Below are 70,320 nucleotides of genomic sequence, written 5' to 3' on the forward strand. Positions count from 1 at the left end.
TTACGAAGTGAAAAAGCAAATTATAAAACATTCTGGAAAAGGTAAAATTATGTAGACAGTAAAAAGATGAATGTTTGCAGGGGTGAGTGGGGGAGAAGAACAGGCAGAGCACAGGGGATTGTTAGGGCAGAGAAACTGCCCTGTATGACACCATAAGACACATGCATTCTGCGTTTGTCCAAACCCAGGGAGTGAGCAGCGTGAAGAGTGAACCCCTATGGACCTCAGTTTAATGATACGCCAAGGCAGGCTCGTCCTGGTAAAACACGTACCATTCTGATGAGTGACTTTGATAGTGGGGTGGGGGTGCTGGGCAGGTGCTGGGGCAGTGAGCATGTGGAAAATCTCTGTGCCTTCCTTCCCATTTTATTTGTAAACCTGAAAAATCTGCCTTAAAAAATATTAAGTCCTTTTAAAAAAAGAATCAGAGACGCAATTCCAGGCACTGCACTCTGTCAACGACACGGCTGTGCATCGAACGATGAGGGTGAACAGCCAGTGGGACGCACACTCTGGGGCTTCCTACGGCCGCTCCCTCCAGCCCACGTGGCCACCCGAGCAGCCCACGGAGGGTGGACCGGGACTCCCTGCACTTGAACAAATCTCTAAATCCCGTGCATTTTACAATGGAGGACTGTCCTCTCTGCTAGTAGGGCACGTCTGAGATCACTCTGAGCTAGCTACTAAATCTGAACTTGAAAACAATCCACATTCAGCATTCTAAATGGCAGGTAGTCACTGAAATCTAAATAAATCAAAGACATTTTAAAAATAAAGGTGTCCAGGGAAGAACAGTGAACAGGGTACCTTCCTCTGTGATTTCCTTCAAACTATTAAGATATATGGTTCTTGTTAGGTTTGGTGGAAAATTAGATGTATGTTAAATTAGACTTAAAAATCAACGTATTGAGACATAACTCACGTAAAATAAAATGGACCCACTTTCAGTGTATAGTTCAATGGGTAGTCCGACAGCCGTATACACCTGTGTAGCCATTTCTCCAACAAGATATGGAACATTTCCATCACCCCAGAAAGCTGCCTTGCTTTGTCCCAGTCGATCCCCTCCCTACCCCACGGCCGTTCCTGCCCCATCACTGTAGAGCCATTTAGCTTCTAGACTTCAGCGTTCTCCATAGAAAGAGAGCCAACAGGGTCTATGTGTATGTATTAAGAGGCTCTTATTGAGGAATTGGCTCACATGATTGTGGGTGCGCAAGTGTGGTATCTGCATGGCAGGCTGCAAATTCAGGCAACAGTTGATGTTGCTGCCTTGAGGCAGAATTTCCTCCCTGGGAAAACCTCAGTTATGTGTTCACGATGCCTTCCACTGATTGGACGAACCGCCCCCTGCCCCCCATTCTCAAGGGTAATCGCTGCTAATCAAAGTCAACTGACTGTAGGTGTTAATCGCATCTACCAAGTACTTCCATGGCAACATCTATATTGATGTGCGATTAAATAACTAGGTACTGTGCCCTAGTCAAGCTGACCTAAGACTATCACTCATGATAATACAAGTGGAATTACACATCATGTATGACTTTGAGTCCGGCTCGCTTCATTCAGCATGACATTTCTGAGAGTCATCCCTGCTTGTATCACTACCCCAGTCCTTTTTATTATGGAATCATATCTCTTGCATGAATATAGCAGGCTAGATTCTAATACACTCCAGGCATTTCACAATTTGGCCACGAGATCTCAAAATAATCAAACAAGAAAATTGCCAAACGCCAATTAGAGTCCAGAGTAACTCACTGAGATATTTAAACCTCTTCAGATCATAAAAGAGCTAAAAATCTCTCACTGGTCAGTGGGCGCACAGGGGGACGCAAGGAAGGCAAGCACACTGCTTTCAGGAATATGGCGCCTCTGTGTGGCCTCTGATGCTTGTTAATTCTAATTTAACGATCGCTAATTCATGAAAGAATACGGCCTAAACTGAAGCCAGACACCGTGCTATTGCTTCAAAAGACCTATCTGTAACATGCGTTAGAACAGCATTTTGTGGGAGAGCCTGAGAGTTAGCTAGTCTTCCGACTGCTCAGAGGCGGACTGGCTAAATCTACACATAGAAAAGGAGATTGCAGCCCTGTGTCTCTGCTCCTCTTCGCAGCCAAGTGTTGTTACTGCCTCCAACGGCTCTCCTCTCACTTTCTCTGGAACCCTCTCACAACAGATTTGCACAGTCCACTCCACAGGAGCCGCTCTTGTCCCCTCAGCCATGACATCCCAACTGCTACAACCAAACGGCCCATCCTCAGCATTCATCATGCGGCGTTGAGAGCCAGCCACTCCTGCCCCTGTCTTCACCGGGCTCGGGACTCCGTGTGCTTCTGGTTCACCATTATTCCTCCTCAGCCTCCCTCGGGGTTCCGTCGGGGTCCTCTTCCCCATCCGCCCTCTCATCTGGGGTGAGCTCGCCCAGTCTCTCCTGGTTTGAAATGCCCGTAGACACTCTCATCCTCTGAATTTATGCCTCCAGGCCCCAACTGCCTTGAGTACCAGACTTCTGTGAGCAACTGCCTTTGCCTCAGCTCTGCAAGTTCTCAACCAACCTCCGCCCCTGCTCAGCTGCTCCTTCTGCAGCCGTTTCCATCTCTGGGCAAGAACCTCCTTTCCACCAGGTGCTCAGCCCACCGAAGCGCAGCCATTCCTGATTCCCTTCTGTCTCTCACACTGCATCTACCTCATCTGTAAATCCCAGGGGCTCTGCTCTTCAGGTGCTCATCCCTGATATCTGACCTCTTCTCACCCCCCACCAGCACATTCATGACCCCCCAACCCTCATCCCTTTGCCCAGGATGACCCAACAACCTTGTCAGGAGGCTCCCTGATCTGACCGTTGGACCCTACAGTCTCTTCCCTAAAGAGCAGCCACCACACTGGCCCTGTTAAAACCCAGTCATCACAACCGCCCTCTGCTCATGGCCCCACGGCCTCCTATCCTGTGTGGAGTCCATCCCACTCCCTGGCACACCCTTCTGCGCGTGGCCCCACGGATTGCTCCCTCATTTCCCTGATGTCCTCTCCCATCACCTACTGCTACACTCCAATCCCTCCTCCCCTGCTTTATTTTTCTATGCAGCCCCATCTGACTTACTACACATTTTGGATCTTTTCTCCGTTATTGTCTGTCTACCTGAGACGTACAAGCTCCCTGAGCGCAGGCTTTGTTTGCTCTGTGTACGGCCACACCCCGGAGACGGTGAACAGCGTGTGGCATGTAGCAGGAGCTGACCAGTAAATAGTATCTTTAGAGTGGACAAATGTTCCTATTTGGGAATGATCATCTTCTAGTGGTGTGATATGGTCACTGCCAAAATTTACAATGAAAGAAGGTATGTTTTCAGATTCATAAAACCCACAAATGAATAATCCCTCCATATGCCACAAAGACAACCACGAATGAAAGAACAATGGGTCACATCGTACTGAAACACCAAAAGTTTCCCTAAGATTGTATCCTGGGGCTCAAAGAACCTCTGAACTAACAATTTGGTAGACAACGTGAGACCTGTGCAGCGCTGCGGTCAAAGGGGGGACACAGAATTCCCGGGGAGCGCTCGGTGTTTGAGAAGCATTCATAGCGGGGAGGACGCGCACAGGTGCGGCGCGGCCCCGGTGCTCCGTCCGCCGGCCTCCGAGCGCGCCCTCCATTGGCTGCTCCGCCCAGGGACCGCGCTCCCATTGGCCGAGGCTCAGACTGGGGGCGGGCCCGGCTTGCGCTGGGGGCGAGGGCCTCCTCGAGCCCTCCCACGACCCCGCGAGAGAGGCTGGCGGTGAGCGGCAGCCTAGCGGCTGGTCTGCGAGGGCGCGCCCACCGCGAGTCCCTGCAGCCCCGCCGCCCCGGACGCCCCCGTCCCGTTCGGGATGATGCCGGGCTCGGGCCGGGGGGCGTGGCGCAGTAGGAGGCGGCCTGCGCAGGCGCAGTCGGCGCGCCCCGCAGCCCCCGGCAGCCCCCGCGGCCGCGCGCCGCGCCGCGCCCCGCCCCGCCCACGCAGGGTAGCCTCCCGGCGGCCCCGCCCCCGCCCGGGCGGGCGGAGGAGGCGGAGGGGGATGACGTCATCGAGCGGAGCGACGGGCATTGGGCGCCATTTTGAAAAGGGAAAAAAAAAATCCCTCCCCGGCAGCCGCGGTGGCGGCGGCGGCGGCCGGGCTGAGGTGCTCGGGCGGCAGCAGCGCGGCGGCCGCCTCCTTCGTGCGCCGCCGCCTTGGTGTCCGCCCGCCCGTCCGCCGGCCGGCCGGCCATGGCAGGTGAGGGGCCCGCGCGGGGCGGGGCGGGCGCCTGGTGGGGGTCCCGGGCGGGGGGTTGGACGCGGGGCGGGAGCGGGGCCCTGACGCGCCCGGTGTGTGTTCGCAGGAGCCGGAGGCGGCGGCTGCCCCGCGGGCGGCAACGACTTGCAGTGGTGCTTCTCGCAGGTCAAGGGGGCCGTCGACGAGGACGTGGCCGAAGGTAAGGCCGCGCACCTGGCGCGGGGGGCCGGGCTCCGTCGGGCACCGCCGCGCGGGCGCACGGGTGCCCCTCCCCCACCTCGGCCCCCGGCGAAGCCCCCGCTCCCGGCCTGCGGGGCGGCCCCGCGGGGTTACGTAAGGGAGCCAAGGTCACGGAGCCTCACGAGGAGCGTCCCGGGCTCCTCCCAGCGCAGGTGGCTGCCGGCTGCGTCCGGTGGCGCCGCGGCGGGGCGGCTGCAGGCCGGTGGGAGGCGGTGGGACGGGCGGCCTCGCCGCGGCCGCCGGGCGCCGTTCTGGGGTTCGTGGCGTGCTCGCGGCTCTCCCGCCGCACGCTGGTTTCAGAGTTCCCGGGGCTTTGTTCCCGATTGCCCTAGTCGTGACCTTCCAGGACGCGGGGCGCGGGGCTGCCCGTCCGCTCCTCCCGCCGGTACCCGAGCTGACTGTGAGCGGCTCGGTCCGCAGCGACGCAGCCACCCTCCCCTGGGCGTCGTGCCGTCGGTCGCGGACAGGCGCGGTCTCCACCGGAGTCACACCTTCCTTGCCCCCAGTAACGGGGACCCTGAGCGGCGGGCCTCCCGCGACCTTCGCTCCCTGCCCCCCCCCCCCCCCCGGCAGCGTGACGTCGGGAGATTCTCGGGCCCCCGGGACGAACCGCGCTCGGATTGCTGAACACGTAAAACTGCACTTCAAGACACTTGTAGGGATGTGTACGATTTGAGGTTTGAAACTGGGTGGTTTTGTATAAATGATCGGTTTCTCCTACGTTCACTTAAGGTGTGTTAGTTTGTTTTACGTGTGCCGAGTGCGTGACGGTTCACGTCCACTGTTTTTACCGGGAGTAAAGCAAAACGCACTTGCTTGGAGTGATGCCCATCTCCATCTCTGGTTTCCCTTTTCTAAAAAAGTGTTGACGAGCTGAATGAATTAACGGTGAAATCTGACTGAAATGGTGTGTTTTCAGTGGGATGTTGCACTTTGAAAATGGTATTTAAAAAATCTTCACAGAAGTAATTTTGTTCACTCAGTCAAACTGATTGGAACTTTCTGCAGTTTTAAATCCCTACTTTACAGTTTAGAATAGATCTAGAAGTTTGGTGTTGCAAGTTGTCTTTTTTTGTAAGGTGTCCTTGTGGTCATTACTTGGTGTTTTTCGGTTGTGTGTGTGGACTTCCTCCGGTCTCCCGCGCGGGCTCTGGCCGTGGCGCTCGGGGGGGCAGACGCCTTTGGGCTCCGGGGAGCGCGGCGGCGTGTGCGGAACTGTGCGATTGCCGTCGAAGTCAGTGATGCAGGAAGCGGGATTGTCAGCGCCTGGGGACTGTTGAGCAAGGAGCGTAAAGAAGCTTGTGCCCAACTCAGCCGCGACGGAGAACTGTTGGGAGGACGTAATTACGTTGGTAATTGGAAGGAGGTTCTCGTGCCCCGATGCGTGGCGCCCTTGATTTGTTGAGGTCTGTGGCCTGTGCTGTTTGTCCTGGCCTGCGCCCCACATGGAGGAGCTCCGCTGGAACCCCGCGGGGTGGGTGTCTTCTGCTTCCCCACGACTGAGGCGCAGGCGGGGCCCTGTGCCCCGAGGGAGGGCGGCTCCCGCAGCAGGAGGCAGCTCAGGGCTCCGTGCCTGAGCAGGGCGTGCAGTGGACAGAGGCTTCTGATTTCCTCGTTGTTTTTGAAACTGATAGTTCGGGGGACTCGAATCCAGCTCCTGAAGGAAGTATGGTACTGTGTAAAATTTGATGGCTTTTTCTTTTCTAAGAGTGGGGTTTTGCTTCGGCTCGGGCCAGGTCAGCAGAGCACCGTCGGATTTCTCATCTCCTGCAGGTAGGAGTGGAGCTAGGCTCAGAGGGAAACTGGTAATTGTCCTGCTGCTGACAGGATGCAGGAGTGACGGTCACTGCTCCTCCCCCTGCGGCTAGCTGCTTGTGGCTGTGCTCATCACCCTCTGCAGGTGGCATAGGCGAACTTTGATGCCCAGAGAAGCAAGAGTCAAGAGTAAAAACTGGGGGAGGCTTCCAAAAGGAAGTGAGAAATGGTTTGTTAGCTTGTATCTCCAAATCCTTGTGCTCCAGGTCGCGAGCACTGTGTGGAAGCTGTTAAGTATCGTGTAGATTTCCACGTGTGGTGCTCAGTCACCATTGCCCAGTCCCCAGGCCCTACGCCCTTTCCTTGGGCAACTTCCACTGGACAAATGCCTTTTGCAGATGCCACACGATATTACAGTCCTTTGCTAGTCTGTCTCCTCCAGCTTGAAGGCTGGCTGCCCCCCCCCCAAAAAAAAAACACCTTGTAGAGGACGCCGTCTGGGGTAGTTACAGCCAACAGACAATGAGTGCTCACTGTGCTCCTGATGTGCCTCTTACCTGGATCCATTAGTTCCCTCTTCACGCAGGCCTAGGAGAATGGGCCTGTTCTTCCCAGTTCTAGATGTAGAAGCCGAGGCACCGAGGGCCGTTGAGTTGGTCAGCAGCCACTGTAAGGGCAGAGCCAGGGTTTGAAGCCAGGCCGGCTGGCCCCAGACCCCATGCGTGCTGGACTGCTTCAGGGAGCGTTTGTGGCCAGTCCTGCTGCAGCCCTTGCTGGGGGACGTGGCTGCCAGCCTTGGGACGGCTCTTCTAAAGCTCACAGGAGCCCTCACTGGCCGGAATTGTAGGAGATGGCTTCTGACTTCTGAAAGCAAATGAAAATGAGATGCCTTGAGAGGAAGTACCTATCCCAGGGTTGGAAGGTTAGGAACAAGGGTTAAAACATGGCCACCAAAGAGCAGATGTCACAAAGACGATTTGATGGGAAGAGCCTGACACCCCCGCACACCCAGCAGACGATGCAGTAATTTTGTGTGCGAGTTACTTCAGCATGATTGTACTTGCCTTCTTGCAGGGAAGCTTTGGGTCCTGCTGCCTTTGCACACTGATTGCTTTTCCAGAGAAACAGTGGGGAGGGCTGGAGAGGGCTTTGTAGCTATGACCTGGTTTTATAGCTTTCTGTATAGCTTGATGGCCGCTGGTTCATCATCGGTAATTTCACGTGTCTTGACTTTATACTTGATGGTTTTGTTTTAATCTGTTTCTTAATCCGTGATCTGGTCTGTGGTCTTGAATTGGACGTTAATCTTTTCCTAAAGAGATAAAACTAAAGGTTCATCTGTAATTCCAGCTTAAGTCTGGGGAGTTGTATAAATCCTATGGGTATCTCGGTGACGTGGTACGGCCTTTCTAAAGGGGTTTATGTAGATATATTAGTAGAGGAAAACCTTGAAGTTGGGGAAGGGAAACAAAAATTAAGGGCACTTGGGTATCAATACCAGGAAGATACTGTGTTTCATGGGATGTGAGCTACATCTGATTTCAGAAATGTTAACATGTAGGAACCTGTGCTCCCTAGAATCAGTGAAATCCAGTATTTGTGAATGCAAAACTTTTCGATCATATTTATTATTTTTAGGGTATTGTGGGTTTTTTTTTTCTGTACATAGAAAATGATCATTCAGTATTTATCATTGGTTTTTTTTTTTAAGTTGTGATGGGACACTGTGTCTGGTTATTTAAAGTATTCCTAATCTGATACATTGTCTGCATTCCATTGTAGGATTCCCATTTACTTAATATTTGTATCTGTGCCATTGAAAAAGTCCTCCAGGAAAGCATCTTGTGGCGGAAAGCCATCAAACAAGAAAACGATCTAGTAACATTCTTGCTGTTTAATTTAGGAGAGAGCTTCATGGGGAGATTGTGTCATTAGGAAATCAGGTATGTGTGGTTTTCCTAAGATTAAGGCATTTCACATACTTAGGAGCACAGCTACATTGTAATGCTTCTGAAATCAGGCTGCATGTTCAAGAAGCTGGACTGATCTTAGTTATGTAATCAGATGTAAGTGTAAGATTTATGGTAATATTAAATCATACTCCTCAATTTTCTTTTTTATTCCTTGGTTTTAAAAGTCTTGTTTTGATGGGAAATTCTGGGTTTAGTTCATGTCTGCCATTTATCAGGTGTGAAGGCCCATTCTGAACCTCAGCTCACTTATCTAGAAATTATATCAAAAGATTTTTGTCAGGGGGCGCCTAGGTGGCTCAGTTGGTTGGGCATCTGCCTTCAGCTCAGGTCGTGGTCCCAGAGTCCTGAGTGCTGAGAGTTCCGAGTCGGGATCCCTGCTTAGCGGGGCATCTGCTTCTCTCTCTCCCTCTGCCCCCCATGCTCACTCTCTCTCTCTCTCTCTCTCTCAAACAAAGACATAAAATCTTTAAGGAAAAAAAAAGAAGAAGAAGATTTTTGTCAGGATTAAACACTCTGCAGTGCTTTTGTTTCTTGCAAAGTGTTGTTTGAGTGTTAGGTACGATTGTTAATTAATTCTCATGTATTTTAGGGTGTTTGGGTTTGGTTGTAGCTGTATGTAGACCTAAAAATCACAGTTTCTTGGTTTTTCCTGATTTCCCCCGTCTCTTCACTCACCCTAGATCCCTTCAATTAGGCCTAACCTCTTGGCTTTTCCATTATTATTCGGTGCTCCTTTCTTGCTCGTATTTCTTGCTCATACTCTGTGATTCTTGCTCATGTTTCTTTCCCGACTGAGAATATTCTTTGTTTCCTGCCTACCTTCCACACCCTACTTACTAGTCCTTTTCACGGTCCACTTTCTTTACAAATCACTGTTCAGCCACTCTTAACACCTCATGTTCTGTCTTAGAGTGTGACCTTTCCCTTTACTTAGCATATCGTAGTATTTAGCCCTCGGCTTTATCCTCCTTGTTTTTCCCCAGTTTAGCACATGGGTTAGGCTTGTCTCTTCAACTTGTTACTCAGGATATGGAAAGGCATTTGGTACAAATCCCAATTCAACCCTCTTACTAGCTTTGTGTTAACTTGACGGGTTACTTCCCTTGTGGTGTTTCTTCTGTACAACTGGGATACTATTCCCTGTGGTAACAATCCCTACAGGTTGTTAGGAAGGTTCCACATAAATGCAGGGAAAGCACTGGCAAACAGGCACGCACAGTAACTGGTAACTGTGGGAATGTTATCCTAGGAGATGCTCTCGCATAGAAGAGCTTACTCTGTGTTGCTCCCGGGAGCCAAGTGAAGAAAGTGAAGGGTGTTATGGGGACCGGCTTTCAGCTTAGTTCATCTGAAAGTTCACGACTGTGTCCTGAAGGGCAGCTGGTGTGGATGTTGGAATAGAGAAACCCCGTTCCTGTCTCCAGAAGCCCTCTCTTGAGACAGACAGGTCATTGCCCCCTCCTGAGAACAGAGCAAGTAGAGGGAACTTGCTTGAAGTGTCCCAGACACAGACTTGGGTGGGGAGTGAAGGGGAGGAAATCAGGGTGTGGCAGGGGGAGAAAGGGAAGAGAAGAAGAATGTTCCAGATGGAGGAGGCTCCAAGAGGAGATTGGAGAGAGCATGGGGCATTCTGGGAAACCAGAGTGCTTGGCCGGCTTTCTGTAGAGAGGGGAGTGGCCGGCCGTGTTGAGGGGCTGAGTGGGAGGGCCAAAGAGTGCTGAGTAACAGCCTTGAGCACCATGCTGAGGACTTCGAATTGTATCTGGAAGTGATCTCCTGATCACAAGCCTTTAAGATTCTAAGCAGAAGAGTGACATCAGCTTTACCTTTTTTAGGGAGGTCACTCTGGCCCTGGGAGAATGGTTGGTGAAGGGGGAAGAATGGAGGCCAATAGGAAGTTACTGCCTGAATAAAGGCTGGAAACGTGGGCTTACTCGAAGTCAGAGGTCTGCAGATTTTTTTTTTGTAAAGGGCCAAATAGTAAATATTTTAGACTTTGCAGGCCAGGCTGTCTCTCTGGCAGCTCCAGAGCTCAGCTCTGCCTGTGTAGCTGGAAAGCAGCCGCAGACCCCACAGAACCAAGGGGCGCGGCAGTGGGCCAGCATCCCTGTTAAAACAGCGGAGGCCGGGTTTCACCCTCAAGTTGTACTTTGCCAGCCCCTGTGCTAAACCAGTGGTTCTCAGAGCCTTTGGTTGCAGGAGGATCAGGGAGCTTGGGTTTGTATGGGTTATATCTGTCAATATTTACTGTATTTGAATTAAAACAGAAAAACTTAAAACATTTATTATTTCACTTTAAAATAATAATGAGTCTACTACATGTGAACATAACATCTTTAATGAAAAACAACTTTCCCAAAACAAACAAAAGATTTAGTGAGAAGACTGGCATTGTTTTACATTTTGAAAACCTTAAGTATAGGGGTTAATAGAAGACAGCTGGATTTTCAGATGCTCTGCTTCTGCGTTCCGTGTGTTGAAATTATTTTATTGAAATATATGAAGAAAATTTGACCTCACACTTGTATGTAGTTAGAGTAAGAATGAGTTAATAGCCTTTTCATAAAATTCTGGATCTTCTTTAACACTACTGCAAAACTGAGCACGTGGTGGTTTCTTCAAGTTCAGTTATGCTTTAGAACCTGAAACTGTCATTGAATTTTTATTCCCTGTTATGTTAAAATCCATTATTTTTGTCCTGTACTTTGAATGGATCTCTTGCTCATGTATGTGATTTGGTAACATCATACTTTGGTCATTTGGATCAAGTGTTCCAAATACGGGTACACTGGGTTATTCAGAGCTTCAAAATGTTCATACATTTCATTATAGAAGATCAAAGAAAATCACGTTTGTTAATGTCACAGCTGATTTCCTCAGAAAAGTCTTGAATCGGGAAGTAATAGAAATAGATACAAGTTTTCCAAAATTCAAATTTCCTCTTGAAAGTGTGGATATTAACATTGGCAACAAATGCTGTCAGTTATTTTCTGTGAAGTGAGAGGCTCCCTTTGTTCATTTTCAGGAAACTTCTCTGCCAGATACCCAAGTCTGAATAACCATAGTTGGTGAGTTGTTCTTTCACGTAAAAATGGCATTCCAGGAGAAGAGTGACTCGTTCAGCTTGCAATACAGACAACTGTGCATGTGCTTTTCCTTGAGACAGTCACTGTACTTGGAGGTGGGGCAGACGTGATTTATGCATAGTGACCATTTTACCACAAAGATATTAAAACAACTCATACCAAAGGATTGGGATTGAGTAAAATTAATGAGTTTGACTGTTTATCAGGACAGCCCTAGGTGAGACTGGCTTGCTTGCTTTCGTGCCTGTGCGTGCGTGCGCGAGCGTGTGTGCAAGTGCGTGTGCACGCTCCGCTGCCCAGTCGTGCTGTAAGCAAAGGTGCCACCAGTTTCCACCACCCTTGCTTTTGTTCATCCGTGCAGATGGCAGCACGTTAGTAGGAAGATCATTTTGATCTCAGGGACCTCTGGAAGGTTCCTGGGGACCCCCAGGGGTCCACAGACAACACTTTGAGAACTGCTGCTTTAAAGTGAGCTCTAAGCAGTAGGAATAAAAGATAGGGCAGATTTCAAGATCAGCTGTCCTTTCTCATCTTTACTGGATTTTATTGTTTTTGTCACTATAAAAGCAGAGCATTCAATATTTAAAGAAAAATTAAATGATATGGATGTATAAAGAGTAAAAGTGAAATGTCCTCTTCACTGCCGTCCAGGAATCCTCCCCAGAGGTAACTACTCTTAACTGTTGTGTGTGCATTTTTAGACCACTTCCTATGCATTTATTCATTTCTATTTTAAAACTTAGTTTGTATATAAGCAGTTTTGTTTTTTGTTTTTTTTCCAAAATGTGAATCCTGTTATAAACGTTGTTTTGCACCTTTTTTGCATCCCTAGTATGTAATTTAAGATTTTACAGTGACCCAGGCTTTCTGCTGAGCTGTGTACATAGCTGACCTCGTTGACTGCTGCAGCCACTCCGTGAGATAGAAGTGCTCCTCTTGCCTTTGTCTGGTAAATGAGAAAACTGCCTCTCGGGAACATTAGTCACTTTGCCCAAGGTCACAGAGCTAGTGGATGCTAGCGTCAGGATCCATCCAGTCCAGGTGTTCTGAGTCCAAAGCCCATACTTAAATAATTTTAACCATGCTGTCTTGTGGCATAGCTCTGTTTGGTCTCTTTTGATGGCTGGATATTGTTGCATTATACTAATTAGGTCATCTATTTAACTAGTCTCATTGGTGGTTTCCAGTTTTTGCTGTTACTAAAGATGCCACGGTAAATAGTATAGTCGCCCACCTGCCCGTGCGGGAATTTCTGTGGCTAGATTCCTAGGAATGGACACACTGGCAAATCTTGATGCTGCCAAATTGCCCTCCCAAAGACGATGCCAATTTAAACCTTCCCCAGGAGTTCTCTTTACCCCATTCACTGACTGAGAACATCAGGCTTTTTCATGTTAGCTGTCTTCACGGCAAATCTAATGCTGTAATTTGTGTTTCCTTACCAGTTAGCAACAGAGGCTTTTTATTGACGATTTGTTTCTTCTGTGAATTGTTAGATTACATCATTTCTCCGGTTTTCACCTGAGCTTTTCGAAAATCAATTTTTAAATTTTTTTTTTTTTTAAGATTTTATTTATTTGCGAGAGAGAGAATGAGAGACAGAGAGCATGAGAGGGAGGAGGGTCAGAGGGAGAAGCAGACTCCCTGCTGAGCAGGGAGCCTGATGTGGGACTCGATCCCGGGACTCCAGGATCATGACCTGAGCTGAAGGCAGTCGCTTAACCAACTGAGCCACCCAGGCGCCCTGAAAATCAATTTTTAAAAGCTCTTTATACATTATGAATAGTAACCTCTAAATATTTTTTACTATAAACCTTGAATTTTAATTCTTCTGCCCCCTAGTTCATATGCTCTCCTACCCAGAGTTCAGTTAAGTCTGCTAAACATGTATCTTTTACAAGGGGATTTTTTGTTGCTATTGCTGCTGTTGGAAATTAAGGAAAGTCAGATCTGTGTGTGGGTCAGTAGTGGTTTAGACTGCGAATGGTAAGTGGGACAGGAAGGGTGGCTCATAAATTGAACATAAATAGAAGCTGGAGTTCAGAGCTCAGAGGCGGGGACCAACCCTGAAAACAGAAATCCTGGACAGGGCCTTGGGCTCAGAGCGTGGAACAGACTGTGGCCTGCTTGATCTCCATCCGTCAGAAAACCACAACTAAAATAGGGATGCAGGTGTGTGAATGCACAGAACACGTTTGTCTTTTTTTTTTTTTTAATATTTTATTTATTTGACAGAGAGAGACATAGTGAGAGAGGGAACACAAGCAGAGGGACTGGTAGAAGGAGAAGCAGGCTTCCCACGGAGCAGGGAGCCTGATGTGGGGCTTGATCCCAGGATCCTGGGATCATGACCTGAGCCGAAGGCAGACGCTTAACGACTAAGCCACCCAGGCGCCCCACGTTTGCCTTTTTCTAAATTTTGCACAATACCGAGCATAATGTTGGCCCACAGGACATGTTTTAATAAATTGTGAGTTCTCAGTCCTCATCCTTGCCCCAAAGGTAGCAAGTTCCCAGATGATAATTAGGAAATTTGGGGTGAAAAAAGCAGATGAGAGGTCTTCATCTTTAACCTTATCTATAGGCATGTAATTCACTTTTAAAAGGGATAAGTGAAAGAGTTAATATAAATCATCAAAGAAATGGTATTGAGCAAAGAAATTTTAAAGTAGTGGTGAGGTTTTACTTTTGTTTGACATTTCTGGAAAGAGTATCTATGCTCATTTTTTGGAGGGCAGTTTAGCATATGTGTCTGTTAAACTTTTTTTTTTTTAAAGATTTTTAATTTATTTATTTGACAGAGACACAGCGAGAGAGGGAACACAAGCAGGGGGAGTGGGAGAGGGAGAAGCAGGCTTCCCGCGGAGCAGGGAGCCCGATGCGGGCGGGGCTTGATCCCAGGACTCTGGGATCATGACCTGAGCCAAAGGCAGACGCCTAACGACTGAGCCACCCAGGCGCCCCTGTAACTGTTAAACTTAAAGCCAGGTTGCAACCCCATGATTCCACCTGCAGGAACCCTGCAGGAGCATGCCAGCACTGCAGGATCATGTGTTTACAGAGTTGTGCACTGTGCAGCAAGCAGACATCCGGAAAAACTGAAATGCCCAAAAGTGGTGAAGTGATTAAAAGCATTATGGTAATAAATGAATGAATGAATGAATAAAAATAAAAATAAAAATTATGGTATGCCCATATTGTGCATTAAAGGGGTCCATACCTGTCGGAAAGCAGTCTGTGACATGAGGTTAAAAACAGCAGCTTGGGGCGCCTGGGTGGCTCAGTTGGTTAAGCAGCTGCCTTCAGCTCAGGTCATAATCCTGGAGTCCCAGGATTGAGTCCTGCATTGGGCTACCTGCTCAGCAGGGAGTCTACTTCTCCCTCTGATCCTACCCCCTCTCTTGCGCGCCAGCGCTCTCTCTCTCTCTCAGATAAACAAATTCTTTAAAAAAAACAACAACAACAACAGCTTGCAGAACAGCATTCCGCTGTAAAACGGAGTGTGGTTGTAAATGCATAGGTGTGAAGGTGCCCTGCCCAGTGGTTCACAGTGGGGGCCTGTGGAGAGCAGGGGCTCACATTTACACTGACGAAGGACGTCTGCTTTTATGCCGTATGCTTCTGTATTGTTACGTGTTTCACACCAAGGATGCATTGTGTTTTGTAATGATAAGGAGAAAAGGGCCCCTAAGAAAAGGAAAAGACTAGCTCTCTAAGAATGAACCCAGGAGAGTTCCCCTTACTGCTCATGAGCACCTGCTGTTTGGGCTGGTCTCACTGTGTGCGAAAACTCCCTGAACACTGCCGCTGACTTTTCATGTTTCTGCTCCCGGCATCTCGAATGGCAAAATATATATCCATAAAAGCACACCCTTTAAAAAGCACTGGTATCATTAACTAGATTTAAAACAAAGCCAAACAATAACCTAGCTAATAATTATTGAAAGGTGGGGGGGCTTCAATGCCTTTTGTGCATCCCAGTGCATTCGTAAGTACACCTAACTTCATAAAGCGGCGGGGGCTACGTCCAGCTTTGTTTCTGCTGTTCACAGTAAGCCATCTACCTGCATGTTTTAAAGAAATATTATGATGTCATTGTTTTCAGGATACACCTTACATGTAGGAGAAGTATTTTAAATCTTCAGACTGTTTGCCACCTCATATTTTGATAAACTCTGTAAGTTACCTTTAAACAAAATAACCTACATACATATTATTAACATGATACAATAATAATAAATAGTCTTGCTTTCAATATCTGGTCTTATTTCCTTCAGATTTTCTTCTTTTTTTTTAATTTTATTATGTTATGTTAATCACCATACATTACATCATTAGTTTTTGAGGTAGTGTTCCATGATTCATTGTTTGTGTGTAGCACCCAGTGCTCCATTCAGTACGTGCCCTCTTTAATACCCATCACCAGGCTAACCCATCCCCCCACCCCCCTCCCCTCTAGAACCCTCAGTTTGTTTCTCAGAGTCCATAGTGTCTCATGGTTCATCTCCCCCTCCGATTTTCCCCCCTTCATTTTTCCCTTCCTATTATCTTTTTTTTTTTTTTTTTAACATATATTTTTTGTTACAGAGGTACAGGTCTTTGATTCATCAGTCTTACACAATTCACAGCACTCACCATAGCACATACCCTTCCCAATGTCTTATCACCCAGCCATCCCATCCCTCCCACCCCCCACCACTCCAGAAACCCTAAGTTTGTTTCCTGAGATTAAGAATTCCTCATATCAGTGAGATCATATGATACATGTCTTTCTCTGATTGACTTACTTCACTTAGCGTAATACCCTCTAGTTCCATCCACGTCATTGCAAATGGCAAGATTTTGTTTTTTGTGGGTTTTTTTTTTCTTGATGGCTGCATAATATTCCGTTGCATATATATACACCACATCTTCTTTATCCATTCATCTGTTGATGGACATCTTGGCTGTTTCCACAGTTTGGCTATTGTGGACATTGCTGCTATAAACATTGGGGTGCACGTACCCCTTCGGATCCCTACATTTGTATCTTTGGGGTAAATACCCAGGAGTGCAATTGCTGGGTCATAGGGTAGCTCTATTTTCAACTTCTTGAGGAACCTCCATACTGTTCTCCAGAGTGGCTGCACCAGCTTGCATTCCCACCAACAGTGTAGGAGGGTTCCCCTTTCTCCGCATCCCCGCCAACATCTGTCCTTTCCTGACTTGTTAATTTTAGCCATTCTGACTGGTGTGAGGCGGTATCTCATTGAGGTTTTGATTTGGATTTCCCTGATGCCGTGTGATGTTGAGCACTTTTTCATGTGTCTGTTGGCCATTTGGATGTCTTCTTTGGAAAAATGTCTGTACATGTTTTCTGCCCATTTCTTGATTGGATTCTTTGTTCTTTGGGTGTTGAGTTTGATAAGTTCTTTATAGATTTTGGATACCAGCCCTTTATCTGATATGTCATTTGCAAATACCTTCTCCCATTCTGTCGGTTGTCTTTTGGCTTTGTTGACTGTTTCTTTTGCTGTGCAAAAGCTTTTTATCTTGATGAGGTCCCAATAGTTCATTTTTGCCCTTGCTTCCCTTGCCTTTGGCGATGTTTCTAGGAAAAAGTTGCTGCGGCTGAGGTCGTAGAGGTTGCTGCCTGTGTTCTTTAGGATTTTGATGGACTCCTGTCTTACATTTAGGTCTTTCATCCATTTGGAGTCTATTTTTGTGTATGGTATAAGGAAATGGTCCAGTTTCATTCTTCTGCATGTGGCTGTCCAATTTTCCCAACACCATTTGTTGAAGAGACTGTCTTGTTTCCATTGGACATTCTTTCCTGCTTTGTCAAAGATTAGTTGACCATAGAGTTGAGGGTCCATTTCTGGGCTCTCTGTTCTGTTCCATTGATCTATGTGTCTGTTTTTGTGCCAGTATCATACTGTCTTGATGATGACAGCTTTGTAATAGAGCTGGAAGTCCGGAATTGTGATGCCGCCAGATTTGCTTTTCTTTTTCAACATTCCTCTGGCTATTCGGGGTCTTTTCTAGTTCCATACAAATTTTAGGATTATTTGTTCCATTTATTTGAAAAAAGTGGATGGTATTTTGATAGGGATTGCATTGAATGTGTAGATTGCTCTAGGTAGCGTTGACATCTTCACAATATTTGTCCTTCCAATTCATGAGCATGGAACATTTTTCCATTTCTTTGTGTCTTCCTCAATTTCTTTCATGAGTATTTTATAGTTTTCTGAGTACAGAATCTTTGCCTCTTTGGTTGGATTTATTTCTAGGTATCTTATGGTTTTGGGTGCAGTTGTAAATGGGATCGACTCCTTAATTTCTCTTTCTTCTGTCTTGTTGTTGGTGTATAGGAATGCCACTGATTTCTGTGCATTGATTTTATATCCTGCCACTTTACTGAATTCCTGTATGAGTTCTGGCAGTTTTGGGGTGGACTCTTTTGGGTTTTCCACATAAAGTATCATATCATCTGCAAAGAGTGAGAGTTTGACTTCTTCTTTGCCGATTCAGATGCCTTTTATTTCTTTTTGTTGTCTGATTGCTGTGGCTAGGACTTCTAATACTATGTTCAATAGCAGTGGTGATAGTGGACATCCCTGCCATGTTCCTGACCTTAGGCGAAAAGCTCTCAGTTTTTCCCCATTGAGAATGATATTCGCTGTGGGTTTTTCATAGATGGCTTTTATGATATTGAGGTATGTACCCTCTATCCCTACACTCTGAAGAGTTTTAATCAAGAAAGGATGCTGTACTTTGTCAAAATGCTTTTTCTTCATCTATTGAGAGGATCGTATGGTTCTTGTTCTTTCTTTTATTAATGTTATCAATCACATTAAATTATCAATCACATTGATTGATTTGCGGATGTTGAACCAACCTCGCAGCCCAGGAATAAATCCCACTTGGTCGTGGTGAATAATCCTTTTAATGTACTGTTGGATCCTATTGGCTGTATTCTGGTGAGAATTTTTGCATTCATGTTCATCAGGGATATTGGTCTGTAATTCTCCTTTTTGATGGGGTCTTTGATATTGGGATCAAGGTAATGCTGGCCTCATAAAATGAGTTTGGAAGTTTTTCTTCCATTTCTATTTTTTGGAACAGTTTCAGAAGAATAGGTATTAATTCTTCTTTAAATGTTTGGTAGAATTCCCCTGGGAAGCCATCTGGCCCTGGGTTCTTGTTTGTTGGGAGATTTTTTTTTTTGTTTTTTAATTGGGAGATTTTTGATTGCTGCTTCAATTTCCTTAGTGGTTATAGGTCTGTTCAGGTTTTCTATTTCTTCCTGGTTCAGTTTTGGTAGTTTATACATCTCTAGGAATGCATCCATTTCTTCCAGATTGTCTGATTAGCTGGCATATAGTTGCCCATAATATGTTCTTATAATTGTTTGTATTTCTTTGGTGTTGGTTGTTCTCTCTTCTCTTTCATTCATGATTTTATTTATTTGGGTCTTTTCTCTTTTCTTTTTGATGTCTGGCCAGGGGTTTATCAGTCTTACTAATTCTTTCAGAGAACCAGGTCCTAGTTTCATTGATCTGTTCTACTGTTCTTTTGGTTTCTATTTCATTGATTTCTGCTCTGATCTTTATTATTTCTCTTCTCCACTGGGTTTAGGCTTTATTTGCTGTTCTTTCTCCAGCTCCTTTAGGTGTAGGGTTAGGTTGTGTATTTGAGACCTTTCTTGTTTCTTGAGAAAGGCTTGTATTGCTATATACTTTCCACTTAGGACCGCCTTTGCTGCATCCCAAAGATTTTGAACAGTTGTGTTTTCATTTTCATTGGTTTCCATGGATTTTTTTAATTCTTCTTATTTTCCTGGTTGACCCATTCATTCTTTAGTAGGATGCTCTTTAGCCTCCATATATTTGAGTTCTTTCCGACTTTCCTCTTGTGATTGAGTTCTAGTTTCAAAGCATTGTGGTCGGAAAATATGCAGGGAATGATCCCAGTTTTGGTACTGTTTGAGACCTGATTTGTGACCTAGGATGTGATCTATTCTGGAGAATGTTCCAAGGGCATTAGAGAAGAATGTGTATTCTGTTGCTTTGGGATGGAATGTTCTGAATATATCTGTGAAGTGCATTTGGTCCAGTGTGTCATTTAAAGTCTTTATTTCCTTGTTGATCTTTTGCTTAGATGATCTGTCCCTTTTAGTGAGGGGGTTGTTAAAGTCCCCTACTCTTACTATATTGTTGTCGATGTGTTTCTTCGATTTTGTTATTAATTGGCTTATATAATTGGCTGCTCCCATGTTAGGGACATAAATATTTACAATTGTTAGATCTTCCTGTTGGATAGACCCTTTAAGTATGATATAGTGTCCTTCCTCATCTCTTATTATAGTCTTTGGTTTAAAATCTAATTTGTCTGATACAAGGATTGCCACCCCAGCTTTCTTTTGGTGTCCATTAGCATGGTAAATGTTTTCCACCCCCTCACTTTCAATCTGGAGGTGTCTTCGGGTCTAAAATGAGTCTCTTGCAGACAGCATATTGATGGGTCTTGTTTTTTTATCCAGTCTGATACCCTGTGTCTTTTGATTGGGATATTTAGCCCATTTACATTCAGGGTAACTATTGGAAAGATATGAATTTAGTGCCATTGTATTGCCTGTAAGGTGACTATTACTGTATGTTGTCTCTGTTCCTTTCTGGTCTATGTTACTTTTAGGCTCTCTCTTTGCTTAGAGGACCTCTTTCAATATTTCTTGTCGGGCTGGTTTCGTGTTTGCAAATTCCTTTAGTTTTTGTTTGTCTTGGAAGCTTTTTATCTCTCCTTCTATTTTCAATGACAGCCTAGCTGGATATAGTATTCTTGGCTGCATATTTTTCTCGTTTAGTGCTCTAAATATATCATGCCACTCCTTTCTGGCCTGCCAGATCTCTGTGGATAGGTCTGTTGCCAGTCTAATGTTTCTACCATTGTAGGTTACATATCTCTTCTCCCGAGCTGCTTTCAGGATTTTCTCTTTGTCTCTGAGACTCGTAAGTTTTACTATTAGATGTCGGGGTGTTGACCTATTTTTACTGATTTTGAGAGGGGATCTCTGTGCCTCCTGGATTTTGATGCCTGTTTCCTTCCCCAAGTTAGGGAAGTTCTCTGCTATAATTTGCTCTAATATACCTTCTGCCCCTCTCTCTCTTTCTTTTTCTTCTGGGATCCCAATTATTCTAATGTTGTTTCATCTTATGGTGTCGCTTATCTCTCGAATTCTGCCCTGGTGATCCAGTAGTTGTTTATCTTTTTCTCAGCTTCTTTATTCTCCATCATTTGGTCTTCTATATCACTAATTCTCTCTTCTGCCTCATTTATCCTAGCAGTTAGAGCCTCCATTTTTGATTGCACTTAATTAATAGCCTTTTTGATTTCGACTTGGTTAGATTTTAGTTCTTTTATTTCTCCAGAAAGGGTTTCTCTAATATTTTTCATGCTTTTTTCAAGCCCAGCTAGTATCTTCATAATTGTCATTCTGAACTCTAGTTCCAACATCTTACTGATGTCCATATTAAGTAGGTCCCTGGCAGTCGGTACTACTGCCTCTCGTTCTTTTTTTCTGAGGTGATTTTTTTCCGTCTTGTCATTTTGTCCAGAGGACAATAGATGAATGAGAGAACAAAATGCTGACAGGGTTAAGGACCCCAGAAAAATATACACTAAACCAATCAGAAGAGACCTTCCAGAAAGTGGTCGCTTTTCTGTTCAGAGAGTTGGGGCTATTCTTTTCTTCGATCTCCTGTTGAGTTTGTAGGTGTTCAGAATGGTTTGATAACTATCTAGCTGAATTCCTGGGACCAGACAAAATTTAGGTCTCCTACTCCTCCAACATCTTGCTCCTTCCTGCTTCAGATTTTTTTAAGAAGTAAAAGTTACAGGGGCGCTTGGGTGGCTCAGTCAGTTAAGCGTCTGTCTTCAACTCAGGTCATGATCCCAGGGTTCTGGGTTCGAGCCCGGCATTGGGCTCCCTGCTCAGCGGGGAGCCTGCTTCTCCCTCTCCCTCTGCTGCTGCTCCGTCTGCTTATGCTCTCTGTCTCTCTTTCTCTCTGTCAAATAAATAAAATCTTAAAAAAAAGTAAAAGTTACAGTTCAAGTTGAAGTCCTTTTTGTTAACCCCCAAATCCATTGCTAGCTCCTCTCTCTGTTGCCCAGTGAACTGGGGAGACCCTGGGCCGTCGGCCTCATCCCAGCCTGTCCCAAAGGAGTTTCCAAAGGTTCTTGGTCTTGTCCTGAGAAGGAATTCAAAGACAGACACAGCCCGGCAGACGGGGAGGAGAGCCACACAAGCAGGAAAATCTATTAAAAGGAAAGCACACTTTGGAGAGCCAGGAGCTCTAGGGAGAGAGGGGGCTGTGTGACATGGGGGTCGGCTTTCTGTCTTTTTTGGACAGTTGTTAACAAGGGGGAGGAATACATGTCACTTGGGATAGGGATTTCTTGGAAGGAGGTTTGCACCTTTTCTTCCTTGTTTTCTTCCTTGTCAGAGGTCCCATCCTGGCACCCACCATCTTGGGCCTGTCTGGTTTGATCCAGCTTCTTGTGGGGTCTTCCAAGACAGACTTCTGACCTTCCCTGTTGCTGACCTCCAGGTACCCCATTAGAACCTAACTACCTGCCTCATCCCCTTCCCTCACCAGCGGCAGCTTCTGCCATGAAATTGGCATCTAGACTATCCCCACTTACAAATTTGTACCAAAACAGATGCACAGCTCACCATTTACAGTGTTTCATCAAGCAAAGATGACTGTATCCACTTTACCCCCACTGTTGTTGCTGTTTGTCCAGCTCTCTCTTGTCAGACCTCAGTGATCTGATTGTTAGAGATCACATTTCTTAGGTTTTGACTTTATGGTACCAGAAAGGATGTGTCTGTCACTTTTTGAAGTCTTTGGAAATGTCAGAGATAGTCCTGGTAGGAGTAGTAGTTACCAAAAATATTTTTTTTAAGATTTATGCATTTATTAGGGAGAGAGCGAGCAGGAGGAGGGGCAGAGGCAGAGAGAGAAGCAGGCTCCCTACTGAGCAGAGCCCTATGTGGGGCTCAATCCCAGGACCCCAGGATCCCAGGATCATGACCTGAGCTGAAGGCAAATGCTTAACTGACTGAGCCACCCAGGCGCTCCTACCAAAAACATTCTTTTGCCACAGAGCCCGGTTAAGTTCAGGTAGTAATTGTAATCACAACTGGAAATTTGAGAGAACAAGAAAGTTTAACCATTCTCAGTTTACTTAATGTTCACAGAGGAACAGTGGAATTCAGTGGCAAAAGGAAGAATTGACTTGAATTATAAAATTAACCACTTACGACCTTCTGTGTACTATTTAATACCATTCAGGGTAATCATATAAATTGTTGCTTTAGAAATCCATTGGCTGTTACCTTTGGGGTTGGTGGCCATGAGGGCCTGTGGTATCCTGGTGGAGGAGCCGGCTGGCTTGGAGAGAGTACATGCCACTGCCTTGAGAACTGGCCCCTGGGGTTGCATCTTTTCATGTCATTTGACCTACAGAAAAATACAGAACACTCAGGCTAACATTGATTTGGACTTTGTTTTTTGAGGACTGGGTTTTTGGGTTTTGGTTTTTTAGATTTGATTTATTTGAGAGAGAGAGCATGAGCAGGGTTGGGGGGGTAGCAGAGGGAGAAGCAGACTCCCAGCCCAGCAGGGAGCCAGATGCAGGACCCTGGGATCATGCCCTGAGCCAAAGGCAGACGCTTAACTGACTGAGCCACCCAAGCACCCCAAGGACTGGGATTTTTTTTTAATTGAAATCTGTATTAGATTCCTATGTTATATTCTAAGCTTATTCTTATTTAATTTTTTTGTAGAGATGGGGCAGATAGAGGGAGAGGGAATCTTAAGCAGGCTCCATGCCCAGTGCGGAGCCTGACGAAGGCCTTGATGTCACCCACCCTGAGATCATGACTTGAGCCAAAATCAAGAGTCAGATGCTTAACCAGCTGAGTCACCCAGGTGCCCCCTGTTTATTTATTTTAATCCCCATCACCTGCTTCACTCATTCCCCCACCCACCCACCCACTTCCCCACCTCCCCACTTCACCACCTCCCCACCTCCCCTCTGGTAACCATCAGTTCTCTATAGTTAAGAGTCTCTTTCTTCTGTTTGCCTCTCTCTGTTTTTCCTTTCCTGGTTTGTTTCTTAAATTCCATATATGAGTGAGATTATATGGTATTTGTCTTTCTCTGACTGACTTATTTTGCTTAACATAATACTCTCTAGCTCCATCCATGTTATTGCAAATGGCAAGATTTCATTCTTTTTGGTGGCTGAGTAATATTCCATTGTATATATAGACTACCTCTTCTTTTTTTTGTTGTTTTTTTTGTTTTTTTTTGGGTTTTTTTGGGTTTTTTTGGGTTTTTTTTGTTTTTTTGAAATAGACTACCTCTTCTTTATCCATTCATCAGTCAGTGGACACTTTGGCTATTGTAGATAATGCTGCTATATAAATATCAGGGTGCATGTATCCCCTTTAAATTAGTGTTTTTGCATTTTGGGGTTAAGTACCCAGTAGTGCAATTACTGGATAGTAGGGTAGCTCTATTTTTAACTGTTACCTCCATACTGTTGTCCACAGTGGCTGCACCAGCTTGCATTCCCACCAACAGTGGAAGAAGGTTCCTCTTTCCCCACATCCTTGCTGTTGTTGTTTCTTGTAAGTTGTTGATTTTAGCCATTCTCACAGGTGTGAGGTGACATCTCATTGTGGTTTTGATTCGCATTTGCCTGATGACGAGTGATGTTGAGCATCTTTTCATGTGTCTGTTGGTCATCTGGTTGTCTTCTTTGGAGAAATGTCTGCTCGTGTCCTATGCACATTTTTTATTTGGATCGTTTGTTTTTTGGGGAGTTGAGTTGTTTAAGTTCTTTATATATTTTGGTAACTAAATCTTTATCAGATATGTCATTTGCAGATATATTCTCCAATTCCATAGGTTGACTTTTAGTCCTTTGCTGTGCAGAAGTTTTTTATTTTGATGAACTCCCAATAGTTTATTTTTGCTTTTGTTTCCCTTGCCTCAGGAGACATAACTAGAAAGAAATTGCTGTGGCCGAGGTCAGAGACATTACTGCCTGTGGTCTCTTCCAGGATTTTTATGGTTTCAGGTTTTCACATTTAGGCCTTTAATCCATTTTGAGTTTATTTTTGTATGTGGTGTAAGAAAGTGGTCCAGTTTAATTCTTTTGCATGTGACCAGTTTTCCCAGCACCATTTGTTGAAGACACTTTTTCCCATTGGATATTCATCCTCCTTTGTTGAAGATTAATTGACCACAGAGTTGTGGGTTTATTTCTGGGTTTTCTATACTGTTCCATTGATCTCTGTGTCTGTTTTTATGCCAGTATCATTCTGTTTTGATTACTACCTCTTTGTGATTTAACTTGAAGTCTGGGATTGCAATACCCCCATGGTTTTGTTTTTCAAGATTGCTTTGGCTAGTTAAGGTCTTTTGTGGTTCCATACAAATTTTAGGATTATTTGTTCTAGCTCTGTGAAAAATGCTGGTGTTATTTTGATAGGAATTGCATTGAATGTGTATATTGCTTTGGGTAGTGTAGACATTTTACCAATATTCTTGCAACCCATGAGCATGGAATGTGTTCCCATTTCTTTGCGTCATCTTGAAATTCTTTGATCATTGTTTTACAGTTTTCAGAGTACAGGTTATTCACCTCTTTGGTTAAGTATATTCCTGATATTTTATTGGTTTTGGTGCAGTTGTAAATGGGATTGTTTTCTTAATTTCACTTTCTGCCACTTCATTATTAGTATTATAGGAATGCAACAGATTTCTGTACATTGATTTTTGAATCCTGTGACTTTACAGAATTTATTTATCAGGTCTTGTAGTTTTTTGGTGGATTCTTTAGGATTTTCTATGTATAGTATCATGTCATCTGCAAATAGAGTTTTACTACTTACCAATTTGGATGCCTTATATTTCTTTATGTTGGCTAATTGTTGTGACTGCAACTTCCAGTACTCTGTTGAATAAAAGTGGTGAGAGTGGACGTTCTTGTGAGGTCTGGGAATTTTTTTTTTTAATTGTGGTAAACTATACAGAGTTTAAGATTGATCGTTTTAACCATTTGTAAGCATATAACTCATTGACATTAGTTACATTTACAATGTTGTGTGACTATCAGCACTATCTATTTGTACCTAAAACTTTTTCATCATCCTGAACAAAAACTCTATCCCCATTAAATAATAAATTTTTTAAAAACCCTTTTCCTTTTCCCCCCAGCCCCCAATAATCTCTATTCTGCTTTCCGTTTCTATGAAAATTCATATGCCTATTGTAGGGACCTCGTGTAAGTGGAATTATACAACACTGTCCACCTGTATCTGGTTTATCTCACTGTGCATAGTGATTTTAAGGTCTCTACACATTGTAACACATATCAGAAATTTTTTTTTAAGACTTGACTTTTTTAGAGCAGTTTTAGGTTCACTGTAAAATTAAGGGGAAGCTACAAAGATTTTCCATATACTCCCTGCTCCCCTCCCCACCACACACACAGTTTCTTCCACTGTCAACATCCCCCACCAGATGGTAGATTTGTTACAACAAAAGAACCAACACTGACAATTGCCCAAAGTCCCATTATCAACCTGTTTACGTTATAGTTCAATATGGGTGTTAAACGTTCTGTGGGTTGGGCAAATGTGTCATGACTCATGTCCATCATTATAGTATCATGCAGAGTAGTTTCTCTGCCCTGAAAATCCTCTGTGCTCTGCCTGTTCTTCACCTCCACTCGCCCCTGCAACCACTGATCTCTTCACTGTCTCCAAAGTTTGACCTTTTCCAGAGTGTCATGTCGTTGGGGTCACACAGTACGCAGCCTTTTCATTCTGGCTTCTCTCACTTCGTTGTATGCATTTAAGGTTCTTTCGTGTCTTTTCATGGCTTGATGGCTCATTTCTTTTTAGTTCTGAATAATAATATTCCATTGTCTGGATGGACCACAGTTCACCTACTGAAGAACAAAGAACATCTTGGTTGCTTCCAAGTTTCAAAAATTATGGATAAAGTTGCTTGTAAACATTTGTGTGCAGGTTTTTGGGTAGACGTAAATTTTCAGCTCCTTTGGGTAAATGCCAAGGAGCACAATTGCTGAATCATATGGGAAGAGAATGTTTAGTTTTGTAAGAAACGACCAAACTTTCTTGCAAAGTGTCTGCACCATTTTGCATTCCCACCAGCAGTGAATGAGAGTACCTGTTGCTCCACATCTTTACCAGCATTTTGGCGCTATCAGTGATTTGGGGTTTTGCCATTCTGATAGATGTATAGTGGTATCTTGTTTTAATTTGCATTTCCCTGAGGATGTGATGCTGAGCATCTTCTCATATGCTTATTTGCCATCTGTATATCTTGTTTGCTGAAATGTCTGTTAAGGTTTTTGCCCATTTTGTAGTTGGGCTGTTTTCTTACTGTTGATTTTAAGAGTTCTTAGTACATTTTGGATAACAGTCCTTTATCAGCTGTATCTTTTGCAAATATTTACTCCTGATGTGTGGCTTATCTTCTCATTCTCTTGAATAGGTCAGTTTCATTCCATTTTATGGCAGAATTAAATGTGGATTTTTTGAAGTAGGAAATTCTACATCTCTAATGCTGTTTTTATTTTTAGTCATTGAAAATTGAAAAAATTTTATTCTTAAAGAATAAATATATTCCTCAAAAGCTATTTGGAAATTGAATCATTTATATTGCACTGAATGAACTTACTGGTCAAAAATAACTTGCTACAATTTTTCTAAAATCACAAACTGGGGGCACACCTGGGTGGCTTAGTCAGTTAAGCGTCTGCCTTCGGCTCAGGTCATGATCCCAGGGTCCTGGGATCGAGTCCCACATCAGGCTTCCTGCTCAGCAGGGGGAGTCTGCTTCTCCCTCTCCCTCTGCCTGCCGCTCTCCGTGCTTGTGCTTCCTCACGTGTGTGCGCGCGCTCTCTCCCCCCTCTACAAGTAAATAAAATACTTAAAAAATAAATAAAATCACAAACTGGGGGTGAGTAATCATTGTTTGCTTAAAATCCGATAAAACTTTGACTTCTTTTATCATTTACCTGGTAAATATATCACTTATTTGATAATCTTACCTATTTCAGGATTTCTTTAACTTAGAACTGTCTGTGAGTTCTTCCACGTGTGTTTAAATAGACTGGACTGTGCTTATTCAGTATAAGGAAGACTCTCAGGGCTGTGCATGTACCTGACAGATACTAATAAAAGATGACACATAAGGGGGCACCTGGCTGGCTCTGTGGGTGGAATGTGTGACTCTTCATCTCAGAGTTGTGAGTTCAAGCCCCAAGCGAGGCACAGAGCTTACTTTAAAAAAAAAAAAAAAGGTGGCATATAAGGAGAGAAATGATCGCAGCCTGTTTTTCTAATATGACAGACTAGGTTTAAAGATAATTTCCCAAATTTAGAGAGGGATTCTTCCCCTTTGGTACCAGTTTCTCAAATTAATGGCCTTTTTTACGTCTATGACAGAAATGCTAGTCATTGTCTTCTTGCTGGTCTGAGTCTGAAATACCAAGGAATAGTTGTGTCTGGCTATGCAACAGGAAGGGGAGTTTTGCCGACCAATAGTTAGTGACCACGGTTAACAAAGGAACTCTGAGCTCCTGTTTCTTTTGCCTCTTGGTGCATCCATTCTGCAGGTGTGCGTCCCTACTGCTAGTGTACCGTGAGCAAAAGCACTGCTCTACCACACACACGGTCCTGAGACATACGCTGCTAAAGCTGCCATTGTGTTGAGGGTCCCAGAAGAGGTCAGAGGGCCTCACTGAACAGTGGGATCTTGGGCTTTGGTGTGAAGGACAGAGAGATATGGACAGGGTCCAGGGATAGGAGGAGCTGTCCCAGCACAGTATAGAGCATGGAGGAGCGCTTGAAACAGGAAGAATTATGACCAGTTTAGGAAACTAAGGCCTGAGGGCACCTGGGGGGCTCAGTCAGTGGTCAGGTCAGGATCCCAGGGTCTTGGGATCGAGCCCCACGTCGGGCTCCCTGCTCAGTGGGGAGCCTGCTTCTCCCTCTCCTCCATGCTTGTGCTCTCTCTTGCCATCTCTGTCTCTCTCTCTCTGAAATAAATAAACACAATCTTAAAAAAAAAAAAAGAAAAAAAGAAACTAAGGCCTGGGTGATCAGACCGTAGAAAGCAAAGGGGAGAATAGAATGAGGATTTTGATCTTTATCCTAAGGGCAGTTGAGAATTCACCTGATGCATGTTAAGTAGGAAAATCGCACGATCACATTTGTGTTTAAAAAATAAAAGTTACTCCAGCTGCAGTGTGTGGGGGTAGGCTGGAATCATTTGCGGGGCGAGATTTTCAGTTGGAGAGTGTTTATTTTTAATTTTCTTCGAAAGTTCTAGTAAGTACTTTGATGATGGTGTTACAAAGATAATGTTCTGTCATTGGTAGTTCCAGAGTGCTTTGACTTGCCTTGGATCAGACTTGTGCCATGGTCCACACAGTGGCTGTTTCCTGACGGAGTCACTGTTCGGGAGAGTAAGCATAGAATCTCCTAATGACTGTTCACGTTATTCAATGCGCCTGCAGGAGAGGGGGTTGTATTCTGTCAGATGGCCTTTGAGGATCAGAACTTCTCATTTTTTAGGATGGGGTGGAGGGGGATAGAGCATGGAATAATACTCTGTATGAGTCAGATTTTCCTTGAAGAGTGCTTACATCTCTGAGGGGCTTTAACAACAGAAGTGAAATGTGGTTTCCTAAGTTTTGGAAGTCCACTGACATTGGTCTGACAAGACTTGCAGTTGGGGAATGATGTGAACACTTATTTTCCTGATCTTTCTGATCTTTGCCACCTTACACACATGCTTGCGAGAAGTAGCCAAAAGAAACAAAAGCTCTTTCGGTTTAAGTGAAATGGGATTAAAAATAGTGTTTTGTTGAACAATTCATAGGTTTCTGTGTGCTTAGAAAAAACATGAAATAATCCGGTCTACTTTCAGAATACAATTGAGAAATGTTACAAGTTGTGAGGGCCCTTCCGGTGACTTGGTCCAGTTATTTTTATTGTATACTTGTAAAAATAACAGCTTTATTGAGATAATGATTCATTCGGCGTAAAACTCATACTTGTAAAGTTTGCAGTTGGGTATTTTTTAGTATGTTCACTGACTTGTGCAGCCGTCACCACTGTCTAGTTCTAGAACATTTTCATCCCCCCAGAAGAAACCTCATTAGCAGTCCCTCTTCATTCCCTCCTCCCCACCTCCTGGCATCCACTGACCTCCTTCCTGTCTCTATGAATGTGCCTATTGTGAACATTTTGTAGAAATGAAATAATTTATTAGGTGGCTTTTTATGTCTGGCTTTTTCCACTTAGCAAAATGTCTTCAAGGTTCACCCACAATCTAGCACATGTCAGTATTTCATTCCTTGTTTGGCTGAATGATATTCCATCGTGTGAATATAGACCACATTTTGTTTTTCAGTTCATTTCATGAACGCTTTGGGCTTTTTCCATTATTTGGCTGTTTAAATAATGTTGCTGTGAATATTCTTGTACAAGTTTTTACGTAGACGTGTGTTTTCAGTTTTTTCAGGCATAATACCTAAGAGTGGGATTGCTCAGTCATTTGCTAACTCTGTTTACCTTTTTGAGGAGATGCCAAACTGTTTTCCCAAGTGGCCGCACCATGTCACAATCTCACCAGCAATGTATGAGGGTTCGTTTCTCTACATCCTGGACAGCAGTTGTAGGGTGTTTTGGGTTTTTTGTTCAGCCGTTGTAATACAGACATGCAGTGCTATCCCATTATGCTTTTGATTTGCATTTCCCTAGAGACTAAGGATGTTGAGCATCTTTTCCTGTGCTTATTCAACATTTGTATATTCTCTTTGGAAAAAATGTCTATTCAAGTCCTTTGCCCATTTTTTTAGTTGACTTTTTAAAAAAATTATTGAGTTCTTTATATATTCCAGATGCTAGACCCTCACCTGGTACATAATTTGCAAATATTTCCTCTCACTCTGTGCGTTGTCTTTTCACTCAGTGTCTTTAGGTGCGCAAGAATTCTCCATTTAGATGATGTCCAACTTACCTGTTTTTTTTTTTTTGTCTGCAACGTTTTTGGTGTCTTATCTAAGAAACCATTGCCTAATCCAAGATCACAAAGATTTGTTCCTGTGTTCTTGTGAGAGTTTTATAGATTTAGCTCTTATATTTAGGTTTTTGTCTCATTTTGAGTTAATTTGGTATGTGGCATTAGGTAAGGGTCCAATGTCTTTCTTTTGCATGTGGATATCTAGTTGTCTCGGTCACCATTTGTTGAAAATACTGGTTTTCTTCCCCCTTGAGTTGTCTTGGCACCTCTGTTGAAAATGAATTGGCCATGGATGTAAGGGTATCTGTGTGGACTCTGAATTCTCTCCCCTTGGTCTGTATGTCTGTCTTTATGTCAGTACCACACTGTCTTAATTATTGTAGCTTTGCAGTGAAATTTTGAGATCAAGAAGTGTGAGTCCTCCAACTCTGTTCTTTTTAAAAATTGTTTTGGCTATTCTGGGTCCCTTACAGTCCCACATGCATTTTTAGATTCAACTTGTCACTCTCTGCTGTGGGGTGATGGAGTGGGGGAGACTGCTGGGGCTTTATAAGGGTGTTGCCTGTACTCTGTACATTGATTTGGAGAATACTTCTATTTCCACATGAAATCTTTCCATTTCTTTAGGTTTTCTTTAATTTCTTTCAACAATGTTTTACAATTTTTAGTTTATAAATCTTGCAATCTTTTGGTTAAATTTATTCCTAAGTACCTTATTATTTTTGATGATACTTATGTAAATGGAATTGTTTCCTTAATTTCATTTTGGGTTGTTCATTGCTGGTGTATAGAAATACAGTTGATCTTTGTGTTTGTTCTTGTGTCCTGAGTCCTCACTACACTTGCTTATTAGCACTGATAGTGGTTCGTGGATTCCTTAGGATTTTCTGCATACAAGGTAATGCCATCTTCGAACAAAGAAAGTTTTACTTACTCCTTTTCAATCTGGATGCCTTTCGTTTTCCTTGACTAATTACCCTGGCTGGAACCTTCAGGAGAAAGCTTCCCAGAAATGGTCAGGGTGAACATCCTTGTCTTCTTCCTGGTCTTAACGGGGAAAGCATCCACTCTCACCATTAAGTATGATGTTAGCTGTGGCTTTTTCTGTGGGTGCTCTTTATCAAGTTGAGGAAGGTTCCCTCTATTCCTAGTATATTGAGTGCTTTTATCGTGATCAGGTGTTGGATTTTGTCAAATGCTTTGTCTGCAGAGGCGATAACCATGCGGTTTCTGTCTGTTCTGTTAATATGGTGTGTTATTGTGTTGGTTCGTTTTCAATCTTAAACTATCCTTGTATTCCTAAGATACAGTTTACTCTTCCTTTTATTAAAATACTGTTTATTCTAGAGCAGAGAAAATGACTTTCAGTTCTCTCTTCTGACTTTTCCAGTTTATTTAGATAATTTGCCACAAACTATTTTTTTTTAGTGACTAACTAGAAAACAATGTTCAGATTTTTCTGCTTTGTCACATTTTTTTTTAAAGATTTTATTTATTAATTTGAGAGAGAGAGGGAGAGTCCAGAGGGAGAGGGAGAAGCTGACTCTCCTGCTGAGCAGGGAGCCCGACGCGGGACTCGATCTCAGGACGCTGAGATCATGACCTGAGCTGAAGGCAGACACTTAACCGACCGAGCCACCCAGGCGCCCTGCTTTGTCACATTTTATCCAGCCTACTCATAATTTGGAGAAACTCAGTTTTGAGTGCTTTTAAGACTATAGTGTCTCTAGTTTAGAACCTTAGTATATTTCTTACAGGTGGTTTTCCATTTTTTATGTTTGGTGGAGGCTTATAATTCACTTCTATCAGTTCATGTCTGGTTTCTGAAAGAGAACTTTTGCCTTTGGTGATCTGCTTTAAAAAGATAGTTAAAAATGCTATACACACACATTTATTTGTGTCTGTTAGTAGAAAATTTTCCATTTTTTTATATAAGTGTGTAATGTTTTTCACCATAATAAGCGGAAATTCTCTGATTTATCTGACATGCTCATTAGATTTTTTGTCCTTGGAGAGTAGATAGTACTTCTAAATCTGAATATATAGTAAAGCATCTTCAGTATTTTTTAGTGTGATTTTCCCAAAGCCTCTTGTCACTGGATTAATTTTCTGTGTTATTGTTGGAGTTTCTACAATATATATGCATGCACTCTGACGTGCTGTGGAGCATGAGGTAAATGGTGTGGCCAGTGCCCTCGATACATGTCTTACACATTCACAGACAGAGGAGAGAATGGGTCTGGCCATGGTGGGAAAGGACCTGGGTGTGTTGAAGCAAGTGACCTTGCCCAGTGGTGGAGGCAGCCACTCCTTAGAGTGAGCTCCAGAAGGAGTGGGAAGAGAGGAGGCAGAGACCGTGAAGACAGAGCACTGTCCAGCTTTGCTTTAAGAGGATGAAGTGGAGGTCAGCTTTCTTTTTTTCTTTTCTTTTTTTTTTTTTTTAAGATGAGAGATTACAGTATTTCTGTGTGAAATCAGGACTCATCTGTTAGAGGGGAGAAAATGGATGGTGCCGCAGAGAGCGGGAAGGTTGTCTTCGGAGCAAAGTCCTCGAGGAGCCTAGGTGGGACAGGACCTCTTGGTGGCGCGACTGTGTGGAGGATCTGTTCTGGGCGCTTCTGGTTTGAGCGAAATAGGCACAATCACTAGCAGAGTGAGGTGGGGGGCTGGCGCACAGGAACGTGGGCAGAGGACGAGGTGTGGAGAGGTGGTTGCCCGGCGGTCTGGGGGCGCCGCGGAAGTCCGTGGAGGCAGGGGAGCGCGAGCAGAGCACCGCCGTCCGAGAAGGCTTCAGGGCAGCTCCGGGCTTCGAGGCCAGGGCTGGGGAGGGCGGGCTCTTGAGTCAGACTCGGGGAAGCCCAGGACCCAGTGGGGCTGGGAATCCGGGAGAAGGTGGACATCAGTAAACAGGATGTAGGGGAGGTGCGGTGCGGTGCGCTGCTGACGGAAAACACGCAAGTATGGGGTGCACGTTCCCCGGGGCCAGGGAGCCAGCACCTTGGGCCCTCCTACCCTTGGAAGCACTCACCCTGTGGATTAGATCCCCCTGCTTTTGGACTTGATATAAATGGGATCCCACTGTAAGTGCTCCTCAGTATTTTCTTGGTGAGACTAATCCGTTTTGTTCGGTGTGTAGCCGAAATCCGCTTCCATGGCTGGGTGGTGTCACCCTGTGAATGCTCCACCGTGGGTGCATCTTCCTCCTGTTCGTGGGCACGCGGGTGGTTTCTTCTGTGAATGCGCCGCCGCCGAGTGCCGTCGCACTGACCGAGCGGCCGGGTGGCTGGTGGCCTGTGTCTGCAGTGGGGTTTCTGGGTCATGGAATGTGTGGCTGCTGAGCTTTGGCAGGCACGGCCCGTCCAAGCGCTGGTGCGGCTCCCCCCCGCTCCCCAAGCGGTGTGTGAGGCTTCCTGCTGTTCCCCATCGGGCCGGCGGGTGTGTGGTGGTTTTCACTCACACCGTTTGAGAACCTTACTGGCCGGGGATTCTGATGAGACTTTAAGGGGAAGTAGATGATTGGCTTTCATCGTGAGCCCTTCTTGAGACTGGTTTTCACGCAGTCCTGGCAGTGAGGGGAGAAGGTCAGGAAGGGGACAGTGGTCTCAGGAGGAGCGTGTGCATAAGTCTGGGTCTCCCCCACGTCCTGCCGGTGCTGTTGGGGTCCACGGAGCTTCCTTACCAGGAACAGACGGGTCCCTGGCCAGAAGGTGGCGTTTAAATTAGCCTCCACAGCTTGAGCTACCTGGAGAGAGGAGAGAAGAAATTAAATGGCTGGCGACTGTATTTCCCTCGTCATTGTTGTGGTTTCTTTTGTTTTGACAATGACTCAGCAATTTAGGTGGTAAGTTCCGATTTCCTGTGTTACTTATTTGGTAAACAGATGAGCTGTGATAGTTGGGTATTGATAGGGCGTTAGGGTGGTGATGTGATTCGAGCCTTCAAGAATGTTCCTCTGCTTTGTGCAGCTAGAACTTTGACGGGCAGCGCAGGACGCGGAGCGGGCCACTCGGGAGGCTGTCCCAGGAATTCAGCCTGAGATGATGGTCACATCGGACGTAGGGCGGTGAAGTAGAGGAAATGAAATTTTCACACTTGCATGTTTAGTTTTGAAAAGCTTAAAAGTTTGGGAAAGTACAAGACTAATACAGCAAACTCCTGTGTACTCAGCACACACCCGAATCTGCTGCTAGAGCTGTCTCCCCATCCCCTCGGTTGGACCCCAGGGCCTGACACCGTATCACTCCTTGTCTCTCTCAGCCCCTGTCCTCATAGTCCTGGCAGAGCCCCACACCTGGTCTCCCCATCTGCCTGCCAAGCAACTCCAGAAGCTCCACTGAAGGGGTCGTTTAAAGTTACTCCGTTCACAGAGATGTCGGTCCCCGGGAGCTCTGTGTCCCCAGCACGCAGGGCACTGCCCGGCCTACAGTAGTCACTCAGTGTGTTTGCCGAATTTTAAAAATAAGCTGCTGCCATTGATGCCGTAACACAACCCTGCATTTCTCTGGCGCGGTTCCCGCCTGTTCCGAGAACACGTCTTCACTCGCCCCCCACATCACCTGTGCTCTGAGCAGATGAATCTTCTCTCCTGCCCCTGGAAAGAAGAGCTGCCATCTGGTGAGACCACTTGTCAAGCCCAGGTCCGCTCCTGCCTCTCCTGTGCTGTGCCCTCCCTGACCCCCCCCCCCCAAAACCCCCCCCCCCCCAGTGCAGGTGCCCCTGCTCCCACCTGGCTGCTAACCCAGCTCTCCTGTGTCATCAGCCCCCCTCGGCTGTGCTATGCCGTGGGCACATGAATGTGACTTCATGTTCTCCATCTTTTTTTTTTTTTTTTTAAAGATTTTATTTATTTGAGAGAGAGAGACAAAGAGAGCAGAGGCAGGGGCAGAGGGAGAGGGAGAAGCAGACTCCCTGCTGAGCGGGGAGCCCGACATGGGGCTCGATCCCAGGACCCTGAGATCATGACCTGAGCCGAAGGCAGACGCTTAACCGACTGAGCCACCCAGGCGCCCCTTTGTTCTCCATCTTTTAATGCCTTGACGACGACGTTTTCCCTCCGGGCCCCCTCCCCCCCACATGTCCTGTTCCTGCTTCCTTATGTCGCACGCAGTACACCCTCCTAGACCCAGCGCCTCTTACCCCTGCCCCTCCCAGCCGTGAAGCATCCTCAGCAGCCCTGAGTGATGTGCTGCTAACTTCCGATTTCCTGGGTTTATTTGGAACAGTGAGTACTGACTTCCTGTTATGGTAACCGATGATTTAGCTTTTTTTGCTAACATCACCTTCCACCCACATGCACCCCCCCCCAAAAAAAAGAACAGGAAAGGAAAGAGTTGAGAGGGTTCCGTCAGGAGTCTCAGTTCCCTCCGCACTGTGCTGACTGTTCGTTACTGAAGTGAAGTATACGTTTTCTTTTTCATACAAATTTCATTTTCCCAGAGCTAACGATTGCCTGGTGGCTCCATGTGCTTGGCTCTCTGTGTGGTGCGTGTGAAGGGACGCTGCGGCAGCTGTGCGCATACCTTGCCCTGCGGGTCCCAGACGCAGCGGGCACCGTCTGTCCAGCCCTCCTGTCCCCCAACGACGTCCCCCCAGCCGGGACTGCTGCTCCCAGAGCCATTGGCTCCTATCCTGTCTTCACCAGCGTTGGCATGTCAGGTCCCCCACCTTCCTTTCCCTTGGTTTATTCTCATTTTGCCAAATTGCACCTTACAGTGGTTTGCTGAGAAAAGGGGTTTTAGTTGTGTGGTTTTTGCCCTTTTTTTTTGCATGTTTGAAAACATCTTTACCCTCCCTTTTAAACACAATTGAAAATTTGGCTAGGTGTAGAATTATGGGTTGAAAATTATTTGTTCTCGGAATTTTGAGGATGGTAGGTATTCCAGCCACCATTTTCTGCGTCCGTCTGCTGCCATCTGATTCCTTTGGTGTGTTACCTGTTTGTTTTCTCTGGAAAATTTTAGAATCTCCCTTTATCCTCGGTGTTGGAGTTTTCTTAGTGAGGCACTGTGGGTGAGGGTCTGCTCCAGGGTCAGGCTCGGCCCTCACGGACCTTGTCAGCCTGGAGGACCCTGTGCTCCTGCCCTGGGACACACTCATCTTAGTTCTTTGACATCTGTGTCACTTCCTTTTCTCTCGTCTTTCTGGAGCTTGTGGCCTGGTGATGGGCCATCTACCCCGATCCTCTGATCATCTTTTCTCTCCTCTTGTCCATCTCTTTGTCTTTTGTTCTACCCTTTAGAAGACGTGTTGAGTTTTGAAATTATTACCGTTTGACTTTCGAAGCTCACATCCTTGCTTTTCCTTTCTCTGTAGTAGCATGCAGCCCATCCTCCAGGGAGCCCGCTGGATGAGGTGGCTGGCAGCCTGTGCCCTGATGACAGGCTGAGGCTGCCACACGGGTGAGCTGGGTACAGTGCCCAGGGCCTGCTTCTCCCTCAGAGAGGGGTGACAGGAGCCCTGCTTCCCAGGCTGTTGGAGGTTTGCTAGCTTCACGCAGGGCCGTGCTCCGTTAGAACAGCACCTGGCCCCTGGCAGGCGCCCGGCCAACATTGCTGAGGTCATTCCTGTTGGCAGGCATTAGCTCCCTGAGGACATTAATTGTCGTTTCTTTGACATTTTGTTGATGCACTGCCCCTCTTTCCTCCAACTTCCTTGTTTTGGCATTTTCTCTCACCTGTCTGCAGACCCTGAGTGATTAGTTCATGTCTAAGATGCAGCCACTTTGGAGCCAGCAGGCAGTTCCGTGAGCAGGTGGGCTTTCCAGCTGGAGGGCTTCCCTGTGGATGGTCATTTCTTTTCTTTTCTTTTTTTTTTTTTTTTAATATATATATATATATATATATATTTAAGATTTTATTTATTTATCAGAGAGGGAGAGATAGAAGCAGGCAGAGGGAGAAGCATGTGGGACTCGATCCCAGGACCCTGGGATCATGACCTGAGCCGAAGGCAGATGCTTAACCAACTGAGCCACCCAGGCGTCCTGGTTGGTCATTTCTTTAAGGACCCCAAGTGTTTGAATCTTGAGGCCTTTTCTCCGGAGATTTATCATTTCGGAGAGGAGCCCTGGAGATGGTGGGAACCCTTCACTCGTGGCAGCCGGCGTTTGGGAAACAGGAAGGGGGAGTAACTGTGTGTTCCCACCTGACAGGATGGGGACAAGCTTGGGGACCCAGCAGTTCGGGAAACTGACCTTCTGCCATCTCCATACCCAGCACCTGGTGTGCAGCCTGGCCAAAGCCCTCGGCAGGTTGAGACGTCGCCCCCCCTTAGACTGTCACCTACCACACCTCTGCCCCTTGCCGTCATCTGCGTGGCAAAGCTTGCCCACCATTGTTGCTTTGTGGATGGACACCTTTCCAGCTCTCCTCGGCACCTTAGTGGTGGTGGGACGGAAAGGCCCGTGCCCACAGTGGGCCACACTTGACAGAAAGTCTGAGCTGGGCTCTTAGGGGCTGCCAGGCATGTGTCATGGTTTCGGAATCTGACTTAGAGATGTACTAAGTAAGTTCTGCATCAGCCAGAGGACCCCTCCCGGCAGAGTGCCTCGTCGCAGACGGCGCACCAGCGCATGGGAGCCTTGCGGCCACTGCCCAAATGCAGTGTCGCCCCCTGTGGCCAGCGGGTGCTGACGTGGGCCCTGCGCAGGGGCCTCTGGCTGCTCAGACAGCCAGGGCGGTGTGCCTGAGCCCTCGTGCGGTGCGTGGCAGGTGTAAAGGCCCCACTGGGTGCCCTCAGTCAGTACCATATTTTCGCTTTAGCATGACACTAGTTTTGTAAAGTAACGGCCATCACATTAAACTCATGTTGGTAATTTAAATTTCGTTGGTATTTAGTTTGTATATTTATTTTGACTTTAGAGCTCTTCTAAACTCTGCGGACAACATTTTCTAATTTTAGATTCATACATATTTGCACAGCTTAATGACAATAATTTCTCACCAGTGGTAGTCATGGGAGTTTCTCTTTTAAAAGATTCAGTCTTTTTTAATTAAGTTTAAAAATCACTGACAGAGCTACAATGCCATTAATTATATAATATCGTACACCCCCTGGGTATGGATGACAGAGACTTAGTCCCGTTTAGTCCAATACAGAATATTTTAATTTTATTTAAACAAATTGGGTTATTTTGAGTAATTTAATTTAAAAAGTGGCACTTCTAACAAGAAGCCTAATCCTTTTCACAGCTGTAACTGAAGGGGTGTTTGTGTTTTTGTTTCTTAAAAAAAAAAAAAAGGAAAGACATCCCAGGCAAAACAATTCAGTGTGTGTTTAAAAGTCGTACACAGGGGACGCCCGGGCGGCTCAGTCGGTTACGCGGCTGCCTTTGGCTCAGGTCATGATCCCTGGGTCCTGCATCGGACTCCCTGCTGGGCGGGGAGTCTGCTTCTCTCTCTGCCCCTCCCCCTTCTCCTGCTGTCTCTCAGTCTCTCTCTCTCTCAAACAAAATCTTTAAAAAATTAAAAAGTCGTGCCCAGTGCAGGTGAGAGCTTGTATCGCAGGAAGTCCTGCGTTAACAACTATTTCACTAAAATGTGCACACCTTTAAGAGTTGTATCATGTTATGGCAGTTTCGGGAGTGGCGAGGGGAGTTCTTCGAGTACTTTCAGTACCGGGGTCTGTTTCCGAGGATTGGACAAGCTGCCCCAGGAGCTGTGTAGCAGTGTTGGTCTTTAAACACTCCCGCCTCTTCTCTGGGGCCCTGCGTGTGCAGAGCACGCCCTCCCATCTGCCAGTCGGACAGGCCCTTTCTGTCGGTGCTCCAGCAGCTGGGACGGGTTTGTACTGATCCAGCCTGTCCTCGTCCTCACAGCAGCCAGAGATGAGATTGTCTGGGCAGCTGACGAAGGTGAAGAGTCCCTGTGCTGGATGGAGTGGGCTGACAGCAGCCCGTGCGGGACTGAACCCACGTCCTTGTCCTGATTGAGCCCTCACTCTGTGCCCCCGAGCAGGAGAAAACTCTTTTCTAAAACTTTTCCTTGATCCAGGAGTCCATTTCATGAATTCCGATCTGTTCCCTCGAGACCTTAGCTGGAGAACACCTAAGGACTTTTCTTGCAGTTGGCTTTGTTGCTTGTACCCTATGGCCTTACCCGTAGTGAGCTGATGGCCAAGATCTTTGTGTGCTTAGTGTCAGAAATCTCAGGTGTCCCGCAGCAGTGTCTCGCTAGGTAACGATGATGTCGTTATCGATGGTAATGGCTGTGTCTGGTCAGCGAAGTGGAGTTTGTACTGTGTATAATGTACAGCAGCCAGCGAAAGTTATTGCAAAGAATATTAAAACACCTGTTAATGTCATGTAAGAATCAGATTTATAAGTTAATATTAGACATGCATCATAAAATCAGACAACAGTCTTCTAGGACCAATTTTTTTTTTTTGTCTTTTCAAAATTAATTTTCTAAATTTTTACTCGATATCTTTATATCAAGACAATGCAGTCTAAATAAATCCTGGTGCCCTAGGGACTGAGCATTCAGTCCACTGAGCAAAACTCATAAGCCCATACGTGCTCTTGGGCTCTGGGTGCCACAACTGGAATTGGCTGCTTGGTAAAGACAAGTTTCCCATGAAGATTTTGCTTTATCCAGGGAGAAAGTTTTATATGTGTCTGTCTGTCTTTTGAACCTTTTTTATTGACCTTTGATATTGATTATGACTCCTTTCAAAATCATAATCTGGTAAATTGCTTCTGTATTTTATTGACAGCTGACATCATCTCAACTGTTGAATTTAATTACTCTGGAGATCTTCTTGCAACGGGAGACAAGGGCGGCAGAGTTGTTATTTTTCAGCGGGAACAAGAGGTCAGTGATTCACAGTGCACAAGCCAAATGAAAGCCAGCTTTTCTCATGTCACTTGGAAGGAGGGAAACACGGGCACTTTCTCAGCTGCTGACTTCACTTAGATTCGGTTACGTCACATTAACCGTATAGAAGCTGCTTATCTTGGGTGAGCAAGAAGATCTGTGTTTCCGCCCACTGACGTCCAACCACTGAGCTCCGATGGAGTCCCCTGTGCCCTTGTCTTCGGGAGAGGAGAGTCCTTGCCCTACCCACAGGCTGTCGTGAGGACCAGATGAAGGATGTGGGGTGGTGGAGTGCTGCATCTCTCTGCTTTCGTCCTGTAATTAATTAAAGTGGCTGTGGGTGAGAATCACTTCAGCAGCCCTGGAGGTGCTGGCCCCCAGCCCTATTGTCCAGCACTGCAGTGTGCTCTGAATGGCCCCTGGGGAAGAGTCTGTGTGTACTGGGGGGCCATGAATTCTCTCCCTCCTCAGTCAGAGGTGAGCAGCCTGCTTCTTCCATGCCCTCTGAGGGCCCCACTGTCAGTGCTGAGAGGAAGGAGTCCTCAGAACGGGGCCTGGAGGGCCCCACAGATGACTCGCACTCATGAGCCGTTTTGTAGGTCACTCCCTCTTTTGGGGGGAAAGGGCAGAGAAACCCATCTTTTTCAGTTATGCATAAGAGGAGAATGGGAGGTAGAACCAGGCCTTGCCAGCCCCCCCTTATTTCTGGGGAGCCTCATTAGAGTTTGTGACGAGTGCTGAGGAAGGAAGCGAGACAGCCTGTTGCTCTGCTGGTCTGTTGTGCAGATATTCTGGGCAAGAACCACGGCGTGGCCCAGCCTCGGTTCTGACGGCTTCACACACAGGGCCCCTTGTCTGTGTCCAGGCAGGTCCGTGGGCAGTTACTTTCCCATCTCCAGATTCTAGTCTCTACATTTTTGTGGTAAAACTTTGGTATGGCATCTAGTGGGCCCTTGTTCCCTTCCAGTAGATCTGCGTGGCAGCAAATGTGAGCCCTGCTGTGCCAGAGAGGGGCGCTTGGGGGGCATGTGTGGAGGGTGGGCCCTGGGGCCTCCCAGTCAAAGTGAAGGACTGCGTTGGTCAGTGGGAAGAGATTTAGGGAGCGCCAACATCTCATCATTCAAATATACCTGTTGCAGCTCTAATTTTGATTATGTCCACGTAGGTTTAAAAACTTTTTTAATCCTATTTTTTTTGATTTGAGATGGTGAGAATTCTTTTGTGGAATATATTGTCATTAGTCTTTCTAGATCTTCACAGATGATTTGATAAGTTTATAATTTTGCATTCTGTCCCAGAGGTAGATTATTACATGGTGCTGCTTAAAAAGAACTATGTTTATTACTTTTAGTAGAAGGATTATTTAGCAGATTGCTGAGTCATAGCTGTCTTAAATTTAAGAGTTCACTTTTAGCTCCTTAAAGTTTGCCATTTTAATGATATTCTTATAGAAAATGAAATTTTTCTCATTTTTGTGAGTCATCATTTAAACCTAAAAAATACTAGCTTCAAATGTGAGATAGATTATAGTAAAACGAGCATCTTATTACAAAATACGTTGGGCGTCACAATTTTGAGAACCTGTAGCATGAAGTGTTTAGTTAAGATGTATTAAATCATGGTTAATAATGTGAAGGAGCAGATTCATACAGCAGCGGGTTGTTGACATTGTTGATAAACCCGGCCATCTGCAACTTTATAAACCCTGGGCAACTTTTTACCCCATCTTTTTCTTCATGTTTTCGTTAACATAAAAGGAGCCTTCATATTCCATCTGCTTTTAAAGTATTTTGGTGGTTGCCATATATAACCCTCACCGTGGACTTGGGTTTTTCCAGGCTCTCAGTTCAGCAGCCACTGCCCCCCTGCGGAGCCCCAGGGCGCAGGCCTCTGGGAGGCACAAGGGTGTGAGGACAGCGCAAGGCCGTGCTGGACTGCGAAGGTGGCGTGGGTGTCAGGCCAGGGGATCGCGGCGAGAGGGAGCCATCAGAAAGTTTGGGGTGTGCACATGACGCGAGGCAGGGACCATAGTTAGCAGTGTGACGTTCGTGCTTTTTTTCTTCTTAGTGGCAGAGCCCTCTGTTTCGGGAAGCCCAACGTTGTCAGTCTGAGGTGAGCAGAGTTTAGGGACATGCTTCCGCTCTGCAGTTCATCGTGCAAATTACTCAATTTGGGTAGTTCTGACACCAGCACTCAGTGTGTCTGAAACCAAAATGCACTTTCCACCATCTCCCTGTCCTTGCCCATCCTGTTCCCAGTGCCTCAGGCTGGCAGCCTCGGCGGCCCTGGCTCTGCTCTCTCCTCGGGACCCAGCTGCCATGGGCAAGCAAGTCTTCCTCGAGGCCCTTCCTCTCGCCTTATCTGTTCTTACCTCTCCCTGGACAGAGCGTGGAGACCACTCACTGCCTGGGGATCCTCGGAGGCTGACGCGGGGCCTCAGCCTGTTGGATGGAGGTTTTAGGTGTTGGGGGTGGGGGTTGGTGCAGTTCACAACAGGAAGACGGGCCTGCAGCATGAGGAGCGTCTGTTGCGGTTCTTGGGGAGCGTGGCCGGGAAGGGCAGGTGGCCCATGGGGTGGGTGCCACATATAGTTGTTAATATTCTGTTTTCTCACCGTTCTCACAGAAACACTCATTGATGCCACAGATTGTTCTTTTTTGAAGATTTCAATTTCTTTCTCATTAGCAAGGTAGACCATCTGCTGGTGTTTCCTGCTTTCTCGTAGAGAGGGGTGCGGGCCTGAAGAAAGAGTTAATGCACCTAACACAGCCAGGCGTGGAAACCATGTCCTACATCCTGGGGTCCATGCATGGTTTCCAGGAGTGTGCGGCACATAAAAAGCCATGTGGTGGAGAGTTTCAGGGAGCTGGGGGGATGTTTTCTCATAATAGGTGATCTTAATTCAGAAATACCAAGAAATCTAGACATAAATGTTCTTCTGTTTCTTTCAGTTTCCTTGACACACAGCCTAAAGTATAAAAACGTAAGATTTTAGATGCTGATTATATAGCAAAAATTAAACAAAATCTTGGTGTCCTTGGTTTTTAGTTATGTGATATTTTTACTGTTTCATAGAAAATGTCATTTTGGATACAGAAGATTTCAGAGATTAATAAAAATACATTTATGAACCCACTACCTAGGTTTTCCTCTTTCCTAAAAGAAAAGCAAGCCCTCGGCAGGTAGATGAGGCGCCCGTTGTGCTCTCCCTATTTTGTCTTCCAGCTTTGTTCCCAAATTTACCTTCTCACTCTGCCTGCCTTCCCAGAGTTGGTTACTATTTTGAAGACATCATGCATCTTCCCAAGCATGTTTTTCTACTTTTACTGTAACATATAGAATTGTTTTACGTGTGTTAAAAATTCCATCACAGGGGTTCTCTGCTGGTGCTGGTCACCGCCCAAGCACCATTCAGTCGTCCTCCTCTGGGGGTGGGGGTGCGAGTGTTGTCTTGGCGGGCTGTTCCAGGGCTCGGCGCAGACCGCTCGGCACCACGCTGCACAGTGCTGCCCCCTCCATGGGCCCACCAGCCCCTCCAGAAAACGCGCATACGTGATGGAGCCTCGTCCGGTGCAGGCAGCAGGCTGATCCGCAGACCCTGCCCGGGAGTACGCACCCGGGAGCAGGAGAGAAGGTCTGCGAAATCATCTGTTACTGGTTTTTTCCAAGTAAATTAATTCGGAGTGTCCTCTGATAATTTTTAACCCAGGATTTCTTTAACTTTTAAAATGTGTGTGGTCATTTTATATTCAAATTGGTAGTACTGCATTTTTCTCTGCACTGTGCTTTGTTCATTAACCCAGCTCATGTTTCCTTGCAGAACAAAAGTCGCCCTCACTCTAGGGGAGAATATAATGTTTACAGTACCTTTCAAAGTCATGAACCAGAGTTTGACTATTTGAAAAGTCTAGAAATTGAGGAAAAAATTAATAAAATTAGGTGGTTACCACAACAGAATGCTGCTCATTTTCTACTCTCTACAAATGGTAAGAGCTTTTTTTTTGTTTTAAGTGGTTATTTGATTTAGGATTTTATTTTTAATTTGCTGGGTGTAGCACATTTTTACTTTACTTTTTACTTTAACCCCTTCTAGAAGTAGTTTCTGCTTTAAACTTTGGGGAGAAGGTAAATTATTAGCTAGGTAGCAGGTGGTAGGCTGAAAACTTAAAGTATACAAAAGTGAGTGTGCACACATACTCCCCGTGTGGTACTGCCACAGCACAGGCTTCCACAGTTTACTTACTGTGCAAAGAGAATGTCCAGGTTTATCCGTAACTGGAAAGTAACCTTCAGAGTCCCGTAGCTTACCAATCAACATAGAACCACACAGTTTTCTAATGTAATACTCGACTAATAGTGGTGCATGATACGGTTTTTCTTTTAATATGGACACTAAGGTTTTTATTTTCAGATAAAACTATTAAATTATGGAAAATAAGCGAACGGGACAAAAGAGCAGAAGGTTATAACTTGAAAGATGAAGATGGACGGCTTCGAGACCCATTTCGAATTACAGCACTGCGGGTACACGCTGCCTTTCCTCAAACTACCCAGTTCTCTTCCTAGTTAATCGGGGACGGTGCGTAAGTCAGCTGTGTAGAGAAGACCGCTGAGTAGGACTGCTGTGACATCTGCCCTCTCGGTTCATGGAAGCTGTTTGTAATTGTAGTCATCAGTGTATCTGTGTGTTAGAGTTGGGATTCTTCATATTTCACATAAGCAGGAAGTTACAGAGTAACTTCAGAAAATCTAATGATACTAAAGACTCAGGTCTAATCCTACAACAGATATTTCTTAGTGTGTCAACTGCCTTTCACTACAAAGGTTGTAAGTAGCACATTGGTGGTGGTGAGGTCCCCGTGGGACTCAGAACGGTGCCCGGGATGAAGCCGCGTGGACTGCGGAGGCGAGATGAGCTGCACGCTGCCCGGGCTTTCATGGCATTTCCTCAGTTAGCTGAGGCACACTCTGAGCTTTCAGAATTCTTTGCCTGTCAGTCCATAGTATCATCACTTCCTTTTCTAATTGTTAATTCTTCACTCCCTTTTTGGTATCCCTGGGCACCCTGTGACACAACCATCTTCATCAGTTCTGATACCTAGATTTGGTTCACATTGTAACATTTGTGAAATTGAGTCAGGTCACTGCCCAGTGGTGCACACCCTGGAGGGTATGTGAGACGAGATGAGATACGGGAAAGGAGGTGGGGCGCCAGGACGTGCCGCATGCACGGGACGGGAGCAGGAAGACCAGCACTGGCCTTAGTCCTGAGGTGTTCCCTAAAACCATTGCCCCATGCGTGTGAAAATTGTTGGTTGGCTGGTTTGTTTTTTTTGTTTTTTTTTTTTAAAGATCTTATTTATTTATTTGAGAGAGAGAGAATGAGAGACAGAGAGCATGAGAGGGGGAGGGTCAGAGGGAGAAGCAGACTCCCTGCCGAGCAGGGAGCCCGATGCGGTACTCGATCCTGGGACTCCAGGATCATGACCTGAGCCGAAGGCAGTCGCCCAACCAACTGAGCCACCCAGGCGCCCTGGTTTGTTTTTTAACAGGGTTTAAAAGCTTTGCTGAATATTGTTTATCAAGTGAAGACCTCATTGGTGGACATGTCACGGGTTAGTAGTAGGTGCTCCAGGGAAGGACACCCCATTGCAGAGGCCATAGTGACGCTAGGCACAGAGCGCCCGGGTCTGTCTCAGTTCCGTTCCCCGAGCTCTGCATGCCGGGTGCACACGGGGTGCTGGGATGGCGGGCGCACAGGACCGCCACAGCCCAGGCGCGGGGGCAGTGCTCCCCAGGGCGCGGGGGACAGCAGCGTTGCTGAGGGAAGCGCAGGTGGGTCCGTGTCTTCGTAGACTTTTGCGTCCAAAGTGTCACCGCACGGCCAGGGGGTTGACACGGAGAAGCAATGTGATTGACTCAGGGCGAGTTTCTAAAACCCTGATTTGAACCAGGATGTTTTGATCTGAACACCAGTGGTTTCTCTGCCACCAGGCCCTTCCACATCCGTGTGGCAATGATAAACCACAGGGAGTGACAGTAGCTCTCGCACTCCGGCTGCCAACAGTGAAACTCCCGAGTGTGGCCGAACAGAGCAGGCTTTGGGTGCCCTGGTCTCTGTCTGTCCCCCGCCGCTTTCACGGCCTCCTGCCGAACACACAGCCCCCGCTCTCAGCCTTCTTCGCCACACCAGATGCTCACGTGCCTGCTGGGCAACCCACAGGTCTTGGTGGGCTCAGTGTCCCCTTTATTCAGAGGCTCTTTGATACAGTCCCCTAGATACACTTGGTCTAACTGGGCCGAAGTGTCGTTTCATTAGAAACAGCTGTTAGGAACACACTGTGATTTCAGAGTCACAGGCTGTAAGTTGACCTTTGTCACTTTAGGCCCGTATTTGATTTCTTAATTGTCTCTCTAAAAGCTAAAAAAGGACTATTTGTCTAAACTTAGCTGAGTAGGAGTCAAAATATTGCTCTTTTTAAATTGTTGTCCTCTTACATTTTTAGTGCCAGAACAGGGATTTAGTTAGGAGGAGCCTTTCTGTCCTAGCCTGAGAGTTGTCCTGTGTTTTGATCACTTAGAGACTCGTCAGAGGGCTGTGGTGGTCTGCCCTGCGCCCTGCAGGACAGACAGCTCTGCGCCAGAGAACGCCAGCGTGGGGTCAGCACCTAGCTGGTTGAAAATGAAGGGAGTACTTATGCGTGTTCCCCCACGTTCATTCTTGCAGACTTTTGGGCAGAGAAGTCAATAGGAGAGCTCTCCTCCTAGCCTTTCCAGGTGCTCCCTTTGGCTCTTAATTAGAAAAGTAACAGAGTTACTACTGTTAATTTTTCATCTTGCTTTTAAGCTCCTGCCTTCTTTCCCACTAGATGTCAGTGATGTTGGGACTCTTGTTCTCCTTTCTCACGTGTGGACGCGATCACCCACGATGGCGCCCCTGCCTCTCGTGGTGGTATAGGTGTGCTCAGGCCGGGCCCTTGCTCTCACCTGTTGCCGGGCTGACTCCACGGTCTGCACAGTGGTGTAGAGGTCCTATTCCCTGACCGCAGTGCCCAGCACAGACATGGGTTTTTGTGTCCCTTTTAAAAACCACTCTCACTGAAGCATATTATGCACACCAGAAGTTGTCTCTGCCAGAGAAGTGAACCGCTGCATGAGCTCTCAGGCTGACGAGCCCACGTGGCCAGCAGCAGATGGAGCGGGCGCCTCACCAGCTCTCTGGGGGCCCTCCTGTGCGCTCTCCCACCCCTGCACCCCTCCCTGGCGGCACTCGGCATGTGTACTGAGCAGCAGACCACCAGGGCACTGAGGAGGCTCACACTGTCACTCTGCAAGGCAGCAGCTGCAGGGAGGGGCAGGGGTGGTCCTTGACTGCGTCCCACGAGCTCACCGTGGCTTTGGGACAGGCTGTGAAGCCCCACCATTAGAGGCGCCCGTGCCCTGGAGGCGGTCTGTTTCCATGCCCATGTGGCCTGTCCCTCAGCAAGAACAGACCTGCCGCAGGGAGGGACAGGACCCGTCCGCAGCCTGTTTGCACGGCTCTGCTCACGGCTTATTTGGGGTAGTGTGCCTGTACGGAACTCTCAGCTCGCTGGGAATATAGATGTGTTGTTTTTTGCTTTCTGCTCTAAGTGTTGTAATTTTATGTTCTGGTGATCTTTGTTTTGAATTCCTATTTCCTTCCATTTTTAGGTTCCAATATTGAAGCCCATGGATCTTATGGTAGAAGCAAGTCCACGACGAATTTTTGCAAATGCTCACACATATCATATAAATTCCATTTCAGTAAATAGTGATCATGAAACATATCTTTCTGCAGATGACCTGAGAATTAATCTATGGCATTTAGAAATCACAGATAGAAGTTTTAGTATCCTTCATCAGATGGCTGTCTTGGCATCATTCATAGGTTTGTTCTTCAGGGAAGTTCTCAGTGCATGTGTGTTTCTGCATCTGAGTCTACAGCTCGAAACATGGCTTGCTGCGTGGTAGGCTGTGGTGTAAGTTCTCTGATTTAACGTGTCCCTAAGAATGGAAACTGCTTTCTACCTTTGGGGAGAGTTCTCTACAAAATGAGAATGACCTCAAGTCCATTGCCCTCCCAGGTTCGTGAGTGACGATTTTAAATAGTGTGTATCTGGAGGTTCAGTGTAGCCTTGGTCCCTTGCCCCCAACACAAACTGGCTAGTAGATACTAGGATAGAAGACACTGACTTTGGTTAGAGTGGTGGTTAGTTACACAGCCCGAGGAGTGACTGATCATGTGAGAGTTCTGTTATAGAAGACAAGCTGTTAAGGAATATTCAAACATTCATCTCTCTCAAGAATGCTACAGCGGTACGGTTACCGTTACGGTGAAAATCTACGTGCGACTGGTTATTCGCTCATGTTAAAAGTTGTTGATTTCTCCAGAAATGAGAGCCCTGTCTTATGTGCACATCGAGGGGCATCAGTCAGGATTTCCCACGTTTGGGAGCGATGTCGGGCCGACCAGAGTGGCACAGATGTCCTCGGGTCGCTTGGGCTGCAGCCGAGACGGGGCTTGGCATGTGTGCGCGCTCCCTTGTACTCAAGAAAATCCATGAAATGAAGTGTATGTGGTGTTTTAAACTCTAGCATTTCACACTGGATTTTTATTGTCTGATGTCCTTGTACTTGCTGTGGTTATGTACTTAATGTGATGACTTAGTTTATGGGAAGAGCGCACGATTCTGCCATCCGTGCGGCGCCGCCGGGACACGAGGCGCGGAGCGCATGCTGACGGCTGCCTGCTGGGTCTCCCTCCTCCTTGTGCAGCTTGGCACAGCTTCCTGTCTTCCAGGCTCATGCCCGTTCTCCCTGCTTTCTCTCTATTCTCCTTAAACTCTTACATCTTAAATCCTTCTTTCTTCTATTAGTATGTGACCATTTTGAACAAAATGCAGGTAATTCAGAGGAGGTTCTCCCCCACCCCCCCAAATCCCACCCTCCACAGATAACCGTTGTAGGCAGTTTTTATCTGTGTATTAGGAAGTTTATGTTTTAAGAACAACGGGGCTCATCCTCTACACGGTGGTAATGAAGTTCCAAGCCCTCGGGGGTGTCGGGGCCCGAGTTGTGCTCGAAGACCTTAATTACGTGACGGCCCTGTGTCAGCCCAGGCCTTCCTCTTCCTCCGTAAACCCGCACTCCCTGCTGCCTGCAGTTGTGTGGAACCCAAGAGCCCGTGGGCGCAGAGCTGGTAGCACAGGGCCTGGGGCACGTCCGAAAGCCCCTGCCGCTGGCCTCGTCGTCTCTTGACGCAGTAGAACCATCTTCCCCGCTCGCAGCTGCAGGATGGGTTGTACGCACTCGGCGCCGTGGACGCAGTGCCCCGAGCTGCTCCGCTGCCGCCCCTCATGCGCATCTGTGAGCCTCGGTCCGCAGGACACCAGCCTCCATGCAGGCTTTGAGACATGGGGGCTCCCACTGCCTCGGAGTATTTGTTTTAGCAGAACCCTGGGCCCTCTTTAAAATAATTTTTCACATCAGTAAAACCAAAATAAGGCCATTTTTAATTTATCTGATTATAGATGAGTTTAAGTATCTTCTGTTAATTTACTGTCTGTTAGTGTGAATTTTTTTTACCATCCTTTGTGATTTTTCTCCTGTTGGAATCTCATCTTTTTTCTTCATGATTTGTGAGAACTGTAATTCATAAATGATTTGTGTATGCAGTCATACTTTTCGTTGCCTTTACAAAATTTTGTCGCACAATCATGTTTTAGATGCCCTTCCTTGTGACCTAGGTTATGAAACACAGAACGCTTTCATATATGTGCTTGTGTTTATTAATACTGTTACCTTAGAAGTACCTTTGGGACACTGACATGAGCGCTTTGGCAGCGGGTCGTGCTTCTCCCAGAGCCGCAGCCCCCCGTCCTTGTTCAGCTGTGCCTGTCTGCACACGGACAGCCATCCCCTCCGCGCACCTTGGGCTTCTTGCTTCCTGGCTAACTTTGCAGACCGGGCCGTGGGTGTGAGTGGGGGTGCTGCTCGGTCTGTCAGGGAGCCTCCAGCCCCTCGAGGGCCACGGCCTTGCTGTCTCGTGTCCAGTGATGAGCTGTGGTGTTAGGTTTCTTACTTGTTTCAGTGGAACTGTTCATCTGGACCCTCTTGTTCCATCCCGACCCAAAGCCAAATTCTACTCTTTCCTTGTTTTCTTCAGTTGCGTGGTTTCTCTGTCTGGCGAGCTGTAATGTTAACACTGTTCTAACTGCTTAGAATGAGCTCTTGATGGCAGATCAAGAAAAGATTCTTGAAAAAGCAGAATCTTTTGGAATCTGGCAGTTCTCTTGTGTGTGTAATTTATGGATATAGGTATGGGATTTTTGCACAAGTGGCCACTTGCTTCCTTTTCTTGTTTACATCGTTGAGCTTGTCTGATCTTGCTGGGGATGTCCTCCCGTGGAATGTTCGTGGTCGCGGCAGGACGCAGGCGGTGCGTGCGTGTGCGTGGGCCCGGGCCTGGTGGGGACGCGGCTTCTCCTACCAGGAGCACCTGCTGTGCGTGTCTGCTCGCGCCCCTCGCTGCGGGGTGCTGCGCACCTGACGTGGGCTTGAATGTGGACTAACGCCCGCCAAGCGCTCTGCCTTAACTGTGCGCCTCCAGACATCGTGGACATCAAGCCCGTGAACATGGAGGAGCTGACGGAGGTGATCACCGCGGCCGAGTTCCACCCGCACCAGTGCAACGTGTTTGTGTACAGCAGCAGCAAAGGGACCGTCCGGCTGTGTGACATGCGCTCTTCAGCCCTGTGTGACAGACACTCCAAGTGTAAGTGCCTGGAAGGGCCGGGATGTCTCCTGTTAATCCTGGTTTCCAGGCTTGAGACCATCTCCAGAGACTTAGCGTTTCTTCTGGTCTCCTTACACCCATGCAAGCGTAGGACTGGCTTTTGACCCTAAGTCCCCGGGTGGCTCTTTGGTGGCCCATTGCTGGCACCGCGTGGGCCGTGAGGCGTCCTGTGGTGGGGCAGCCTGTAGGGTTCCTCCCGCCCAGAATCCCAGGGCTTCATCAGAGGACTCCCTAGCTGGGTCCAGCCGAGAGCCATCTGTCGCCTCTACCTCTGTGCATTAGGACCTCGGCTGAGGCTGCCAGAACGCATCTCACCCGTGACGGTTCTCGGCTGTCGGGATGGGCTCTGTGCGCAGTGAGCTGTGCTGGACTGGGGCCAGTTCCCTCAGGCCAAGCTCTAGCGCTTTAATCCTCTGAGCCTTGGTTTCTTCTAGGTGAGGAAAGTTTTGTTTTTATGTTTAGCCATAAAGAATAGGCCCGACCTTATAGGAAACCGGAAGTGTGTGTGTCGTGCATTAGGTCCCGTGGTGGGGACTGGACTGTGTACTGGTAACTGCTCATGGGTCCTCACAGTCCGTTGACAGGTCACACCAGCCTGTCCGAGGAAGTACCTTCGATTTTCACTTCCTGTGACACTTCTCTCCTCTGGTGAGATCCACTCATGGACCGTTGGGTCCGCAGCGTTTGCCGTAGGACGTGTAGCAACGCAGCGGCGCCCGGCGTTAGATGTGCTGCGCTCACCAGTTCTCAGTAGCCTTTCTGCCGTGCTCTCGTTCTTCTGCAGCTAACTGTGTTTCAGAGAATTCCTCCTGTAGGACTCCCGCAAGGAAGAGTGAGCCTCGTATAACGTTGGCCTGTGTCTTTCAAGAGAATATTCCTGTGTTGTTGCTGCTGTTGTTTTTAGTAATCTACACCCAACGTGGGGCTTGAACCCACGTTGGGTGTAGATTACTAAACCCCAAGATCAAGAGTCGCACGCTCCACCAACTGAGACAGTTGGGGGCCCCTCAAGATAATGTTCTTGAGTAAACCATTTTAGATACCAAAAGTAGTTTTTGTCAGCAAAATAGCTGGAGTAAATGCTTGGTATTGCCACTGGCTTGCTTAAAATTAACTTCAAATGCAGAACCAAGAAACATGGGTTTCTACATTAAAAGAAAAAAAGTTAAAGCAGCTTAAAACGAGGAAGTACTCACTCGAAGTTTCCTGAGCTGAGGGCATGATGGTGCGATCAGGGGTCTGGTGGAGCCTCTGAGGTCCCCGCTGCGGCGCAGGGGAGGGCTGTTGAGCTTCTTAGAAAGCAAAACCTGTAGGAGAAAGGAAGGTCTGCTAAAGAAGCATCTGGAATCTTTCTAAAAGTAGTAATTCGGTTTTGTTCTGTGGAGCTTGACTCCTGAACAGCAGAGACAGACCCCTTTTCCTGACGGGCTTTGGTATATGGGACCACTCTGGAGGTTACAGTCTGGACCCGGTGTTCCCAGGTGACGCCGCTTCATCATCCCGTGATATGGACGGGACAGGTCTGCACGTGGCTCGCCAGGGCCTGGGCTGCTCAGACTCGCAGGTGTTTGTGGTAGCAGCCTGTGGTCAGCACGGGGGTTCTTGACCAAAAGGCACATGGGAGTGTCCTGAGGGGCTTTTCCAGGCCGCAGCCCGGGGCCTCAGGCACGGATGTAGTGCTCCAGAGTCTGAGTGAGATTGGGGGGCCTGTGTTTCTGATGCTGTCCCTTGGCAGTAACTGGCACTGGGACGTTTCATCTAAGTCTCTCAAGCTCAGAAGTTGAAGGCCAGAAAACATACTGAGATCAGAAAGATCAGAAGCGTGAGTGGTGTGCGGTCTGCAGCCCCCAGGGAGGGCCTAGGGACTTGAACATGGTTTGTTCTCTCGGTTTGTTGTTTTGTGAAGGTTTTTTGCTTTGTTTTGTTTTTGTGGTTTTTTGTTTTGTTTCGTTTTTTGTTTTTTTTTTTTTAGAGAGAGAGTGAGCGGGGCGAGGGGCAGAAGAAGGTGGAGAGAGAATCCCAAGCAGACTCTGCGCTGAGCGCAGAGCCTGAGACAGGGCTCGATCCCACAACTCTGAGATCAGGACCTGAGCTGAAATCACTTAACCCAACTCCGCCACCCAGGCGTCCCCACGTTAAACAGAAGCTGAAAACTTTGTTTTTTTCAGTTTTTGAAGAACCTGAAGATCCCAGCAGTAGGTCCTTCTTCTCAGAAATAATCTCCTCCATCTCCGACGTACAATTCAGTCACAGTGGTCGGTACATGATGACCCGAGACTACCTGTCGGTGAAGGTGTGGGACCTCAACATGGAGAGCCGGCCCGTGGAGACCCACCAGGTGAGGCCGCCGCGCAGGCCTGGCGTCACACCTGCGCACAGCGCTTTCTAACCTTCCTGTGCTTCCGTTAAGGTCCACGAGTACCTGCGAAGCAAGCTTTGTTCTCTGTATGAAAACGACTGCATCTTCGACAAGTTCGAGTGCTGCTGGAGCGGTTCGGACAGGTAGGGCGCGTGTCGTGGTGGACCGGCCCCGGGTGCAGGGGGGCTGCCTCGGGGGGCTGCTGGGTCGCGCTCTCCAGGCCGCCTGCCTGCCGAGCGGCAGGTTCAAGGTGGAGACGACAGGGCGTCTGAGCAGCTATTCCCTCGCTTAGGTCCCATCTGTATTCAGACAGTACACGTGGCACTAAGGTTCTTTTTGGTGGTTTTTAAAATGCTTTTAAAATATTTTCAAAATACATGTATTTTTTGTATTATTTCCAAGATGAGTGAGAAGGAAGGACGTGGGGTAATGATTTACCACTAAGCATGTGGAATGGCCGTGTTCCAGTTTGCCATTTCCTCTGGAGGGAACAAGAGGGGAGAATGCCCTCCGAGTTCGCTGGTGGTTGTGCTCGAACAGCAGGTGGGGTGGCTGATGTGAAGTCCTGGTGGCCTCCAGGAGGTGGCATCTCTGGTGTCTTGGTAGGTTATTTTGTGCACGTTCTCTGAGGAGGGTAATAACGGCAGTACTGCTGAGGGCCGTGTCTTCGATCTCAGACAACACAGTGCATTTCTGTTGCTGGAAAGAGACTGTCCCCCCATCGTCCTTAGTAGAAAGGTGAGTCAGGTAGGGCCTCCCTGTGGGACGTGAGTGGCAGAGGGCCTGTGCACGTGGGTCATTGAGCACACACATAAACGAGGGAGAGTGCACAATGGCCAGGGTGAAGAGGGGGCGGGAAGCAGAAGGCCAGGGAACCTGGGTCGCTGGGCTGGCCTGGGAGCATCTGGTCCCAGGACCCAGCTGGCTGGGTTTTCACAGCGGAGGGCTGGTGCGCTTGTAGCCTTGGGTCCACGCGCACTGAGACACTCAAGGATTATGGAAAAGGCATCATCCGTCTACGTCCAGATGGGAGTCCCAAGGGAAATGTGTCTGCCACCTTAGGGGGTAGGGGAAGCATAAAAATCCCCTGAGGTGTGGAACTATCAGCCTGCCCTCCCTCCCGGGATGTGGAGTTTGTGTCTGGACTGGCTCCATGATCTGGAAAAGCTAACTGAGGAGTCAAGCGTTACGGAGCAGTCAGGGCTCTGGGCATCAAGAGGAGCAAACTGCTTCGGATCCAGGCTTTTACCCTCTTGCCACACCGACTGCCACCTCTTTGCGCTCCGCGGACGCTGCGGCAGACGGGAGCCTCCTGGAGCAGAGGCAGCGCCGGACTCCCGGCCCCGCGAAGCAGCGTGTGCTTTATGCGGTCACCCGCTTCCCACGTCCCCCAGCAGCAACACCAGGGGCCTAGGCAGTGCCACACGAGCAGTGGGGCTGGGGTCACAACCAGCGCACCCTGAGCTGCTGCAGAGAGGTGTACGCACGCCTGCGCTTGGACACTGCAGGGCCCTGACGCTCAGCCCGGCGAGAGAGCACTCAGGAGTCACACTGTCGGCAAACCCACTGAAAATCTGGCCGTGTGCCTCTCCCATTACACCCAGGACTCAGGATTTCCCCAGATTAAAATCCGTTAAACATAAGCGTACAGGTAAAAAGTACCAACCACGTACCCATAGGAAAGCTACTGTGAACAAGTCAGAAACAGCAACAAAACTTAACCTCTGAGGATTCAGATACTGGAACCGTAAGTTGCAGAGTATAAGATACGAATGCTGAAAATATTTTCAGATTAATGGAAGGAACCATAAACAAGACCCCTAAAAATGACCTAGGAGGTTTGTCAAAGACTCAAACAGAACTTTTAGAAATGAAAAACACAGTGGTTGAAAATCACTGTGGACTTGGTAGGAGATCCAGAGCAGCAAGAGAGACCTTGGGTTAGTGAACTGAAGAACATTGGGGGTGCCCAGGGCGCAGCGCGGAGTGGCTGGTGGGACCCGAGAAAGGTCAGGAGCACCCTGCGGGGGTGGGGGTGGGGCCCACACAGCAAAATGTGGAGGCGTGCCCAGGAGGACATGTGACACGGCCAGGAACTTTCTGTAGCTGACGGAAGACTGAGCACACGGATTCAGGAAGCACAGAAATCCACATCTGTGTCAGAATGAAATCCAGGGCACCAGAAGCAAAGAGAAGATCTTAAAAGCAGCCATGGAAAAACTGACACACTCCTTTGGAGAACGGATGGTCAGGCTGAGCGCGGCCTGCTCAGCATAGCAGACACGCAGAGGGTGGCGTGACGCGGCGCCTTGTGCGCATTCCAGCGTGCTGGGACAAAGCTGCTGTCAGCGTGCGGTGTGTGTGGAGACAGGGATCACTCAGAACGTGTGTGCGATAAAGGTGCTTTCAGATGGAGAGCAGTTCACCCTGATGGGAGCTCACGAAACAGATGTAGAGGGTGTGCTTCTGGGAAAGGACGCAGACTCAGAAAGCAGGTGTGAGACCTCAGGGAGGCAGGCAGCCATCGCTGGCCCGGCCCTGCGAGCAAAGCTGAGGAATGTTGACTCTGAACGATACTGATTTGTCTAAATTGGTTGTCTGTGCTGGGGGGACAGGTTATAGCTCTCCCTCAGCCAGAGTAAATAAGCTCTGAGTGCTGTAAAGGCTGGGCCAGAGCCGGGGGAGAGCACCGCCCGCACGCAGGGCACTACGGACTTCTTAAGCTCCGGATCCAGACAGTGAAGAGAACAGTAGGAACTTCACCTACATTTACATGGTAAACTTCTTTATATCAGAACACAACAATAAAAATGAAACCTGCAAGAGCAGATATAAGTGGCAAAGAGAGAAGTATCCAGAATATGCAAAGAATTTTTAGTCTATAGGAAAGTGACAGCTCATAAATGGGAAGAAAATGGATAAAAATGCTCGTCCTCAGTAGGAGTCAGCAGGTCAGACCAACCAGGATGCCCTCTCAGAGCTTTCACAACCACGGGGATGTCGGGCTGAGGGGTGGGGGCCAGTGGCCTTGACCGTGGCCCTTTGGAGACTGGCAGCGGCCCACGTGGGTCAGGAACCTCGTGCACATACAGGTAAGAAAACATGTTCAGAAACAGGAACTAGCGAACCCCTGAAGGAGCCCAGTGTTCACCGTCGGGTGAGTGAACAAGGAACTTGTTGTCTCTTCATAACCTGCAATACTAAGAACCATAGATGATCTCACAAGGATAAAGAGCAAAGAAAGCATGTTGTTGGAAGAATATGATTCGATGATTTCTGTGTCATCTAGAACGTACGAGATGGTTGCGTTTTTAAGAATGCGTAACTGTTCGAGATGTAAACGTGTACAGGAATGATCCTCCCCTACTATTAGACTGTCCCGCTAGGGGCCCAGGGTGGGAGACCGGTCTTTCTAGACCGAGCTAGCAGTGGCTTATGGGTAGATGGGCAGTCACTGTATTTTTTTTATGCTTGGTATATCCAAAATACTGAAAAATGCCCTTCAATTACCCATCCCCAGGAACATCCGAAAGCTTTCCAGTAACATTTACCTGTTCTTTCATCTCTGCAAACGCTCCCCTGCCTTCTTGCCAGGGAGCACCTGTTGAGGGATGGTGTGACGTGGGGCTGGGGGGCGGGGTGCGGAGGGAGACCTGCACTCTGCCCGGGACCGTGCGGTCATGTGGCACTACTTGGCTGTGCTCAGGTTGTCTGGCAGAAATGGACATAGCTACTTGCTCCTGGGTCCACTTTGCCACCAGGGAACAGGATGCCACCTGGCCAGGTGCTTGGGAAGGTGGTCATTTGTGTGGTTTGGGTCACTGGACCAGTGCATTGGGAACGCCAACCTCCCACCTCCCATGCGGCCGTGGCGGTCAGAAAATCTAAAGGAGTAATGAGTCTGTATTGAAGTTGGTCTGCTTTCGTTTTTACCAGGCACCAGCAGTTGTAATCAGTGCCGATAATAAAATAGCATCTTCCTGAAAGAATCTTACCGGTCTGTGTTCTGAGGAATTGTGGCGGGTTCAGTTAAGTTTGAGGAGCGTGGACGGAAGCTCCACGTGGGCGCGCTTCCTGCTCAGCCTACCATGGACGTCGTCTGGCCCACGAGGCTGAGCCGGAGAGCGCCCTGGGCTGGGCGGCCCTGGCGCTGCGTGCTCCCAGCATTCGAGAGCAGAAGCGGAATAAGGGTAGCTGCGAGTAGTCTTCTGAGTTGATCCTGTTTTCTGGGTGCAGTTTAGTCAGACCATGATGAGGGGTTTGCCTGTGGTCAGGGTCAGCCACTAGCCGTGCCTCGATGAGACAGGAGGCCGTGGGCTCCTCGGAGGAGACTGCAGGGAGCTGCCGGGCCCGGGCTGTGCCGCCAGCAGGATCCGCCCTGTCCACGGGGCAAGGTCTGAACCCCCTCCTTGTCTGCGGTGGCCACGGGCCAAATCATGGCAGCACTTGCTGAGAGCCATTTTCCTCTCAGTTTTGTAGAAAAAGACCAGAAGTTTGTACCAGTGTAACAAACGTTTTCGACTGTAGAGACGGCGGAAGCCATTAGAATTAATGCTGGAGAAATGAGACGTGGGCGGCACGGCAGCGTCTGAGACCCGCACTAAGGTCTAGGACTTTTCCCCTTTGTGTTCTTGTTGCTTCCTGTGAAAGAACTTTTTGACATCAAAATGAATTAAAAAGTATTCTTTGAGCTACTGTGTGTTGTGCTGGGAGAAGTCTGACTAATGTCCACTGAACACAAACCAACTTTGAGTCATTGACAGAGTTGGAAATGTTCAGGACCTGAAAATAAATCACAGTTCCTCATGGCTGGGACAGATGGCTGTGTCGGGTTTTTTTACTTTTTAAAAATGCATTAATGTGGGGCGCCTGGCTGGCTCAGTCAGAAGGGCACAGGACTCTTGATCTCCGGGGCATGAGTTTGAGCCCCATGTTGGGTGTAGAGATCACTTTAAAAAAAGTGTGGCTGTTCCTTTTGTCCCTCTCTGTTCTGTACTGGATGTGTTTGCTGACATGGCGCAGACGCAGTTCAGGAGGGAGTTTCCACTGCACGTCTCTCCTGACTGTTCCTTATTTCTAGAAATGGTCTTGTCAGGTGGAGGAGGGGTGAGGGAAGGTGACCCCGCTGGGCGTCCAGGGCGCTGGGCCCGCGTGCGGCAGGGGTGTTGAGTGCTTCGTCCTTGACAGGCGTTACTCTCTCTTCTTGTCTTGAGCAGTGCGATCATGACGGGGTCCTACAACAACTTCTTCAGGATGTTTGATCGGAATACACGGAGGGATGTCACGCTGGAAGCCTCCCGGGAGAACAGCAAGCCTCGAGCCAGCTTAAAGCCTCGGAAGGTGTGTACAGGCGGTAAGAGAAAGAAGGACGAGATTAGTGTGGACAGTCTGGACTTCAATAAGAAGATCCTGCACACGGCCTGGCACCCGGCGGAGAACATTATCGCCGTGGCCGCCACCAACAACCTGTACATCTTCCAGGACAAGGTCAACTAAGGAAGCCAGCACGGGGACTTGAGCCTGGCTGTCTTCTCCGAGGAGGGGCGCGTCCTCCCCCCCGTGAGGAGCAGCAAGGCGCTGCCCGCTCCCCCTCACAGACTGGAGGGGCCGGCCTTCCGCCTGCGGCGAGGCGGGCCGGGTCGCTGCTCCGCGGAACACCCACTCACCCACTCAGCGCAGCATTGGTGGACAGTGCTCAATAATGGCCATTACTCAGAATAAATGTATTTATTTCAGTCTGAGCCTTGCTTTCCAATTTGTAGACCAAAAAGTTAACACCCAAGAGAAAAGTCTGATGGAACGTCTCTCTGCAGCCCTCCCCACCCCCGCCCAGCGCCCCCATCACACTCGGGCCTTCACGCGCGTGTGCCGCCGTGCCCCCCGCCCCTCCGCCTTCCTCCAAGCCCGGGCGGCCCCCGTAGCGGGCGTGGGTTCGCCGAGCGGGCTCAGGCAGCTTTACTCCCCCACACACCTGTACTTACCATCACGCCTCCTGGTGTGACCACTGAATACAAGCAACACACTCTAAAACGTGTTTTTAAATCCAAGACAAGTACCGGCTTTTTATTTGCTTTCATGGCACATGATGGAATAATGCAGAATCGTGCTTTGGAACACTGAAAAGCTTCTGTCCTCCGTTGGCAGAACGGTGGCACGTGTGCTCTGAACCCGTCCGTCCCAAACTGTCCCTCTGTTCCGTTTCTGTGGAAAGAGTGCAGGTAACGCGCCAGGTAAGGTCTGCGCAAAGCCCGGACCGCCTCTGAGAAGGAGCGTTCGAGCAGCAGAACCGCCGCTGCGGACAGACAGCGTCTGCTTTCCAGTGCAGCCGGGAACACGGACGTGCTTTCTCTTTAAACCTTTTTAAAGAGTACTTGTGGGAGGAATATTCTTTCTAAAAATTGCTGAGATTACATGCATGCTCAATTTCATACTGCGTTTCAAGCCAGCAGAATTAACCAACTGTAATTACGGGACGCCGCCAGTACCCTGGTGGCGTATTTTTAAAGTAGGATCTTTGATACCAGAAATCAGCATTTCCCAAGACAAACTGGAGAGGTGTAACAATGCTCAGTGACTGGCCCTCACTGGGATTTCACACCCGGCCCCAATCACAGCGTCCTCCAGGGGACGGGAGCGCCGGGGTGCACGCACCGCTCTTGAAATTTTAAGGCGTATTTTGATTACTAAAGATAGCAATCTGTAAGAACAAATGTCTTGATAATGAACATTCTGTTCATTACCCTGAATTAACGTTAACAGAATGCCACTTCCATTCACATTCAGCTAGAAATGGAAAATTTCAAAGTACAATTAATTTAAAAATAATTCTTACTGTCTATCCGTCGTGGCGCAACTGACAGATCTGAGGTGTGGCGCAGAGGTTTCGTGTTAGTCCACCCTGGTCCTTCAGAAAAGAGTTCCAGTGGGATTGTATATACATGTTCAACTATTTTGATCGAAAGGTGTAATAAATTTTAAATGTCTAACTGGATTTGCACTGTGTGTTTGGACAGCTTCTCCCAAGTAGGAAGCGGGCCTGCCGCCGCATCACAGAGGGGACCCCGCCGGAGGAGGTGCTGTCCCCGAGGGAGGCCGCCGCAGCGTTCCCCTTTTCTCTCGTTTACAGTTACATTGTCTCTGTTCCTGAAAGCCAGCTGTGTGAGTTGTTTTCATCCTTAGAATTCTGTGCTGCCGTTTTCCTAAAGCTGTCGTGCTCTCTAGGCTGGGGACCTGGATTGGGGTGAATACACTTTATTCATGTGTGGATTTAGACATGCTTTTTTTTTTTTTTTTTTTTTAAGAAAAATCGAGCTTCTACTAGGGTAGCGTAAGACTCAGAGTCGGGTGGTCAGCTGTCCACAAATCCTCGGCGTTCGCGGTGAGACAAGAGCAAAGGCCATGTCTCTGCCGCTCTTCTCGAGGAGCTAAGTGGCCCCGTTGGCCCAGCTGCAGGCTGTCCCCAGAGCTCCGTGCTCCGCACGTGTGGGCAGTTCCTGCTGGCCAGGCTGAGTCCGGGGCTCTGGGTCGCCACGTTGCTTTCCCAGGAGGAATTGCTGCAGGTCTTTGCTTGAGGGGGTTGAGAAGAATGTCCAAATTGGCACTTGGGCTTTTGTCTTTCAAACCCGTGTTCTGTGCGCAGAGGAGTCCTGAGTCGGCCTGGGTGACGGCGACGCCTCGGCTCTGGAGGTGAAGGGCCAGCAGACGCCTGTCGTCTGGGGGATGTTCTGTGCGCACCCCGGTCTGAGGCGGGGGTTGCCCTAGGGCCGTGTCGCGGGGATTAAGCAGGGATGGAACCACCATTTCATTACGACCTGGCTCCGCTCTGGCAGGGGAGTGTAGGAAGTCAAGAAAAGCCTCGTACGAGCTGGTGTGATAACTGACCAAGACCCTGGTCCTTGGGCCTTCCCGGGGGAGAGAAGGCAGCGTCCGGGGCCCACACACGGCAGCCTTCAGGCCTCGGCCTCCTGACCTCGGGCTCCTTCCCTCACCGGAAGGCCCGTTGTGTGGTCAGCTCATACCTGCCTGGCCAGGCTCGACCGTGCTTGCCTTGGGTCCCATCCTCGGTGCAAAGGGGCTCCTTTGTGCCCACAGCAGGGAGCACCCCAGGAAGCTGAGCATGTTCCCCCACAAGGGGTCTCCACACAGGCTGGGGGCGGGGCCGGGAGCCAAGTATGGATGGGGTAGGGATCACATGGGGGTAAAAGGCAGCCCCCTCCCACCCGACACACACAGGGATGTCACAGGCCCAGTCACAGGCCTGCGTGCTGCTCCTGATGGTGACAACCCCCTTCTACTGGGTGCTTGCTGCACGCAGGCCCTCGGCTGAGGTTTCCCTCACACCAGTGTGGTGGGGTGCATGTGGGTACCCTGCAGCACACAGTCATGGGCGGGGGCTCCGGTCTGCACTCCGTGCCTCGGCCCCACACTGCGCCCCCATGGAGCTGGCGAGGGGCGGGAGCGTACAGGACGCAGGGACGCTTGCACGCCGTGGAGCTGTGGCCCCGAAGGGATGAGCAGGGAATCACGGACAGAAGAACGTGTGGAGGTGAGTGTCATCTGGGCCTGGGCTGCTGCCGTGCGGGGGCACCTGGCCTGTCCTTTCCTGCCTCGGGCGGCACTCCTTCCCCGAGCACGGCCCTGCGTTCACTTTCAGCTCCCTGCACTCGAGGACGGCGAGAACCAGCGACACCTGCCGTGTCTCCGACAAGCCCGTAGCCGGTAAGTCACCGAAGGAGCCCCGCCCCGTTCCCGTGGCGGAGTGCAGACGCGTCCCAAATGAGATCCCTCCGGGCCGCCAGCCTCTGCCTTACACTCAGCAGCGCCGTCGGCACTCTTGGGGCCCCACTGACGCCTCTAACAGGCTCTGCTCCTGGACCAGGAGTCAGACGGACACCGGGTCCGAACAGAGGCCCCCGCGCCTGTGCAGGAGGCCGCCGGAGTGCAGCGGGGCCCAGAGGTGCGGGCAGAGCCCTGTCCCCTCGGGGCCCCCCACGCGGCATCACACCCCTCCCCAGACTCTCAGGTGTTCCTTTGGGATTTATTGAAACAATTCACTTGTCTGCCCCAGAGTTCATTGTTAGTGTCTTTGGAGATCTCGAGACATCTTTAAAAATGTGTGTTCCATAAGGATGAGGAGCATGAATTTGTTATTCCAAGAACTAACATTCAGAGGAAAGTATGTTCTCTAAAATCCAAGTATCTTAATGCAGTATAATTCTATGGTTCTTATTAGAAATGGTGGGGTTTTTTTTAATCATTGAGGTATAATGAACATAGACAAGTTTCAGGTGGACAACATGATTCAGTATTTGCATATACTGGGAAGTGAAATTGTTTTAGATTTCACATGTAGGGGTGCCTGAGGGGCTCTCCCACTGCTCCTCCCACTGTTTGTGCTCGCTCTCTGCCTCTCAAATCAAATCTTTTTTTTTTTTAAAGATTTTATTTATTTGACAGAGAGAGGGAGAGAGAGCGAGAGAGGGAACACAAGCAGGGGGAGTGGGAGAGGGAGAAGCAGGCTTCCCGCAGAGCAGGGAGCCCGATGCGGGGCTCGATCCCAGGACCCTGGGATCATGACCTGAGCTGAAGGCAGACGCTTAACAACTGAGCCACCCAGGAGCCCCTCAAATAAAATTAAAAAAAAAAAAGATTCCACATGTAAGGGGGATCATGCAGTATTTGACTTAGTTCACTTAGCATCATGGCATATCAAGGTCCATGGCTGAATAATATTTCTGTGTGTGTGTGTGAGTGCAAGAGAGAGAGACAGACAACACATTTTATTTATCCACTGATGGACACTTGGGTTGTTTCTAAATCTTGGCTGTCTTGAATAGTACTATGAACATGGTAGGGTGTAGATATGTTCAAATTAGTGTTTTTGTTTTCCTCAGATATGTACCTGGAAGTGCAATTGCTGGTCATATGGTAGCTCTATTTTTAACTGTTTGAGGAACCTCCGTACTGTTTTCCAGAGTGGCTGCACCAGCTTGCTTTCCCACCAGCAGTGTAGGAGGGTTCCTTTTTCTCCGCATCCTTGCCAACATCTGTTGTTTTCGTGTTTTCTATTTTTAGCCATTCCGACAGGTGTGAGGTGATAGATCATTGTCGTTTTGATTTGCATTTCCCTGATGATGAGTGATGTTGAGCATCTTTTCATGTGTCTACTGGTTGTCTGGATGTCATCTTCGGAGAAATGTCTGCTCCTGTCTTCTGCCCATTTTTAATCCAATTGACTTGTTACCATGAAGTTGTAGGAATTATTTTGAATATTAGCCCCTTATCAGATATACGATTTACAGATGTTTTCTACTATTTAGTAGGTTTCCATTTCATCGTGTTGATGGCTTTGGTGAGCGTTAAGATTTTTAGTTTGGTGTAGTCCCACTGGTTTATTTTTTGCTTTTGTTGCTTTTGCATTTGGTGTCAAGTCCAAAAAACCATCACCAAGATCAGTGTCAGGGAGGCCACTGCCCATTTTTTTCTAGTTTATGGTTTCAGGTCTTAAATTCATTGTTGGGTGGTTTTAACAATTTTTTTGAAGATTTTTCTCTTATTTTAAAGATTTATTTTAGGGATGCCTGGGTGGCTCAGTCAGTTAAACATCTGCCTTCGGCTCAGGTCATGATCCTGGGGTCCCGGGATCGAGCCCCATGTCGGGCTCCCTGCTCTCTGGGGAGCCTGCTTCTCCCTCTCCTTCTTCCCCTTCCCTCACTTGTGCTCTCTCAAATAAAATCTTTTTTAAAAAATTACTTTAGCGTGCAAGCAGGGGCAGAGGGAGAGGGAGAAAGAATCTCAAGCAGACTTTCCGCTGAGTGCAGAACCTGATGAGGGCTCCATCTCATGACCCTGAGGATCATGACCTGAGCCCAAATGAAGAGCCGGCCACTCCAGCACCCCAAGATTTTAAAGTCATCTCTATGCCCCATGTGGGGCTTGAACTCTCAACCCCGAGATCAAGAATCACATGCGCCACCCACAGAGCCAGCCAGGCGCCCTGCATCGTGCTCTGCGGTAGCACAGGGGTCCAGATCTCCGCAATAGACAGTGCTCCCCACCACGGGCTCCGGCCGCCTTTCTCGTTGGGTCATTGACCGTGTGCGCATGGGTTTATTCTGGCTCTACGAGGCTTCTTCACCGTCAAGCTCCGGAGTTTTCACTTTGTGATTACTCTCCCATGGGGAGGCCTCCTGCTCTTCGTCACACCTTTACCCACTCACTCCAGCATCCACGGATTCGGCAGCTGTGTTTGCCTGATGGTTAGTCGTCCCGTCAGCCCCTCTGTACGCAAATGGAGTTATGAGGAAGAACTGTGCCTTTCTCCCATCTGCTGTCAGCGTGGACTCGGGGATGCCCGCGAGTCTCTGGGTCAACGTCCATCACTGTAGCGGCTTTGCTCCTTGCTTGTCCCACTTCGGGCCACTGTGGGTTCCTTCACCTTGGCTTTTGAGCCCTTCCTGACTCCCACCCCTTGTCCTGGAATCACTGAAGAACAGCGTGAGGAACCAGATCCAGGACCAGCCAGCCTTCTGGTGACTTGGCATTGCTCATTAGGCCCTGTGGACAAAGCTAGAAACCTTCGTGCTTGCACACACACTAGTATGGATGGCCATGATTGTCTAGGTGTTTAAGACTGTGAGCTAATGCAGAAACCCCCAGTGACAATCCACCGCTGGCTCTGGCCCACCCTCTACTCCTTTTGCTTCGTCCACCTCTCCCGCCCCACCAGCGTGGCCTCCTTTACTTGTAATGTTTCCCTATTTGCGTTGCATTTTGAATTCCCCTGAAAACGTTGGCTTCGATTATGGATTTTGGCTTTGAAGCATTGCTGTGGTTCTGAGTCCATCATGAAAAAGGCACACGCCTTCCTTCTCCTGCCTACTTCCCACGCCCCCTAGCTGCCACCCCCCACCCCTGGCGACAGCCGGTCTCCCACATTCCTGTATTCGGGGTTTCTTTTTCCACAAGTGAGCAGTTGTGTTCTTTGGCCCTTTTTTGCAATGATAGCACACCACGTATATTCTTTTTTCAAATACTTTATTTTGCTCGCCAGCCTGCAGTTTGGGCAGCTCGCCTGATGCCAGAAGGCCCCTACGGAAGCTGGACCGCCCTCCCCAGGTAGGCCTCTCCCCTCGGCACCAGGAATCCCTAGTACATGCAGCGGGCGGAGCGGGCCGGTCCTGGGGAGGAACGGATGGTAAGACCGACCAATCAGAAACGTGGTGGCCACTCTAAGCTGCCTGCCACCAACTCCAGTTCCTGTTTGTTGGGGAACCAGTACACCCCAGAAATCCCCAGCCGTCTGTTGAACCCTCGTGGTTGTTTTGAGAAGCCGCACTGGGCTCCAGCAAGGGAGCGCCACAGCGCAGTCACCACCCGCCTGCACGCGGGACCACACTGCTTTCAAGGGTCTCCGACTCGACCCACGTTTATCTTCAGGGTAGATCCCTACAAGTGCGTCCTAGGTGAGAAGGAACGAGCAGGTGGTTTTCCAGGTGATGCCTGATTTTCCTCCAGAGCCCCACCAGAGTCTGCAGGTGCCTGGACCAGGAAGCTGCATTCAGAAGCGGCAACTACGTGTTTTACATCATTTACCATAATCCAAACATGTAAACCTGCTATTCAGTGAATACAGTGAAAGGTACAAAGGGCTATTCGCAAAACCTCTACAGCGCTATTATCCTACCCAAAAGGAAGACCACCACACACAGAGATCCATGCAAATACAGCACTTGAAGGAGTCAAATGTCCGTCTCCACGCTGAGTGTGAGGGGGGGCCTCTAGAAAGCCCAGGTCTCTCACAGAAGAGCACTTTGCTAACAGTCCTGGAGGACTTCAAGCCAGTTCTGCTCAGCTCAGTGCTCACTAATGCCACCAAGAGGGGGACAAAGGAACTGCCTTGCAGAGGGCCCCCAATCGCCCAGGCACAGGGTAGTCCCTATGCGTGAGGGGTGCAGATCCCAAAGACGCCGGACCTGGCTCGGCCGTGCAGAGTGCAGCCCCCACCGTCGGGGCCCTTGGGACAGAAGCAGCAAAGGAACGAGCCCCTTTGTTTCTGACAATAGGCAAATCCATCTACTGCGAGTCACAAGGGATTGGCTTGACCACAGCACGTCCACATGACTTGGATCTTTATCTTTTCTAGAGAAGTTACATGAATTCCGATGCCGTTCAACCAGCTTTCTCCCAATAAGGCAGCTGTCTGCTGCTAGGTCCAGAGTAATCATTTAAATATAAATGGAAACGTTAAAAACTTAGAATGTTATTTTAACACAACTGAATGAGGATGGAAACGTGGAACAGATAACAACGGGGTACACACAGGACGTCCAAGAGGCAGGCTTTAAAATATGCTGTCCAAAAGGTAATGGTGACAACGGGGCCGACGCCTGGTTTAATCAAAAAGATTTTTGACATTTCATTTAAACCATACGTGACTACAGTCATCTCTGAAGGATTTGGCAAAGATTTATTTTTTTCTATTTCCAGTCTTTGGAAGTAGACACAGGTTTGCTTAGAATGAAGCTGATTCTAAGAGCACAAAAACCGAACACAAAGAGTAGGACTAAGTTCAGCAATCCAGAGAGCTAAGAGAGGAAAGATACTTAGCAGGTGCCCAGGACAGAAGACCACCTGCCCGGGCAGCTGTTAACACCCTGCAGGGCCCGCGGCTTCGTGCTGGAGCAGGACTGAGTCTGCATCTGCCCCTCGGATTCCGCTGCGTGACCGACTGCAGAGCTAAGCGCGGTCTTCAGTGACGACGACCTGCCTCCGCTTAAACACAGTATTTCCTGGGACAGTGTGTAAGGCCACGAATAATTCATCTGGGGTAAACCCCTTATGTAGTCATTATTTAATAAACATTATTCATTCTTTTCAAATATAAAGTATTTTAAACTGAGTAACTGGTTACAGATAATTTTTGTTAAAATACTACATGTCATATCTAGTGTTAAAATTAATAACTTCGATATTTATAATATCCAAACAAAATTTACTACCAAATTATTACAGTAGATGTTAATCAGTAGGACATGCTTATCAATTGATCCCATAGGTATGACTACAAGTTGGCATGGTTTTTTTTTTAACTCTTCTTCCGTTCTACTCAATTAGGGACGCAGCATTTACAGAACAGACAGACCCATCAAGTGGCGCAGCTGCCCCAGCCCGAGGCAGCTCCTCGCCCCACGCCGCCTCCAGCTCCGACAGAGACCCCGCTGCAGGGCGAGAGCCGGCTTCCGATGCTGCATCAAAAGGTGCTGGTGGAAGTGGTCAGACGCCTTCCGATGTAGATCCTTCACAGAAAAAGCAACCAGCAGTTAGCGGAGACAGGGCCGCTCGGGCTTGGTTAGGGCTTCTGTGGTCGGGACTGGCTACCTTTGACCGGCTTTTAAGAACTCTGTGACGAATCTATCAAGTGCTTCATGATTTGTCATTACGTATTTTATAATCTAATTCTGAAAAACCCCAGCTGTGCGCTAACACCAGCGCGCTCCATACCCGTACAGAGGCCACCGCCAGCCACCCACAAATGCTCGCATGACACAGCCTGACTCTGCGTTCACGCAGTGACACGCTGCTGGGGAGCCGGCCACGGGGCACCACCCACCTCACCAAGGCCTTGGCGGAGTAACAGAGCCCTGCCCTCGGGCAGAAAAGAGCCCACAAATCCTGCTGGGGTGGACTTCATTCCAACCACCACAGGCAGCCCTGACGGGTCCGGGCCACCAGCAAGCTCCGAGTCTGGCAGGGAAAGGCAGGGACGCTAGGTGGGAGCGGGCTGCAGAAGTTTACCCTGAAATGAAGGCCCAAGCCAGGTACTGAACCTGCGCCAGGCCCTGCTCCCACGGAACCTAACTTGCTAGTTCTGGAAAAAATTCCAAGCCCGGCTGAGACACATGGGCCAGAATAAAGCTGGTGACTCCAAGCAGGAAAGGGGACAGGGTCTGGCCCAGGACCGTGGAGGACTTTCACATTGGACACTGACGTCCAGGAGCCTCTGGCCCGTTGGGAAGCCACATCCCAGGCACAGTCCCCAGAACGAGGGTCTGAAGCTCCGAGACTCCGAGGGGGGCAGGGAAGGCAGCCCTGCGCTCACTTCCCACAGGGCTGGTGGGCCAGGAGGAACCTGCAAGACCAGGAAGCGCCCACCTGCCCTACGACTTTGAACAGCCCCATTCACGGGATCTGGGAAAATGGGGGGCTGTCTCCTCCTGTTTCCCTCGGGGCCCTGGAGGCCAGCCTCCGTCAGATGCCCGTGAAGACAATCCGGTCTGTCCGGCAAGCTGCACGCACACAACGCCGTGGCACACCACGACACACCACGACAGAGGCTGCGGGAAGCCCAGCCCACGGTACGAGATGCCAGAGATGCACGGGGCTCACTTCCCTGCGACTGGAACGGGGCTGCGCTGTGGGAGGTGTGGCGGGTCCCTGAGCCCAGCCAGCTGCAGCGGGAGGGACAGTTTAGAGCATCCGTCCACAGGGCGAGAACAGAAGGAGTGAGCCTGGGGTCCGCGCCGACACGCGACGGCCCAGACTGGAAGCCAGGCATCCAGGAAGCACCAGGCAGACGCGATCTCAGTGCGGCCAGCAAGTGAGGGGACCGGCGCCCTCCCAGGGTCTGGGGTCCACATTCTGGGCCTTGTCCACATGCTCGTGTTACCCAAGCTGACTTACGATCTGTACCTGAACGAGGGTTGACAAGTTCCCCATACTCAGGACTATCGGGACGCAGGCCACGCGCGGCCTCACTCACCCCAAGCCGATGGCCAGCAGGTGGGAGAGCAGCAGGGACGGGAGGAAGACCTTCAGGAACTCCGCGGAGAAGATGCCCCCCTTCTTCATGACGCTCGTGTTCCTCATGCTGAGCGTGGCCGTGCGCTTCGGGTGCTTGAACAGCAGCTCCCTGGGGAGGAAGACAAGCCAGTGAGCCGTCTGCTCGTCCAGGAAGCCCCCGCGCCACCGAAGACACTCACTTGGGGGGGATGTTTTCCGGCCGACTTGACCAATCCCAAATCCAGTCTGAGTTTTTCTTCAAGATGCTCTCGACTTCTTTCCTTCTCTCGATGTAATCTTCCTCAGACTACGACAGAACCGTGAGCACTCAGCACAGCCACGCCAAGCACCGCCCGTCCCCCCGCACACGCGCCACCAGGCCGGTGTGGCCCCTGCTTCCCAGACAGACGCGGGGCTGCCGACACGGTCCCTTAAGGAAGCAGTGAGGACACGGTGTCCACACGCGATGCTGACCGCGGGGCGGGTTCTCAGAGATGACAATCTGCAGACCCCATGCGTCTGTGGCTACAGGATTGGCAGCAAAGCCACAGTCTTTGGAAAAGGACAATTTCGTGTTCAGTGGGAGGGAAAGGACCGAAAACTCACACACCTGTGTTTTCAAGCTACAACTAAAATACGTTAAGACAACACGCTAATTATAGGGGATTTTAAAAAGGAGGATCACAGGTAGTTTTGTTTTCTTTTTTTTCATTTAAAAAACTGAACCAGGGGCGCCTGGGTGGCTCAGTCAGTTAAGCGTCTGCCTTCGGCTCAGGTCATGATCCCAGCGTCCTGGGATCGAGCCCCGCATCGGGCTCCCTGCTCCGCGGGAAGCCTGCTTCTCCCTCTCCCACTCCCCCTGCTTGTGTTCCCTCTCTCGCTATGTGTCTGTCAAATAAATAAAATCTTTAAAAAAAAAACTGAACCAGATTATGTAATTCCTTTTGAAAATCAGCAAAAGCTACTCTAGAATGCAGTAGACCACACCAACCAGCTGCCCTGCGGGTACCATCAGGGCACCTGGAGGGCCTGGGTGGGAGGGAGGCCCAGAGGGATCCAGTGCATCAGTGGTACCGACCACAAGACCTCGCTTCCTACGCGATTTTTAAATACGGGAAAAGAAG

General features: G+C 48.2%; 2 protein-coding genes across 6 annotated transcripts in view; one reads left to right on the forward strand and one right to left on the reverse strand.

Moving 5' to 3' along the window:
* Positions 1–4,195: 4,195 nt before the first annotated feature.
* PPP2R2D (protein phosphatase 2 regulatory subunit Bdelta) lies at positions 4,196–60,708 on the forward strand. Of its 5 annotated transcripts, none has more exons than XM_032423041.1 (10): positions 4,196–4,260; positions 4,367–4,459; positions 40,141–40,238; positions 44,062–44,227; positions 44,653–44,765; positions 47,934–48,111; positions 50,872–51,036; positions 53,226–53,395; positions 53,468–53,559; positions 58,633–60,708. In XM_032423041.1, the coding sequence occupies exons 1-10, from the start codon at positions 4,254–4,256 to the stop codon at positions 58,910–58,912; spliced, it is 1,362 nt and encodes a 453-aa protein (XP_032278932.1). In that variant the 5' UTR covers positions 4,196–4,253; the 3' UTR covers positions 58,913–60,708. The 5 variants fall into 5 exon arrangements, with proteins under 5 accessions (XP_032278932.1, XP_032278934.1, XP_032278933.1 ...); XM_032423043.1 differs by lacking the exon at positions 4,196–4,260 and adding an exon at positions 11,254–11,296 and having other exon boundaries at positions 4,428–4,459; positions 40,141–40,718; XM_032423042.1 differs by lacking the exons at positions 4,196–4,260; positions 4,367–4,459 and adding exons at positions 33,547–34,270; positions 34,395–35,043 and having other exon boundaries at positions 58,633–58,922.
* A 6,075-nt stretch (positions 60,709–66,783) lies between these two features.
* Positions 66,784–70,320, reverse strand: part of BNIP3 (BCL2 interacting protein 3) — a 10,738-nt gene continuing 7,201 nt past the window's right edge. The window contains exons 2-4 of the mRNA XM_032423019.1: positions 69,397–69,503; positions 69,177–69,326; positions 66,784–67,713 (exon numbers count right to left, since the gene is read on the reverse strand). Coding sequence (XP_032278910.1) covers positions 67,668–67,713; positions 69,177–69,326; positions 69,397–69,503 — 303 coding nt within the window. The 3' untranslated portion in view covers positions 66,784–67,667. The remainder of the gene's footprint in view (positions 67,714–69,176; positions 69,327–69,396; positions 69,504–70,320) is intronic.

The sequence above is a fragment of the Phoca vitulina genome, unplaced genomic scaffold, assembly GCF_004348235.1.
Source record: "Phoca vitulina isolate PV1807 unplaced genomic scaffold, GSC_HSeal_1.0 scaffold28, whole genome shotgun sequence".
Taxonomy (NCBI): Eukaryota; Metazoa; Chordata; class Mammalia; order Carnivora; family Phocidae; genus Phoca; species Phoca vitulina.

Excerpts from the sequence above, each read along its gene's own strand:
- PPP2R2D (XM_032423041.1), top strand. Across the intron at positions 44,228-44,652 it reads TTTTCTACTCTCTACAAATG|ATAAAACTATTAAATTATGG; the intron begins GTAAGAGCTTTT and ends TTTTATTTTCAG. Across the intron at positions 53,396-53,467 it reads GGCCCGTGGAGACCCACCAG|GTCCACGAGTACCTGCGAAG; the intron begins GTGAGGCCGCCG and ends GCTTCCGTTAAG.